A 72,089-nucleotide genomic window follows, 5' to 3' on the forward strand; every position below is an offset into this window, starting at 1 on the left:
ATGGGGGTGCAATGCATATACAAAATAGTATCTTAATATCATCACAGTTTATGAAATTATGCATGCTGATATAAATGACTCACTTAGCTCAAATTAAAATCATCATAATCATAAGAGAGTAAAATATATCGGGTGAAACATGTGAGTCATCATAATAAATCTCAATTCACTTCCATCTCAATTCTAAGTCATCAAAGCAATCAAATCTCATAACAATTCTCTTTGGAATATATGTTCATTAAATCTTTCTAAAACAATGACTTTCTCAAACTCAGTCTTTTAAATAAATATGTTTTCACCTCAGATAGAACAATAAGACTTTTCATATTATATAGGAGAATACACACATACACATTGGGAGTCTCTTACAAACAACATAAACCATGTTAGCTACATGGAGTCCAACGTCCAACCCATATTGGGGAGAGCTGTCCTGTCCTTACCATCAGAGTAGGACCTTAATCTTTTGTTCACTAGTGATCGCTCTATCAATCAGCCTTAGGCTCATATCCTACGGGGGCACATAGTTCTAGGGAAGTACCAATCACAGCTATACCTCCCACTCCGTGCTAAAGACTACTCCTGGATATAGCTTAGATCATTTCAAAAGAAAATTCACAGCAACGTAATTCAACAATTCATATCGGGAGCCATCATGCTACCCTTTTTTTTTATAATAAATGAACATGTGGATTTATTTTTCTCATTCGAGTTTAAAAATAACTCTTTCAAGAACAAATGGTTAAATCATTCAAATATCAAGGTGTGTATAATACATTACTTCACCAAAGATCATAATCTCAAAGAGGGTTTAAATCCCATATATCAATACTTGAGAAAAACATTTCAAGATTCATACCTTGTATAGCAAACAAGTATAACTTATGAAAATCTGGAAATTCAACATGAAACATGATATTAACATCAAAACTCAAGGAATTTATCTTTAAGACATCACAAAAATATCATAGTTTCTTCAACAAGAATATAGGATAATAGTTTCAATCTCAAATTCATAATTAAACAAGTAAAATTATGTATCTTCATAAAATAATATAAATTTTTGGATACAAGAAAGAAAAGATGTTCTTGTTGAAAACCCCACATACCTTTATGGTAACGAATTCATTGAAAGATTGGACCCTCATGTTGATTGTGCAGCCCTAGTTATTTTTCTCTTTTAGTTCTCTTAGATCTTGAACTTAGATTGATAATAGGGTTATGATATGTTAAGACTCTATTAAATTCATAAGTTTAAGTTTAGGGGTGTGTAAGGAGTGACAAAAGACTTAATTTCCTTTAAAATAACTCAAAACAGAGTGTTTTTTACTACCTAAAACTCCAAGTGTGCGCCGCATTGCTTATCGCATACATTTATGTATGCACCGCATTTCTTATCGGACATATTTAAGTATACGTCACATTGCTTATCACACACATTTAAGTATGCACCGCATTTCTTATCGCACACCTATTCTAGTAGCCATGTACGATTGGTTAGGCGACGTACTCTACTTCGCAAAGCCATAACTCCTTGCTGGGGTGTTGGATTTTGATGAAATTGGTATTGTTGGTAAGGTAATTAGATTATATATAATTTGGTAGGTCTTGGGATGAAAAATTTCATGTATATTAAGATATATTCACGTTTGAAGTTAAACCTTGTAGAATCGAATGTCAAACTTTGGATGAATCAATTGGTCTTAGCTCAACCTTGTTCTAGGTCATTGTTATAACCATTTTCTACCTCTAAAATACTCCATAGACTAGTATACTAATCATGAAACTTTTATTCACATGAGAATTACTTGGATTAGAGCTTAGATGCACAGGAATGATGGTTAAAATTCTAGTATGAAAATACGGGTTATTACATGTTTATGCCCTAATGACTCTATATTTATGATCTAGACATCTGATGTATGAAGTACTTTATGCCTATTGCATCACATATGGTATATCATGCCCCATCTTGAGTAGATCAACAAATATAAGTTATAATTGAGTAGTGTGACTTCCATTCTGGATGATTATGCTCGGGTTCCTCAATAACCCTCCATATGTTAGTATGATGCTAGTTGTGGAAGCATAGTAATTTTTTATATAAGAGAGTAGATGCTTTCTTATTGTGTTAAATTTTTGGTAAGACTACTTGAACTAAGGTTCTAGGTGAAACTACCTAGGGTTTGAGTATTCTACTCTCTAAGGGGCCAATCTCTCTATGTTTTCTTTGATTTTTATCTATCAAAAGGTATATGGAACTATCCTAAATCACATGGGATACATTTTATATTTTTAAATAAATTTTAAAGATATATATCTATGTATATGAAATAGATTTTTGGAAATCATTTAAAGAGCATGCATCATAAACACATTTTGATGAAAGTACGTAATTATCATGGGGTTTTACCATAAGCTTTATTTATAATCTTATACATACATGATTTGAGTTCAAAAGTACTTTATGAACATGAATTGGGAAATTCCCTTCCCTATGACAAAATTTATGGTCTTATAAGGTCCTTTTTTATCATGAGATTTACGTATAACAAATATTGGAGTTGTTTTATGAATGAAGATGATTATTGAGTTTTAATGCCTCTTTACTTGTTATGGATGGTTGTTTCACGTGTTTTTTCAAAGAGATAATTTTTATTCTAAATGTTATTGTTTTCTAATGAAGAAACAACATAGGATTAATGATTGAATTGGCCACTACATTTTTAAGTCTTGAAAAAAGAGTGTGTTTGCATAAGTTTGCACATACTTTTTAATTAAGAACTCTCTTGTGATGTTTAAATTCTTTGGGTGGTCATTAATATGCTTTAAGTAAGAAAGGATATGGATATGATGTGATATGAAATGGATCACTTGCATGTCTGGGTATGACGATGCCCTGTTATTATATGCCTTTAACAGAATGAGAAAGAATTGTTTATAAGCATGAAATATGATTTTAAAGAACTAAAAATAGGCTCAAAGAGAGTTAGATGGTTACCCAAATAAGGCGCAAGTTCAGATAACTCATCTCCCAAAATAGTATTTTGCTAACATGGGATTATGATGTTCCACGATAGGGATTATACGCTCGCGACAAACCTATGGTGTATCAAATCTTCAGCATTCCATCCCATTGCAGCAAAAATACGGTTTGGGTTTGGGCCGATGATCAAATGGAGGATCCATATAGCCCGTGGGTACTACTATTTATAGGGTGTATCATCTAGTTCAGAAGTAAAATAAAGAGTTAAGTCATGACTTACAAGAATGCTTTAAAGCTTATTAATTATGCCCATGTGTTTTGATATCTATGATGTTAAATTATTTTCTTCATGCTCCCAACTATTTTATATGGAATACTTGTTATTTTTGGTTAGTTCTACATACTAATACGTTTCAGGTATTGACCGTCCTTCATGGAAGCTATATTTTCCTATATTATAAGATCTGAGACTTAGTCCCGTAGTCTAATTCAGAAGTAGTAGATTGTTCTAGGAGTTCAGAATTGGTGAGCCTCCCTTACACCAAAAGGCATTCTATCTATATGTAATCTCAGTTAGTTTATGATTAAGCTGGGGGCCTTGTCCCAGCCTAGATAGTTTGTATTCTATAGAGGCTTCGTAGAAGGAATTTGAGTATTGTATTGTCATATTTTATTGACACAGTTTGTATTTTAAGTTCCTTGAATTTTATTACATCTTCCGCACTTTTATTATGTATGGATTATGCATATTATAGTGTGCTAAGGGGTTTCTCGAGCCTTCGTGGTTCGGAATGTCCGTCGCGGCCAGGGTCTCGGCTCGGTTCATGACATTTATTTATTTCTTCTTCTAGATGATCATTTAGTTTTAAGACTTTATTTCTTTCAAATGTTCTTTTATGGTGATTTTAGGTCCCTGTGATGTAATAAGTAAAAGTTTTCATGCTTTATTAGTGTATGAATGTTGACGTTGATTGATAGTTTATTTATTCAATAAAACTCTTTTAGAACTTGATTAAAATGAGGTTAACATAAGGTAAATGTGAAAGTAACACTTGAGTTAGTAAGGAGTTAGGGTTAAAATTCTTCTCCCAACAAAGGCTAGGGTGGATGTCAATATTGACCAGTTGGGCTATGACATGGTTTGATGGAGTTTAGTGAAATCATGAATAACTTTCACTATAACGGGCATCTGATGATGCTATATATTTAAGGGCATAGTCTTTTCTTTGAAGGATGATGCAAATATATGGTTATGGAATTTACCTTCAGAATTGATCAATACGTAGGAAGATAAAACCACAAAGTTCCTAGCTATTACTTCTAACTAGTCAAAAAAAGGATACAAAAATATTTCAGTAATTCTCACAGTTATACGCGGACACTGTATTTGAAGCATGGGAAAGGTTCAAGGAGTTATTAAGAAAATGTCCATGTAATAAAATTGAACCTTTGATGTATCTAAAAAGTTTCTGCGATGGATTGTCACCAGCATCACAAAGAATATTGAATAATATAATTGGTTGTCCAATCATTGAAAAAATCATAAGAGTCTAATTCTTAACAAGTTGGCAGAGAATGCTAATCAATAGGTTCCAGACCCTTTCGTAAGGAATAAGACGGTTGGGTTACACCGAATTGATGATAACACTACTTTGAGACCAAGACCATACCTATTGACAAATATGTGAAACGATTGTCCATAGCCCAAGCTCAGATAGCACTGCCAACTATACAGTCAAATTTCTCTATAGTGGCGGCGTTTGTCCTAAAATTTTATGACTACGATATAGAGGTTTTATTATATATATATACTTGTATTTGACGTTCTAATATTATTTAGTTATTATAAACAAAAATATGCAAATGTAGAAATAACATGAATATAAAAAGACAAATATTAGTAGCATTTTCCCCGTGAAGTTATGAAAGAAGTGATTTTTGCTATTTAAATATAATTTTTTTTCCATTAAATTAGATATTCATGCTTGAAATTTACTTTGTGCATGATATTAATGATGATTACCTTAAATATTTTGGAATTTTATCTTTTACATAATGTCACACCCCTTTCTCTTAGGTTGAAGGATTTTTTCAATTAAAGAGACAGTATTAAATAGGGATAATTTTTTTATATAGAGTCATCACTTGGGATTGAGTTATGATGTTCCAAGTGACCTTATTAAATCCTAATCCAAAGAAAATGATTCTTTATTAGTCAATAAAAATATAAGATCGGGTAAGAAATTCTATTGACTGAGGGGAAGGTATGAGGAACCCCTCAAGTCTTGTGGTTATAGCACAGTTACTTTTATCAACTTATACTTAATTTTAACTATTTTTTATTAATTATGCTTATAATCCTTATTCGTAACTTAAACTTAACTATAATTATTTTGGATTAATTATGCTGGCCTAGATTTACTTATGTTTAATCTACTAATAGTATCTGTCAATACCTATTGTATTAGGCTAATGAAAGTTAATTTTTGGATGATCTTTTTCAAGGTGTATAGCTGCATCCTCGAGTTTTATATTTTTTATTAAATATAACGACAAAGATGCATAACTTCATACTTGATCGAAACAAAATTTATCGGGTCTAAAGCTTATCTAGCATTAAGGCATGTGTTCGTCTCTTCTAAACCCAAGACTATTTTACTATCCATTTTACATTTTTTCACTCTTTTCTTTTAAATTTACAATAAGTCTTGGATTAATCCGCAACTCATCTCACTGTCGTACAATTTAGTTTTTTCTCTTTTCTTTTCTCAATATCGATGGATCTTGAAAAAGTTTGCAACCCGTCTCACTTACGGTCACTTTTCTTAATTACATATTAATTTATTTGGGTCATAATCACTGATTCTAAACTCAAGAAGTTCAAACAATTTTTATCTCAAAAAACCTACAACATGTCGTCAAATAAGTGCGTAAAAGTGTTCAATTAATTAGGCATGAAATATCCCAATATCACAATAATTAAAAAACAGGAAAACAAAACAGTAGATAAAATATTAACATACCATACTTATCTATTATATTTTCTAAGAGTGTCACGTTAACCTTCCAAGATAACAAATATTTAAACCTTAAATCACCATACATTATTACCAAATTCTACCATAGCTAGAACTAATTATTGGCTTATTCAACATATAAGATTGCCGAGCATATTAAACTTGGAGCTAATACCAAACAGTGGATTAGTGATACCAAAGCTAAACATGAATCCAACTAGACAATATTCATACATTAACATGGACCCAATTACCTAAAATCATGTAATAATTTTTAAATTCAAATTTTCATAGACGTTATAAACTCAAAACACATTTGATAAAATATGAAACTTAATATTTTATTCCTTGCCATTTCAATGCTTAACTTTTAAGTAATTTTATTTTATTTTACAGTTTATACATAATCCCAACCAAGTGAAATTATGATATGAAATAGTGTCAAATGATGCAATAGAGATAAGAGATACTGATAAGTTATCCTACATTCATTCACAAGGCCAAAAAATATCACATGTGAAAAGAAACTTAATGACACAATAAGAATTTTAAAGAATGAACCTCATAAAAACAATCAACTTTATGTATCTAACAATACATGAAATCGTCTAAATAACTTCTTTCATGCTTCGATGATAAGATTAAAACATAATAAATACAAAGAAACTAAGAAAAAACCTGAGTTATACAATAATTGAGAATAAAAGTATGAATACGGTCATCAAAAACTTGAAACAGGAACCAAGATCCAAATTCCAACCCATAAATTTTCAAAGTACTCTCCCTTTTGTGTGTGCTTGCTCTTTTTTTTTTTCCTTTCTCTATTTTTCTATGTTTTTTTAAAGTCTTTTGGTTGTTCTTCTCGCTATTCTCTCTTTTGTTTTATTTTTTTTTTTATTTCTAAATCATGGCTCTTTGTTTAGGTTTCTATTCTCTTATGTTTCTGTACTATTTCTATCTTTATATTCTAAGTGTTGTTGGCATTTTTTTCTCTATATTTCTTTGTATCTTTTTTCTCTAAGTTTCTGGGGAAAAATTGGCAAAACTATATTTTGGCAAAACTATTTTGTCATATACCAACTTTATTTCTTTTTTACTTAATTTTTAAGATTTAGGTTAAAAAATTAAGGAAAAGTGATAAAAGTGGAGCCCACAAGTGGGCTAAGGGACCAATTTATTATTTTTACAACTTTACAAATTTATTATATGACACCTAACACCCTTCACTTATTCCAATAACAAAAAAACTCTCTATCTCTCCTCTCTAATTCTCTCCCAACACCCGCTATTCAAGAACCTTGCTCCCAAAATGCCATTTTTGTTTAACCTTTCTCTCCAGTTGCTAAGGGCTCGCTGTTTCTTTGTTAGGTTAGTTAAAATCAAGTTTTGATTATTTGTAGATCCATTTAAATAAGTTTCACTGCTAATCGATTCGTAGTGATGTAGAATTTTTTTTTTCCAAATTTGTTTGATTAAGTAGTTAAAATATGCGAATTTTATAGGTAATTAGTTTGATTTTCAAGCGATGGTTGAGGTTTTATTCAACAGTTTTGACAGATTTTTTCGTCGATCATGGTGTTGAATTTTAAAATTTTGTTAAGGAATTTTGGTTTAGTTCGAGTGTTTTTATAAAAATAAAGTGTTAAATGGTGGGATAATTATTATTTTAATAGTTATTTTGGCAATTTGATTCAAACAGTGACCATATCTGTTCGTAGACCCATGGTCTATGAAATTAGAATACCCTAAATTGAAATTAATTTTTAGACTTACGAAATTCTTTTGAAATATGATTACTAAAATAGTGAAAATTGAAAGATTAATAGCTAATTAGTCTGATTTGTAGCACTAGCTTGATTTTTAGCAATAGTTGAGTATTGATCTTGCATGTTGGATTTTGGTTCAGTTATTGTATTTTTTTGTAGTAAACTATTTAATGGTGCGGTACTTCATAGCTTTTTGGGGTTTTTCATTTGAGCATTGAATTATTTTTGTTGGTAGACTTGTGGTATATGAACAGAAAATCGAAGATTTATTCTGTACGTGTAGATTCTGTTGAAAATGGATAAAAAAAAGACCCATTAGGAAACACAAAGCTGGTACCACATCTAATTCTGCTAGTAGTAGTAAAAAGGAAAAGCTGAGGCAGTTGAAAATGTCTCAAAATGGAAAAAAATTAAAGAGGCAGTGTCCGAATCAGATTTGGAGTTAAAAGATATAACCTAATTTGTCGATTCTAATGAAGATGTTGCCAAGCGTAGTTCTAGTGGTGACAGTGAAGAGAGCGAGAAAAGTGGAAGAAATAGTACTGATGGGGATAATGATTCCTTGTCCATGCCATCTTGTTCAAGGTTTATTTTTTGGAGTGGTATGGCCTTCGAACGATAATGGACGAGGTTGGATCTTTCCCCACAAAGATATCAGTCAGATCAAGAATGGTTGCTTATCGATACTTCCAACAAGTTCTTATCGACTAGGAGTTAAAGAAAAAATTAAAAAGGTCCTGGTTTGGACACTTGAGAAACTTGTTCGAACATCTCAAATTCAATGGTCAATTGGTCAATTATTTGATGTTGCCATGTGTCAAGACTGATAAGATGTGTCATGAGATGTGGTTCTTCATTAACAATAAGCCTGCTTGTTTTGTCTTGAAAAAGTTTTATTTGATCATGGGGCTGAACTGTTAATCATACCCCAGTGAATAAAAAATAAAGAAGGCGTTGGCCAAGAGGGAGCATTTTTTCTTTAAGGTAACAAAAAAAAAAAACCATTACAGTGGCCAACATGTTACACTTAATCAGAGGGAATAAGCTGAACGAGGAGCAGAAGTTTAATTATTATTTACTCTGGTTCTTGCACGCCGTGTTGCTTGTAAAAGATTCCACGAAGTTTATCGACATAAAAATATTTTGAATGGTCAATTCTTTGAGTTTCTTCAAGAGTTATTCGTGGGGGAAAGATACATTTCAGCTGACCATGAACTATCTAAAAAACAAAAGTGACCTGAAGAAGCAGAGGAAAGTATTTGATGAGAAACAGAAGGCATCCTATGCTCTATTCAATTTTTCCTAGGTATTCATGGTATCTATCATCAACCCTTTAATGAGATTATCATAGATTCGTGTTTTAAGTATACTCTATCATAGACTCTAAATTATTTTTTACTACTGAACTGCTTATAGGTTTGGATCTATGAGGTCTTTCCTCATCTTGAAAAATTTGTTGGAAAATTAATGAATGGGCCCTTTCCCATTCCCAGCATCCTCAGATGGCACACTACAAAAAGTGATGAGATAATCGAAGGCGACCCATTCAAGTATAAAGAAAAAATTATCGAGGAATGAACTGATTTTTTATTATGCAATAATACTACTATTGTATTGAATGTTATGTAATTGTTAATTAAGTTTTTGTAGAACGTGCACCCGTACATCATCCCTACTGCTTGTGAGATGAATATGGATTACATGCTTATATTTAAGCCATATAGGGATGAGGTGAAGAATAACATCCTCGATGGTTTGAAGAAAGAGTTAGAAGGGGTGACTATCCTTACTTCAAATGAGGACAGTGATGATGATAGGGATTTAAGTAGTAACCTCGTTGGAGTATGCATTCGTGATGATGCTATTTTAGCACCTCAAAAGATGTAGTAGGCACATCTATCAATGGAGATCATCATAAGTATGTTTCTATGCTCGAGGAAGTGGTGTTGGATATTGCTGCCTATATCAAAGAGAAAAAACTGAAGAAAATGAAAAAGGATGAGCGACAACATGATCCAGGTAACTTCATTTAATAATTGATGTAGTTAGTGAATTTTCAACCTTAAATATTAGTAACACTTTGTAATATGATGACACAGTGCATGTGGACCTTCGAAAATCGGAGATGAATAAAGAAGGAGAAAAAAATAGTAAAATAGATGAGTTGTCCACTGTTGTGGTAGAAAAGGAAAAAGAAGAAGAAAAGAAGGATGAAGAAGAAATGCAAAAAGATAAGAGCCAAGAATAAACTGGAAAAGAAGTAGTTGTGGAAGAAAAAGAAGTAGCTAAAAAAGAAGCGGTAGCAGATGAAGAAGAAGGCAAGGAAAAAGAAAAAGCTGATGAAAAAAAAGAAAAAACTGAGAAAGAAGCAGGAGGTGAAGAAAAAGAAGAAGCTGAGAAAGAAAAGGAAGATGAGGAAGAATTAGCTAGTCTAGGTGAAGGAAAAGAAGAAACTAAGAAAGACGTAGCAGCTACTGCAGATGCTGAGAAAAAAGAACAAGGCAAGAAAAAAGCAGGAGATGCAGATGTTGAAAAAACAAGATGAAGTTGAAGAAGGAAAGAAAGAAGCATCATACAAATAAGAAGGAGAAAATAAAGAAGAAAATGAAGAAGCAAACCAAAAAGAAGTGGTCATGGATATCATTGACAAAATCAACAGTAACATTTGTGTTGATGAGGAAAATAGGAAAAAAGAAATTTGAATGCTAATATTGTTAATGTGTTGAATAATGAGTTTTTTTTTATTTGACAAATATGAAGGTTGAAGGATCTGGTGGTAAGATATGACAAACATTCTTTTATTTTATGAAATTTATTATGATCTGCACTGAATCTACTTTTATCAAACTGTATTGTTGAATGAAATTTGAATATCCATTGTGTTGTCATAATTGGTAGTGTTTATACTTCACATCATAGAATGCATATTTAATTTATCATATACTGCCTTTCATAGTCTATCATTACCATGCTACTCGATTTTAAGTTGATGTGTTGTTTGATCAACTATGATTGTATGAAAAACAGTATTAACATTATAGAAAATTAGAAGTATTTTTATTTAGTCAATATTACTATATTCATGTTACACTTTTTCAAAGAACAAATACTATCATTATAGCACATAACATCATTGTTAGGCTATTCTCCCTTTGTTTGGCCAAAATCAATTTTTGTTTTAGTTGATCCCTCTCTATTTGGGTTGCATGTAGCAATGCTTTCAAGTTATCCCTCTACTCTTCAGCTTCTTTGAAAATGTCATGAGAAAATTTCTATTTTCTTCGCATTCTCGGAACCTTTGTATTAGATTAAATTTTGTCAAACCACGAAAATTTAATATCTCGGGTCCCGGACTTAATGTTTATGGACTGCTTGGAGGTGATACCTCATCAAGCCATTTAAAAAATGAGCATGCACCATCATCCTAGAAAAAATAATAATTACATAATGATTTACTTAACTTTATGAAAAAAGAAAAAGACATACACGACTCACCTTTGCAATTTCATAATTATAAAATTTGTGACTTGGATTTGAGTCTGTGTGTGACATCCATAAAATAGCTTCATTTCCACAATAACAAATTAAAGTCTTTTTAGAATTGAGTGTTTGAGATACTTGAGACATTGTAGAATTTTTAGATAAAAACAAAGTTGATGAAATAAAATAATGAGGGGCAGATGATATTATATATGGAGTAAAAAAGTGTTAACATTGAAGGAGTAAAAAATTAGTCGTTTGTTACTGTTGGAACAGTAATGGTGTTTTTTGAACTGTTGGTGACACTTAATAGACTGTTGTAGATCATAACATATGTCAGTCATCTACAAGATACTAAAGTCTATCGTAGACTCTCGTAATCGATAGACCTTCAATAACATGTTTAGAAAAAATAATTTAAGTAAAAAATATACTTGTGCTCTAAGGGTCCATCGATTTGTCTGGTCTACCATAGACTTACACCGTTAGGAGTGCATCGATTGTTCTCTTGATTAAGCGTAGAACAAGGTGATCTATGTACGCTACTATAGACCATCACTTAGATGTTGTTCAAAAATGAATAAATAAATTAAAAATAGCATGTTGAAAGACCCACATAGTGTGTTTGATGAGTAAACATATAAACAATACATAATATTTAATAGACCGTCTAAAGGATTTATCATAGATTGACGTTGTCTACCATAGATAAAACTTTAAGTCGATTACAACTGAACATTAAATTCTACAGAAATGCACCTTTATCCCCCAAAACAGTAGCTTTACAATTGAAGCAAAAAAATCCTATCTATGATTTGTTGTCCATGCTATATATGGTTCTTTTGTGCCCGAATTTCGTGCATATTGAAAACCTATTCCTCCTTTTCGACTTGAATGTCTCACCTACACCCTTAACGCGTTTGACTTTCTTCCTTCCAAGTTTGGGATCATAGGGGGGTGGAGAAATATTAGTGTCTAGAAATTTATGTAGCACTGCCCATTTGGCCTCTGGAGGGACAACGTTAATAGCTTTCGAGTATGCGAGGCAGTAATTTTCAGCTTTATAAATTAGAGAAGAGTACTTATAGATGAAGTTACCATAACCTTCGCCACCGCCATACTTTTCTCGCAAAGCGGTCATCGCATGCTCGCACGAAATTTTCACCAACTCAAATTTTCGACACCAATAACTCTACTCTTGGTTGGTGTTAACAGCACATAGAAGAATGGGGATGAAGTAAAAGACTCAAAACACACATGGACATTTCGGATTCAATATAAAAGAAGATAAAAGTGCATAAAATGTAAAGGATAGTAGTGAGACATATACTCACACCAATGAATAGCACCAAGGTGTGTATCAAACACAAAGACACACAACACCAATGAGAGATAAAACCACACTCTTAGGTGGCCCAAAGGAATTCACACTCCTCAATCACACATTTCTTACCAATTTATCAACACAAGTGTAATCAATGAAATGTATTAATCCCTAGTTTCGATGTCTTTTTGAAGACCTACACTAAAATGGCTTTTCCAAGCCCTACACTAAGGAATGAACATACAATTTGAGTAATACTCAATCAATTCATCAAAGTTAATGAAAAGAGAAGCTATTTGTCTATTTATACTATTACATAACTAATGTCCAAAATACCCTTAATGAATAAGGGAAATGGGGCGCCTGTTGAGTGTCACTTTAGTGTGTAAAATGTCTTATATAACCTTCACTTGAGGCGCCTCTTGAGTGTAAAGGTTCTCCTTCTTGCTTCTCTTGAACAAAGCTTCAAAAAATGATCCAATAGGCCTTCAATCGCTTCTCAATTCCGAAACTCGAACCTTTGACAATATCTTATGCTCTTGGTTCTTCTCATGCTTGTATCATCTTCTCCATCTTAAAAGGAATTTGTCCTTAAATTTGCACCTTGCAAAAATAAAATGATGGAAAACAAGCACACAATCCTCATGGTATGAGGGTTAGCATTAGAACCACAAGTTATATAATCATGCCAAGGGGGTACACTTTTGGAATACACCCAACTATCCTTTGTTACGATCATGAAATACCTACCACAAGCACTACAAAGGACACGCCTACGGAAAACATCAAGGAATGAAGATCACAATACGAAACAAACATATATGGTACATATTTTCAAGTAAAAACAAATATTCAAAATTGGGGACCTATGGCTTAGAAAAACTCCTTTAGCAACACAAAGTCCACTCTAAGGTTTTTCACACTTTACATATACCCACATATCCTTGGTATTTGACATGAAAAGCTTGGAATAAAGGATACCAAAGAACTGAATAGGATCGACATTAAAATATAATGAGCATGAACTGAAACTACACTTCCAATATCTCACAAGTACCACAGGGTCAAATAGAAGAAGTTACCAAGGACTTATGCCTCGGCCAGTCTCATTTTCCCCTAAGGTTCCATCCACAAGGTTAAGTATACCCTCTCTATCACACTTGGAAATTTCATGAGAGATAGAGGGTTGAGAGAGGTGTCACATAATTCGACTTCAACTTTGGTGTTCTTATACATGTACTCACTAGTTTCAAGCTCATCATAAAAAACACACAAAGAAGAAGTAGATGGAATACCTAAACAAATACCACCTTCTTTTTCAAGAGTGTAGGCCATACACATATTCAAACCATAATGGGAATCAAAAAGGAATCACAATCAAAACCATTTGCACAAGTACAATCACAATTTGGGTCTCCTAAACATTCTAGCAAATCAAGGTCAACTCCACTCGATTGATCATTTTGCACATCCTCACTAGTTGTTGGAAACTTACATACCAATGTAGACTCACCTTGGTTTTCACAAGGGTCAAAAAGTGTGTGAATAGTATTGTCACTTGATAATGGAACCTTATTCAAGTTATAAGTGCTAGCACTAGATGGACACAAATCATTCTTACGAAAAGAATTGATTTTGTCATCTAAAAGATCAACTAGTACTTGTGTACTTACAACAAGAATTTGGCGCTTAGTCAACCTATCAACACAAAGAGTATCATAAAAGAAAAATTCATAAACTTCTATACTAAGCAAATTCAAAACTACACCAATTTGTCCACTACTAGCCACATCACAACAATTCAAGTTTATAGGGGTGTAGAAGATAGCTTTGTTACCTTGTAGATGATGGTGAGTGTGTTCTTCACTTGGTTTTGCATCATGGCAGCCCTCATGCTCCACATCACAATGTAATATGTCAATATATCCCCTTGGATTTATTTATTCATCACTTGTTCCAAGATTGGAACTTTCGGCCAAGGGTTCCATTAACTCATCAACTATGTGTGTGTGTGGAACTCCTTTTGGATTCTTTTTTATGAATATATGATCTTCAACCTGCACATAATAAGAATCAATGATAGGTAAATTTCTAGCATTCGGGTTAGTGAATAACAAGGGTCATTTGTGCACAAGATCCACAATCAGGTATTTTTTTCATCTAATTTCACTACCTTCGGTTTCCCTTTTTCCTTGCCCTCTTTTCTTCACATTATTCTTGTATCCCTCCACTAAGTTTCTCTCTATATTGAGGCTTAACCTCATTCTCCTTGTATTCTAACTTTTGGAGAGGAGGTATTGGATTTGGTTGATGATGGGTTGGGATTTGTGGTAAGGGGTTTTGTGGAGTGTAGGGTCTTTGGTCAAGTGGATTTGGGACTTGATGGATTAAATTTTGTGGAGGTTTTGGTGGACATAGTCTATCAACCTCCACTTTAATTCTAATCATTTCACCGCTTATGGATCCTACATCACCCTTCATGGATCTCAAGTCACCTTTTATAAGGTCCAAATCACCCTTCAAGTCTCGGTTTAGAGCATCCAACCGAGCCATCAAGACTCCCAAAACATTATTTCCCAAATGTTGGGATGTGGTACCTTTGGATTCCATGGTTCAAGTACCTAAGAACAAGTAAAAAATATAAAATACAACACCTTAAAAACAAATAAACAAATTAGTTCAAGAGCCTCACCACACTCACACTCGGATCTCACCTCACACTTGGTCTCACAAGTGTTGAAAACTTGGCAATACTCGACAAGTGAATGAATGGGGAATATGCTTTGGCCCGAAATAGATTTTTGTTTCATATGACTTAAATAAAAATGATGTATGTACTTGAACCAATAAACTACTACGAATTAAAATGGAAAAGCACACAAAAAAAGAAGACACGAAATAAATGAACTCTAGAAAAATTACCAACCTAGCTGGTAGTTACTAGTTTGGTAATTAGTGGTAGAATTTAACACACAAGAAACTAGAATCAAAAATTAGAAACTAGAGAATCTACATAGGAACTCAATTTGGCCGATCACTAAGTGGTGATGTGGCAGTAATAGATTGGACGTTGAGCTTTAATTTTTTTGAATCACAAAAATATAACTCTTGTCCTAACTCCTTAGGGAAGAACAGTAAATTCTTTGGGAGGGAAAAACAACAAGTTTAGAGCCCTTTTCAAGATCCAATTTGAATTCAAAAACAATGGTCCCACCTTTGTACTTGGATTATACTTGATTTTGTACTTTGATTATTCCTTTGTCTCTTCTTTCTTTTGGATTACAATGAATATACCAATGAATATTCTTATACAAACACCAAGTACACTCTCTTTTTACCATTTTTTGGATCAAACACACTCTTTAAATATTCTTCTTTAACAAGAATTGATGAAGATAGAAGAACAAGATGAATTTTAAGAATTGACCAAAGTTTGACCTTCACTCAAATGAACCCTAACCTTTAATTTTTCTTATAGATCTAGGTTCCTTAGGACAAGATAAACTCAAATATCAACAAACCAACAACAACCAACGTCCATAATGCAAAATCCACATGGATCTAAAGTGTAAAAGCTTCAACACGCCATATCCATGGAGTTCTTAGCTCAAAATCGTCCAAATCTTGATCCAAGAGTAGATCTAGACTCCCTAGGTGCTAGGGAACAAGATTCTAGCACAAGAAACTTCCAAAAAAAAAACAAAGATGTGTAGATCTAGTGTTCAAGTTTCGGATCTACAACATAACACAACTAGACACCATTTTTTGTGATTTTATTTTGGATTTGACTTTTTTTTGTTGCAATTTTCTTAATAAGAAAATTAAAACCAAGACTTAGGGTTGTTCAGCTTTGATACCAAATGATACAAGAATAAACCTAGAAACACAAAAACTAGCCACTTAAAGGAACAAACAAACACTAAATATCCAAAGTTAACAAAACATAAAAGAAAGGGGATGAAGTAGAAGACTCAAAACACACATGGACATTTCACATTCAACATAAAAGAAGATAAAAGTGCATAAAATGTAAAGGATAGTAGTGAGAAATACACTCACATCAATGAATAACATCAAGGTGTGTATCAAACACTAAGACACACAACACCAATGAGAGATAACACCACACTCTTAGGTGGACCAAAGGAATTCAGACTCCTCAATCATACATTTCTTGCCAATTGATCAACACAAGTGTAATCGATGAAATGTGTTAATCGCTAGTTTTGATGTCTTTTCCAAGACCTACAATAAGACGACTTTTCCAAGTCCTAAACTAAGGAAAGAAAATACAATTTGAGTAATACTCAATCAATTCATCAAAGTCTAATGAAAAGAGAAACTAATTTGTCTATTTATACTATTACATAACTAATATCAAAAATACCCTTAATGATTAAGGGAAATGGGGCGCCTCTTGAGTATTAATTTAGTGTGTAAAATGTCTTCTATACCCTTAAATTAAGGCAATTCTTGAGTGTAAAGGTTCTCCTCCTAGCTTCTTATGAACAAAGCTTCAAAAAATGATCTAATAGGCCTTTAATCGCTTGTCAATTCCGAAGCTTGACCCTTTGACAATATCTTGTGCTCTTGGTGCTTCTCATGCTTGTATCACTCTCCATGAGATTGAACTTGGTAGTAACACCATTGCCAAAAACCATGAATTGGTCAACATCCCCATTTGCATTAGTCACATACAAGGAATTGCTCATACTCTTATTATCCCTTAGGATCTTTTCCGCACAAGGGACAAATTTATTGTTTGTACTGTTGACAAAGGCATGTTGTTCCCTAAATTTTTCACCGAATTTTATAGCAATTGAATTGAATATGTATGACATAGGGTACTCTCATTCATCCATAAACACCGAGTTGAGAGACTTGGTGATGTTTGCGTCCATCACATCATACCTATTTCCCAAAAAATGTTATGTACTCCATTTTTTAAAACCAATCATATTTTTAAGGACATTTTCTACCTTGGGGAAATTATTCTTTAATTATGCAAAATTCTTGCTAAAATCATCAAAGAAATAAGACTTTTCCACAGCGTGGAATAGAAAAAGATGTTCTCCACAGTGTTGATTTACACAAAAATCAAAGTCCATGATGTGCACGACTGTATACACGGGAGAAGGTATTGGCAATGCTAATATGCCTATCGAAGATGACACATAGATCTGGTTCACCTTCTAATATTGACTTCAATTTCTCAAAGAAGAAGGTCCACGAAGCATCATTCTTTTTGTGCACAAAACAAAAAGCAATTGGAAAAATATAATTTTTGGTATCCTGTGAAACGACACTTAGCAAAACACCCTCGTACTTGCCAAAAAAATGTGTGTAATCGACGACAATTATCTTTCTCATGTGGGTATATCACCGTATGAAAGCGTGGAATGCTAAAAAGTAGTACAAAAAAAATCCATCCATCCGGTTTACCATGATAGAGTAAGAAGACCCGGGATTCAGTAACTCCACCATATGAGAAAAGTTATCAAGCAAGCATATCCGTGCTTTGATGTCCCTCGAATGATGTTCTTTGCAATTACACTTCCTTTCCAACACATCCAATAGCTTGCATGGCAATGCATGTCCTTAAACATAATCCTCTGAATTTCTCTTATGCTTAGACCCTTACCATCCCAAAAATGATTTATGCATAGAGAAATAATCAATTCAGATGAGATTCTCTTATGCTTGCAGATGGAATTTTCAACACCGCACGTATGAAATCCGGCATACTTATATATGTGAAATTTATCCGAGGTTTTGTACTTTCTTGCTTACAACAACAAGCCACAACTAGTAGATACGCACTTCTCCTTCAATAATTTGGTGCAGCTCTTCTCCGTACGATATTCAAAAGATCGCCTCACCGCTACTTTGTCTAGTAGCGTTTTAAGCTCTTTCTTGTTGACGACTGTTTGATCACAATAGAAATTAGTTTTGTGGGAAAAGAAATATCCTGGTTAGGATCCCGTTCCACAGTCTTCTTCCATATATTGTGAGTCTGATGAAACGTCTTACATATGTATAGAATTATTTTCTATATTAATTAGATAATCTTTATCATTCTCGTAATCATTCAAATTATTGTCGACTGTCGAGCGCTGAAGTGGGGAAGGTGATGAATTCATCGGTCCTTCAAAGGAACGCTCAACTACATTTATCCTTAAAATAGGCTTAAATCCATCTGCATCAATATCCATCATGTACATTAAAACACGTGCATCATTATTTATGATCATAGGATTCACTTTTTTCCTCGAATGAATTAGATAACTAATCTCTACATCACTCAACGTGCAATCTAGATTCCCGCTCTGCATTATGCTTGCAACTAATTCGTTGTATAAACTATTGCGGCTAACAGCAATGGGCAGTGTCACCTTGGTAAAAGATTTCCATTTTCAATATTTGAGAGTATCCACTCATTCTCCCATGAAATCACCAGAAACTAGAATAAATTCTGCAATAGACATCCTAGAATTATGCTTTGGTGAACAGTCGATTATGCTGATAGTCTATGTCGGGATATATGCACGATCGATGACTGACGATGAGTGGTCGATGACTTGGCAGATATTCGTATGAAAACCTTGAAATTGTAAATATTATTTCTAATCAATGATCGTTGGATTTATGGAATAGAGAAATATTCTTAGAGTCACCTGAGCTGCTGTAATTTACTTTCTAAACTGGTTTGAGTAATCAGTAATGTGAGTGATTTAAATCTTTTTAATAATGGTGGAAAGTGTATTTGAGAAGATAGCAAACAAATGGGGTAACAATGCATGCAATGGATAAGTTTATGATGTTTGTGGATTGATTTAGAGCTGATTGCAGGAAAATAAAGCCAAAAAAGATGCCAGAATTAAAGCTTTTTGGAGGGAAAGAACCACCTTCTATTTTTATATTTTGAATTTTTTTAAATATTTCTAAAAACCTAGATAGTTTTCTATTATATAATGGTGGATGATGAAGTAGGTTGAAGTGTATTATTAGAAACTTGTGGATGAATTTGTTAAGTTGAAAATATTGGGTTAAAGTGTAGTATTACAAAACTTGTGGGTGAATTTATTGAGTTAAAAAAGTTTGTGATGATGTGGATTAAAGTGGATATATGACAAATTTTAAGAACTTTTGTCTAAATGGCTAAATAGTTTTCAAACGAGCCTTTTTGGTATACTTCCCCAAGTTTCTGTTGGTTGTGCTCTCCCTTGAGCATATGTGTGTTCTGTGCATGTGATATATAGATATATAGATATATTGCAAGAAAGTCTTGCTTAGATTATTGCTAAGTTGCAGCCTAGAAAAACAACACGCGTTAATATTTAGGACATTAGTTAAAATTAGTTAGTTGCTTTTAACTTTTACAAATTTTTATAAAATACTTTAGTGACTTTACTTTTTTTATTTACTGTTTTTAATATTTAACTTCTACATAATAATTAAACAAACTCCAAAAAATAGGAAGTTTAGAAACTTCTAATACATAAACAAAAAAGAAATCATAAATCCAAATCATTTAAATTCTACAGAGTTTGCCTTGCTTTTCCAAATAGAGAACTTCTATTTGGAAGCCCTAAGCAAAAATAAAAGTCCTTCGGGTATCACCACATGGACCGATCAGGAGCCAATACAATAATAGAACGTACATCATAGAGTACTTCCCTTTCTCATCTAACGTCTAATAAGACTGGGTTCCAAAACCCCTTTATTAAGAGATGGAGCAATCCTTACTCGACAGTTCAAAGCTGAACACTACAAAACTATGTGATCCGTCTACCTCACCGGCTTTTATGTGTCTTTTTGTACTGGGTTATTTGTACCTAGCTACATCATAGACTCCCCTCAGCCAATCCTCACTTGACAGCTCCGTCCTTGGTTAGGAAAATTCGTAACCACTATCTCTTTCTCTTGATTCATCTCTTTTTTCTACCTTTACATCTTACTCTGTCAGCCCATTAAGACCTTAGTGTTCACTAATAGCGGTATACAGTAAGTTAGTACAGGAAGGGCACACGAAATAGACAACTACTTACGGTAGTAATTGAATCATCTTCCCTAAAAATGATTCCATTTTCTTTTTATAAGCTTATGACTCGCATCTTGTTAAGCTTGCTTTACTCGATAAAAGCCCACAGAAGGGCGAAAGCACAACAAGCCTACCTATCATCAAAGAAAGCCCAAGTCTATGCAAGAAGTCCCACAGGATCTATTCAAATTCAAAGTTGGCCCCTCAGATGAAAGAATGTAAAGGATTTGAGTCAATCCAAATATCCCAGACCATCAAAGAGGCCTAAGCCCATATAGCCTCGGCATATCCAAATGATGTTCAACGGTCTCTATCCAAGTTGCTGTGACCCATGATCCAAATGACCCATAACTAGTGCATCGTGTTATCTTTACCTTCTAACTAACTTCTTTAATTTTTCTTATCCTAACAGTGATTGATTGGGCGTAACTGTTGAAGCTGGTTATGCAAAGGCTGTTTACACAGGGAGATTGCATGGGTATTTTCTTGCAAGGTAGTTAGGTTTTTCATCAAAGAGTCATGATAGTACTCAACTGTAGAAAAATCAATAAATTCATGCCGTATGGCAGGATTACTCTACTTCTACTCTATAAATAGAAAATCAGTAAGCCTTCGATCTCTAAAATAAAATCCAAAATTATTATTATATTATTAGCGCGGTATGAAAGCTTTTGTAATTTCAGAAAGGCTTTTTCAACTTTCACAAAAAATCCAGGAGATCAAGAATGAGCTGGATCAATGCCAATTTTTCTTAACAGCCTTTTTGAGGCACTTGCATCCGGTGAACCCTGCCATCGTAGGAGACCACATGGACATGGTAAATGAAAACATAACGAGCCATGAGATGAGACTACAAATATTGTGAGATAAACAATGAACGCTCATTGTGCAGGCTGTCACCCTCAGCAACCGGAGAGACTAAGAAAGAATATAATAGTTACAGTCTCTTCAGTTGTGGAAGTTTATTTACATAAAGAAAGGAGTTCCATAATGTACTCCTATTTGCTTTTCTGGTTCTCTTTCCTTAAAATAAAGATCGTTGATAGCCATAACATTTTCTTAATAAAGATAGTGAGTAGCAGTGTACTGCTGAATTAAACTTTCTTGTATATTGAATTGACTAGTTACTAATGCCTTAAGCTCCAAATAGATATATAAAAAAGATTATAAGACTCATCCAGTAACCCCTTATCGTAATTACTCCATTTCTTTTATCAAGAATAATGGCCTTAGTTAGCTTTTATCTTCTCTTTCAAAAGACCTTAAGCTCTCTATATTAACCTATAAATGTTAAATATTATCTTTTGCATGCCTTAGGAAAAGAATTTTGAATTTCTATCTTTTTGGTTTAAAAATCAAGAGGAAATGGCGCATTATTAGATAAATAGTGCAGGCATGTGTTGCATTTTTTTCAAAATTGAAAAAGGGTGCAACAGAATTCATTTAGAAAGCATGATAGAATAGGATCTTACTTCTAACAAAAGAACTTCCCTTAAATCAAGATATTAGCTGTGGGACTTCGGTGCCTTAAGCGAAAGAGGGGATTTATTTCTGGCTGCTATGCTCCTTTCTTATTCTCTTATTTTTTTTTCTATCTCTGAAGTGAGTGAAGTCAAGCTAGCATCACCAAATTATACATAAGCAATACATGTAAATCCCTGTCCTTTATAAAGACAATAGTGATTCTTTTCCAGTGCTTTAATTAAGAGAAAAAAGAGTAACCTAGAAGAATATATTATTGGAATACCCATAGCGTATCTCTATCAGAACTTACCTCAGCGACTTTCTATCGGCTTCGAGCTATTATACCCCACTAATGAGGAATAGGTAAATCAATATAAGTCTTTATTTCCAGCTTTTGTAACTCCCAGGTAACTTCATCCTAAGCCTACTATACCATCTCCCACTTTAAGGGTTGCTCTATTTGAAGATAGGGCTTTTAGCATAATATAAAGACTGACGTCCTACTTCTGAATATGATTGATTTGCTGATGTTGAGTTCTTAATGCTATAGTTTAATTCTCAACTCTTAAGATGGCCTTTAAAAAGACTTGGTTGATGAATCTCTGCAAATATAGGCATTTAGCTCAGATTACGTATCTCCAAATAAAAATTAAGGAGCGCAGCAAGAGAGTGAAAACCGATAAGAAATTACTTGACTTATTTTATTGCTTAGGGCTATACTTCAATTTTGACTTAAAGGAATTCAATCCTTAACTTCATTCTAAAGGAAATAATGAAATTCAATAAGGGCTTTAATTCCATCCCGGTAAAGACTAAATATAAGTCAATCCTAAACAAAAAATACAGATTATAGTCTCTACTGAAATACTAAAACGAATGAAATCAAAGTAAATCTTACTCAATCCTGGGAATAGGAGTCGAAATCCAATAATTTGAGATTGATGCTTAGGCTGCACACCTTAGCAAAGAGAAAGTAAGAATTGTAGATTTCTCTCTCTAACTTAAGAGAAAGAGCTACAACTATTTCCTTAGTCTGACTTCTGTGGAAGTCTAATTGATTTCATTCCTAGGTATAATTGGGAGTTGAAAGCCAATAGGATTGAAGTCAGATTCTTTTTGTTTGAAGTTACAATTGTTCGAAGTTCAATTTGATTTGGGTAAGAAGACCTAAAGGCAGCCAAAAGGTTCTTGGCCTTCTCATGCTTTTATCTCTGTCTCTGGTGTAACTGCTAACAACAATAACAATCTCTCTTCCTTTATGGCTTAGCATGTTGTGTAACTAATTTCGAGCTATCAATTTTTTCATCTCTATAGACGTCATTTCAAAAGTGTTGAAATCTTCTAACTTGAACAAGACTAAGGGAAACCAACTCAGTAACTTCCTAGGGTTCATAGAGGCGCCCAGTATTAAAGTTTGAATCAATGCCTAATTTACCCTTCTTTAGCTAGGCTAGGAATGAAAAATAAGATGTTTGCTTAAAATTTCCTAGCAGTGAAATCTCAGGATGCTTGCAGCTCAACTATATTAATCTCCTTAAGACATAAGGCGTACGCCCTTATATTCTAATAGAAAGATCAATCTTTTATCTAAAGCTACAACTTTGTCCTCAACTTTCTCCTGGGTAAGATGAAGAACAACCAGAAACTTGAATATAAGTAGAATCAATGGGGACTCAAAGGTCCTCCGCAGGACCTAGGAATAGAATACGTGGGATAAGCTCAACAATAGCTAGATTGAGTTCTATGGGGCTGTCCTAAATAGGAGGGATGGCGCTTTGTTTTATCTTTATAGGTCCACTTCTTTCACTACTATGCCTTATAGCATAGCGATAAAAAATAAGCTTCTTCCAGGATCGGAACATGGAGACCAAAAAGTTTTGACTTACCGCCATACCTTGCTTTTCCTTTATTACTATTACGTTCTACCCTTACATCATACAAGTAAGGGTTAAGCTATAGAACTAAATACATAAGAGAAAGAGAGGAGGGCAGAACTTTACTTCTCTGCTGAGGCATGAGCAATAAGAAACAATCTCTAACATTGTATTTTAAGTGGTCCGATGTCTAACATCTTTCGTATCTTGTTTGTGTTCGTTGCCAAGGTAGATCTTTTTCTTTCCGTTGAAAGATATTGTGTATAAAGAGAAAGATATCCAGTCCTCTTGGGTGGCCGAGAGTGTTATGTAAAAAGGACCAAGGAGGATCCTATCTGTCAGGAGAAGGAGGAGGAGTAGGATCTAACCTTAGGGACAAAATCGAAGCAAAAAAATTCGTTCATGGCATGACACTCTATATTAAAGGGCAGTTTTGTTGATGTATTCCTCTTGAGAATGAAGAAGAAGAGATATTTTTTTTAACAGGAAAATTTGGTCACGCAGATCTTCTATTTTGCTGGAATTCATTGATTCCTCCGTATGAATTTACAATGGAAAAACTCCAGTTCATTGTAAGATTACTGAAGGAAATATTGGTTATAAATTTGGAGAGTTTGCTTCTACAAGGAAATGAAGATCTTCGAGAACAAATATTGGTCCAGGAAAAATAGAGGGAAAAAGTAAAGTCTAAGTCATATGGCATGAAAAGGAAATTCAATTTCAGTAAAACTTGATTTGAATTGTAGTTCAGATTCAAGTTGGTTTAGCGAGGTTGACCGCAAAGGTCACCGAATGGGTCAGTACTTAAGTTCTCCCAGATTAGAATATCAAAGGAGGACGTTGTAGATGCCCGGGGCAGACACGACTTCTTCTAAGTCTAGAAGACACTAGAAGACATCAAGGACTATAGCATATCATGAAAGAAGAACAATAGACGGGCATGCTTCGATAGTTTCTCTGAGGAATAGTTGAATATAGATATCATGAATGCGATGTGTAGGATACCAGGCCAGGAAAATCGGGCAACCACCTCGCTATGTGCCAATCGCTAGCGCATCCAAGGCCCCAGCGCCCAACTCAGCTAGAGAGGCCTAGCCTGATCTTAGAAATGCTAATTTAGTTAGGATAGACTTTATTTAAGAATACCACTACCCCTGGAATTAATAAGAAAACAAGTACTGATGTTTTAGATCAGCGAGTAAAATGAAAGGAAAGGAAAGGAAAGAAGATACCTTTCTCGATCAACGCCTAAAGTGCACTATGCTTCACTTCAATAAATGAGAGTTTTTAATGGATCTGGTGAACCACACGAGCTGGTTAGATACGTGGGACAGAGGGCTCGTACTAATTTCTAGCGTGGCTACGTAGTGCAAGGAAAGGATCCTAAATTGACCCCCTTCTTTTTTCTTTGAAAAAAGCAGTAAGGACTAAGGATATTAAACTCTCGGATGAGACTAAGAAGCTACCGACCATTCCGATGTGCCCTTGACCTATTTTGATGTTGACCAAAAACCTATCTCTAAAGTGAAGCCTAGTTTAAGCTATCAAACACGTGATAATTGAATAAAATAAAAACCACTTGTAGGGATATGCACGGAGTCTCGCTCAGTAAAGAGAGTTGTAGAATTCATAAAACAAGAGAAGAGAATCTCAAAGTATTGGGCAAATGATGTTGCGTTTTGACTTTATCTCCCGGGATCCACCACAAGTTGGGTTTGGGAGCCGTGTGATGGGTGACTATCCAGCACGGTTTGGAGAGAACTTTTAGTCTGTGGTGGTGATGGAAGCCCCCCTATCAAGATACAAGGAAGCGTCTCTTCCCATGATGGATTTACCATTGACTCTATTTATTATTATGGTAAATTAGTGTATCAAGATGTCAATCTGAGATGTTATTTTGGTTTGATACGTCTACCTACGAGACTTACCTTTGGCTTTGATCTCGGTAGGTGTATTATTTTACATTTTCCCAAAATAACATTCATTCATTTCTTTCTTTCTTCCTCATCGACCACAACGACTGAAATAATGCAAAAAATCTAGACCCGTAAAGAAAAAGGGCCGATAGGGGGCATTTGGGAAAGTCGAGCCAACCAGGTATCTTCATTCAAGCGAAGGTACAGAAGAAGAATGAAAAAAAGTGAGAGGCGGGGGGTAGGGAAAAAAGTCGAGTCGATCAGGCTCGATGATCTAGAGAAACAAAATAAAATCAGGAATTGGCTAAAAAAGAAGCAGGGCTATGGATACCATGACCGATCACCATCGATAAAGAAGAATCTTTCTAAATCACTTCGTGTCAGTGGGGCCTTTAATCATCCAAAATATGCTGAGATTGTAAATAATATAGAGTTCCTAATAGATAATGATGACTCCTTCAGAAAAACAAACTTATTCAAGTTTTTTTTCCCAAAGAAGTCCCGTTCTGACCGCCCGATGAGTCATCTACTTAAAAGGACCCTCCCCGTAGTTTGCCCTCCCTTGAATTATTCAGTCATGCAATACTTATTGAATACAAAGAAGAAAATGCATTTCGACCCCATCGTAGTTCTCAATCATTTCATGGCACCGGGCATGGCTGAACCATCTATGATGGGGGGAGCTAATATACAAGGAAGAAGATTAGATAAAAGAATACATTCTTACATTCCTTTTTTTGTAGAAAGCTCCACCAGTGAGAAAAAGTGTTTGGACAAAACCAAAAAGAGGGTGACCTACTTTATTCGCCAAGCGAATGATCTTCGCTTCGAGGGAACAACAAAAACCACCATGTCGCTCTTTTATTTCTTCAGTGCTACCTTTTTCTTCAAGGGATGGGATGTATAATGAACTTTTTTTAGAATGCTCGGGAACAACTCCTAGCTCAATTAAGGAGAAAATGTTGGAATCTCATGGGTAAGGATAAGGTAATGGAATTAATAGAGAAATTCATAGACGTAAATAGGATAGAAGAATTGATAAGGGGAATAGAGATGATGATAGAGATAATACTGAGAAACAGAAGAATTTCATAAGGGTAAAACTATTATTTGAATAAAGTGAAAAACTGTAATCTTTGTTGTATTATAGAACAAACACTAATACCTTTATTGAATCGGTTAAGATCAAATCTATTTATCAAAGCACTTATCCGATTGCTCAAGCCATCTGTTTTCAACCAAGGAACAAAACAAGATCATTTTATTCCATTTTTAGTAAATAAGTAAAGGATATTCCATTAGTAATGAAAAAAGGGGTGGGGGATGCATATATGTTGTTCAGGTCAATTAGAAGGTGCATAAATAACTAGAACGTAATGCAGAAAGTATGGAAAAACATCTCGTAATGTATTTAACCAGAAAATATATTATGATCCTGCCTAAGTATCTACTTGTTACAGAATCACAGGTGTCAAAGTGTGGATTTCATATAGTAAAAAATAGGGGGATGTGCTATATCCGAAATTTACGAAAATAGTAAATATCGTAAAGAAAGATGTAGTAGGGGTTGCAAACAAGACGGTACATAACTTGGTTTTGGAAGATATGGCACTCAAAGTTGTAGAGTTGGTCGTATTTCATATTATGCCATTGAAGCAGCGCGTCGTGCTATAATCGGACACTTCCATCATGCTTTGAGCGGATAATTCCAAAGAAATGGTAAGATATGGCTAAGAGTTCTCACTCTAAGACAGTACTAGTAATTTGAAAAAAATGATAGACATATAGCGTATTCACTCATTTTTTCTTTTTGATAGGCCAACTCAAAGATGGAAATGCAAGGGGCATTAACCGTTTTTTTTGCCTTACCTACTACTGGGAAGAGAGAGCCGCTACCATTCTTTGCTTTATTCATGAATCAACTACACACGAATAGGCTCTTCCTTAGGCCTTTAAGGAGGAAGCGACTTTTTTCCCAAATTACCGGGAAAATAAAATGAAATTCTTTTTGTAAGGAAAGAAAGTCGCCTAAGGAAAGTAGAATTCTATGCACACTAACCAAATCTTTGGGGAAGGAAGGTGGTGCAAATTGGCCTTTTCCCGCCAAGCAGGTTTTCTCCAAATTGGTATACCTGGTCTTATAGTCAGTCATTTTATTATGTTGGTACTACATGGACCTTTACTTCTGTCTGTCTTCATCGTATTAAGCCAATGATCTTAATTTGTATTTACTTGAATGATGCTATAAATCTTCATCAAAGTGCTTATTTTTTATGATTGAACTAAAGCGACTCTGAATGGGTATACTTAGTTGTGGAGCATTCCAAGTGTTCGCTCATCATCCATGTTAGAAAAGGAACTAGAAACTCTCTTTATGGGAGGGGAAGGTCATATTTAGGAAAAATTGACCAGAATTCCTCTACTACGGATGGACTGATCTAAAGAGCGGAGACTTGATTCGATATTTACGGTTGCTATAGGTTAGGGCTAGCTTAGTGAATTTATTTAAACTAATAAATAAAGTATGTTTTTGTTGGAAGTAAGTAAATCATTGATTTAGAGGGTGGAAGATGTTATGAATATGAAGTGAGCACCTTGCGTAGCTCTAGAAAGGAGAGAATGAGTAGATGCATCATATTACTATATTGATGATCTTGTATACTAATCGAGTCCGCACTCGCCAGAGAACACGTACATCTACCTTCTGGCTATATTTTTTGTTACTCCACCCATTTCATAAAGTATTCGCCCCAGTTTAACAACAGCTACCTAATATTCAGGGGATCTTTTTCCTGAACCCATACATATTTCTGTGGGTCTTAGTATAACTGGTTTGTCTGGAAATTTACATACCCATATTTTCCACTACGATATAAGTTTGAAATTAGATGCTGGGGAATTCACAAAAAGGGAACAAGGAATTATCAATGAAAAAAGTTCTCTCTAAACCTAACATGAAAGTCATTTTCCATCAGACGACTTTTCTTGTAACTCTACTCTTGACTTGGATCCTAGCTCAGAAGGAATGCTAGCTACATTCTTAATACATACAAGTCGAACATTGTTTTTGGGGAGCTAGGCCGAAGGAAAAGAGGCTCCTAGCTAAAGGTAGCTTATCTCTCCCAAGAGGTGAGAAGAGTTGAGAACAAAATGGTGAACGGATGCATAATGCATGGGAATCTGCCAAACAGTTTGGGCCAAATACTAAAGAAAGATAGAAAGCGTTATTTGATGAGCCTACATAGTATTAGGTAGTTGGTCAAGTAAAGGCTGACCAAGCCAATGATGCTTATCTGGTCTTTTTGGATGATTAGACACACTGGGACTAAGACATTGCCCAGACTTCCATAAAGGTGGAGAGGGGGTAAGGGATGGGGGCAGCAGTGGGGAATCATGGACAATGGGCAAAATCCCGATCCAGCAGTATCTCATGAGTGAAGAAGGGCAATGCCGCTTGTAAAGCTCTTTCGTTGAGTGCGTGATCATGAAAAGACTCTAGGAAGAAGCCCGAGCTAACTCCATGTAAATTAGATCATAGAGAAAACTTAAAATTAGCACTTAAACTATAGGGATAGGGGGCATAGCGAGTGTTAAATAAAAAGCAAAGCACTCGACAAAGTCATGGCTATCTAATTGGTTTAGGAGCGGAATCTCTTTTTGATTTGGAAGGTTGATATAGAGAAAATTCCAGTTTTCCCTTAACTAGAAAAAATGAGACAATGAAGTTGCGATGCCTACCTTACCATCTTAGTCCAAATAAGGGTTCTAAGGAGAAAATGGATCATCACCTGGCCCAATAGATTCTATCTTCCCCCATAAACCTAGTTCGTCCAATAGGGCATACCCTACTTTATCATCAAAGAGAACTTTCTCATTCGTTCTTATGAAAATATAAACCTCGTTGATGAATATATGAAATGATATACCTGGAAACCTTTTAGTAAACGGACTATACAACTGATTCTTTAAGGGTATATTGAGTAAAACCCGGGTGGTATCACCCACAGGTGGTATGCCTGAGCTTTCACTACTTGTATTGATGCGAATACCTCCCAAATCTTCAAAAATAGTGAGGATGATAAAAGATGAAATTAGTCTATAAACTGATCCATCTCCAACTAAAAGCTTTACCCACGATTTGATCAAAGAGGAAGGAATTTCTCACATTGAGAAGAGATATCCATTGGGACGAAGCTGATAGAATTGCACCTGCTTTCTTAAGGATCCTCGCTAATTCAACTAGTTTTATTTTTAGAGAATGAACTAGACAAGAGGAAATGAGCGTCAAGCCTATAAGTCAAGTACACAAGAGGAGTTTCTAGGTAAAGACACTCTCAGTCGAAGGTTGGGCAGTCTTCCTAGCTTTAGGGTTAATCGGATTGATAAAAGATCTTGTGCCTCGGTCAGAGATAATAGGGCACGAGTTCGTGACCCAATAGAATAATATTTTGTGATCTCGGGGAAAGCTATCATAGTGATTCCACTAGACTTGAAAGCAAATGAACAAAACTGGGATAAAGCTTCAACCATGCATAGTTGGCAGAGTATGACCTCTGGATTTGAAGTTTTCTGGATTCCTAGTCTACTATAACTGACCTAATAGAATATGCTATTTCATAATAATAATAATAATTAGTCAATATAACAGGACAGTAATTGACTACCAAGTTTATTTCTGTGCCCCCTTTTTTTTGTTGAAATAAGTTTATGCACTAGAGTGCCCCTTTCCTATGGCTGGTTACATATAAAAATATAGATGTTTTGCTTTCTTTGATTCCCAATGGTTTTAGTTATAGTTTTTGTTTGTTCTGGATAGTTTCAGTTGCTTTTGCTGTCGGTCTAGATTAGGGACAAAGGGATCGGAGTTAACCTTACTCCCTTTATTTAAGTTGGAGGTCTTACGCCTTTATCACTATGCATAGGGTTTCCCCTCCCCTAGAAATGAATGTAAACTTTCTCCCCATGTTATTGAATCGTTAGGACCGATAACAAAGGAAACACTGGCTTAAGGGAATTATTCCTTACTAGTACACTTTCTTTACAAGGGAAATAGGCGGGAGAGCTTACTTCACTTGCTTACCCAGAGAGAAAAACCTATCAGGGTAGTCCCATTACCTAAAGTAAGATAATGAAAATCATTTTAGTAAAATCTATGCCCCTTAGCTTATATATATAGGAGAAAAGATAGCCATACCTTCAAACCCCGATAGTCTATTAAAGACAAGAAAATGGCCTCAAACTGAAACCATCGAGAAATACTTAGCACGATAAGTGAAAAGGAATACAACTGGCTCTCAATAAACTCCTACTAGACGTCTAGCAAGAGCAACTTAATCTTGATCTAAATCCTTAGGAAAGGTAACCGACAATTGCTTAAAGAGATCTCATATAGACCCTTACAAGATAACAATATTTAGGAGAGCACTTTTTATCCGACCCGACTATAAATATCGTTAGATAAGAAAGCCACTTTTATGCCCAAAAACTCCCATGTTACCGATATTTCTATTGTAGGAAATCCAACTCTGAAGAATTCGAATAATAATATTAATAATATAGAATAATAATTTGTCAAATTCTTCATTCCATTCCTAGGAAGAAGCTTGCTTATTTTATTAGTAATGACCACCCTTAGATGCCGTTGTGAGTTTCTTCACGGTATTATTTACATTAGTAGTGTAGCCCTTCCTTGTTCCTCCTTCACATCAAATCTTTTTCTACAGGTCCCTTTTTCAAAAGATTTGATGAATTATCAAGTCAATCTTAGGTGCTTTGATTGTTTCATTTTAGATAGATTTAAGTCCCAACAAAATTGCAGCTATGCCCTTTTCCGAAATGCCTGACTTTGTTGAGTAGCTAGTTTACTTCCCTTTTTAGATAGGCTTTTCGCTTTCAGCAATTTGTCTTTCTCTGCGGCTTGCGTAGGACTGTTCTGTACTGATAACCCAAACTCTTCATAGACTAAACTCTCTTCACTTTGGGCTCGCATAGTTTAGGGAACTCGCCTCCTTCACTGCTTCCAATCCAAATCAAACTAAAACCTCTTCCTCATCTTGACTCATGGAGTTTTCATCAGTGAGTAAATCCTCATTATCATCCTTCGTAGGATAAAAGAACAAACACCTGGGCTTATGCAGACATTTGGTGAGGCTATTCCAAGTATGTAGGCCCTATATCTTGCTCATATCCCCCTGTTAGGGGTCATATAGTAGCAATGGACGTAGAAAGAATTCTTTGCAAGGATTTTAACATTTGGATTCAATAATATTCACCTTAGTGGAATCCCCTAGCACCATCTTTTCTTAGTAAATAATAGATGGATTCCCTATTTCTATGCTAGCGTCCTTGGGAATAATACCTTGCACTAGTTTAGGCAATATCAGGGCCCCTTTAGAGGCAACAGTTGATTTCTTCTTCTTTATTGTGGTCCTAAGAGGCGCAGTAACCTAAAATTTGTCCAGTCCTAAACAAGATAGGAAAACCTTTGGGCTTCTTTAGAAAAGGAACATCAAACATTTACTTGGAAAACACGTTATACACGTATGATCCAAGTAAACATCCAAACATCCTTTCTAGCATACTCGTCTAAAGAGTTAAAGGCCATCTATTAGTGGATGACTTTAAATCAATCATACGAGTAGGCTATCTCACTACCCATCAATCTGAGTTCTCAAAAGCGACTGAACCAGCCATCCATATGAGACTCCCGCTGAAAAACATTCTTTTTCTGAAAAAACCTACCACCAAGCTTTAACAAGTCGCTAACTTACTCATTTTGTGATAGGTCCCAGCCACCTCCCTTCTTCCAAACCTCTGGCAGTCAAAGCTATTGGGAGATGTGCTTCGGTCTTTCCATCGATAGAAGTAGTAGGTATATAATGAAAACAACTAGTAGGCGATAAGAGGATGTAATCCCCAGTGGCAGTGGTACTTTGCCGACTCAGGCATCACTTCTATTTTGTTTTTATTATTATTTTTGATCCTACAATGGAAAAACCTAGATATCTGCTCTTTTTTACTTGTCCCATGGTTTGATACAATCTAGCCTCTAGCTAGGAAGTCTTGGATTAGTATACCATGTAGGTGAAAAAATTATCCGTGACTAGCTATCCTTATTCTCTTCCCAGGGATATTTAGGAATATGGGTGCGGGAGGCTGAGGGACAACCACAATGTGTATGTATTTTTTATATAGGATCAAATGGATTTTTTTTTATCGAGGAGCAGAGATAGATATGAGATGACAACTTTTGTTTTATGGTATTTTGTTTTGGGTGAGATATGCACCAAAAGGAATTGACGCTACAAACACTTTTCACTGGTAGTCCTCAATAAAAATTTAGCTCGACTCAAGTCGACAAGCGAGAGACAAGGTTGGGTGAGGGTACAAGGCATCATGTGGGATCTACGATCGACTGTGCCCATTGTTGGCTTTGAACATGCTTTCAAATACTCTAGCAGTATATTCCATTCATTGTATATATCCCTTTGTCGTGTCATTGACATCAGAGATTGCATCCAATCGAATGGTTTGACATAAGCAATGTTCTAGTCTATTTGTAGTAGTTCTGTTTGTTTATAGTAGCGTAGTACATGAGGGTCGTGATTCACAAGGGAAGTGTTGACCAGAGCAAGAAGGAGCCAAGCCAGCTACTATGGTTGTGCCATTTGGTGGGCCAAAGTAGTTTAGCAGTGGTGAAAAGACGATAGTAGACCGGATTGGGGCACGACCAGAACACCCAAACAAGGATCTATTTTATTTTGAAGCAATAGTACATATGCACTTTATACGTTTGTTTTACTAATAATATTCCTTAGCGTACATTTGTACTATAACCCTCCCCCTTGGGAGATGTTTCAAGGGAAAAGAGACTTCGCAGTTACGGACCGGGCACTATCACTATACTATGCAATGCTTTTAACCAAAAAATTAGAAATAAAACGTCTTAGTGTTGTTCGTAGGTTGGGGGTTGGGGGAAAGCCTTAAAGACATGACTTCAAGTTGTTAGTACAACTAGCAGGATTCCTAGCTCGACTGAATGCCGCAATGCAATAAGGTGAGAGTTTGGTTATGCAATAAGGGATGGGCCTTGCAATGAAGGAATAATTTGATATGGAAGGTAGAATTGAGCCAATGTATGGAACAACATTCCCAGTATAACTTGCCTAGCTAGTGCTTCCTAGCTGACTCTACTAAATGAATTTTCGTTGTCCATCCCCAATCTTGCATATGCCATTCACACTTTTCTACATCCAAGCGCGGGGTTGGAATTGGAAAAATAATTGAATCGAAGAATTGGATTCACTCTGACATCTGTCGAAGCTAGCCTGTGGTAAGAGTTGGGCAGAGATAGCCCTCAATCACTTACTAACTTACTCGGTAAATTAGCTAGCAAGAGGCCAGTCCTTAGGAATTTGATTTCCAAGATTAACCATTCGAATACTACTAAATGACAAGAATAGTCTATTTGAACAGGGCACATGCATCACACATAAGGAAGACACAGAAAGACAAAGACAACCAATGAATTTGTCTTTTTCAGCCTACTTTGGCCTTTATACTATAAAGTACATCAAGAAGCGACTAATTTCAATAGAAGGGTCCAGGTTAGAATTTGCAAGTAGTTAGCCGCTTTCTCTGTAGGAAAATACCTTAGGCTATATAACAACTTCGCTATTCTCCATTTCAACTAGGGGTTCAACGGAAATTTATTTAAAGAACATTAACCAGCACTTCCACTAATGTGGATGCGGTTCTCTCGTAGTGAAATAAGTAATGAAAGGAAAGCCCGAGGTCAAAGCGCATTCATTATTTCCTGGATATCTTTCTATAGCAGAGATCTAGCAACGTATTCTAGGCACAAATCATTGGTATTGGATGTATCATTAAGTTGTGCCGAGTCAAATTTTCTCCCTTTTTTTCCATTAGAAAAGAGATCCCTTCCCCTAATTTTCCAAAATGATGAATATGAAGTCCGGGTAGCTGCAGGTAATATGGATACTCTGACACCTAATCGGGTTGCTTTCCCAGGTCTCTCCGGTGTTGCCTGTAGGTCATGATATGCCTTGAGATGGCTATCTCCTGTCCCCCTTCCAGTAGGGAACCCACTCCCCGATCATCGCTCTGCTGTGTCTGGCCCATCCTCTAGGCATCTTTCGAAGGCAGGGAGTGTGACAATATACATGCTTCCCTTTACTCCATAGGGCTTTCTCATCAGTTGCAGGGTTTGGTGGCCCAAAATTTACTTGGCTTCGCCAAAAAGCCTCATCTCTAAAAGCCTGGCTCGCGAGGCATCCCTCTCAAAGTAGGGTTCCAACCCTCGCCTCTCTCTTATGAGATGCTATGTTTCCCCTCTCTATACCCTATTAAAGGATGAGTCCCATGCATCAGTTTGTGGATGTCGTTCTCACACACTAATCCCTATAGGTGCCCCTAGTAGGACATCTGCCCTACCTAAACCAATCATCATATTGGTCCCTAGGGTCCCTCGGCTTTAAAATCATACATGGAGCTTCCGCCTCATATGGCTTCTCTAAGGATGGAGGTAGGCCCAGCCCAGGCTTATGTAGTTAAGGTTGTTGTACACGACCTCATAAGAAAAGAATGAAAAAAATGATGTTTTCTTTCCTTAGAGTCAAGTGGCTGAATGCTTCTGCATTAAGATTGAAAATGAAAACTTGTCGTCAAAACAAAAAAAAAAGGCAATCAATCAGAAAAATGAAAAAATATGGAAATAGTGAATCAAGATCTAGATTGATCCCTATCTTTATCTCTATCCACAGAGATACCTATCTATATGGAGAGATATCTATCTATGAATCGGCCAAGGGTATCCTCTATCCGGATAGATATGTCCCTATGAGCGACTACACCGATCTTTAAATGTTTTGGCCACGTCCATTTTCTCTCTAAAGAAGAAGGTTTGGATCTTTCAATCTTATTTCGTGAGGTATGTGACCTATGCTAGGTCCATAATATACCACAGGTTTTGGTGTTCTGTGATTCACCTCCGAATAATGAGTAGGTAGTTCGTTCCTTTTTATTTTGATCTTTTTAGTAAACTGATGTAGGGATGCGGAGTAATAGGTCGAATTACTATATAAAGAAGAGTTGTAAACTATAGGACTTCTTGTTCTAGTAGGAATATTTTGGTTTTTCTCATTCCTTATCTACTAGGCCTAAATTATGGAGCCTATCCTTACAAGTAGTCAAGAACTTAAATGCATCCTCGTTCGGTGCCCTAGAAAACCATGTAAATTTAATATCAAGAATCGGTTCTACTCCTTAACAGACATAGATGGTCGGGTGACTACTGGCTAATCAACAATCGATGTTGGAGGGATCTCAACTCTAGTGACCACAACTACAGGTTGTACCCCTGCCTCTGTACCACTCTAATCTATAGTCTAAGCACCATTAGTGGATGCACTACCATCCAAACCTAGAAACTAAACTAAGGCATCTCTGAGCTACAATGATGGAATAAAACCCAGTAGAGCCTGGGCTTTCACCTAGCCCGCCACTGGCTAAGGTGAAGGAATCTCTGGTGTTAAAGAAGGAATAGGGTCTGGTAAAGGCTTTTTATCTTAACACCTATCTAGGGATGCCCCTCTTTCATGTCCTCGACCTCTAGGCCAGCTATGACCTCTAACAAGATCCCTAGTTACGAACTCAAGGTCCTCATCTCTAATAGAATTAGCTCGAGTACTAGCTATTTGTGATAGTGTGAGACAAGATAAAATTTTGAAACCAACTTAAAAGCATATCACAAAATAAATAAAGAAAGTGAAGATCTCCTAAGAATATCCTATAGACCCTGAAAGATAAGAAACAACCGTTATCATTTCGATCCACCACACTATACTAGATATTTGATCTTGCACCAACACTGCCAATGAACCTAAGCTCTGATACGAAATTGTCTCGACTCAATTTTATGAGTCATGATGGAAGATTCTTTAAATCGCCAATAGGTGAGTCAAACCATAGACCAGAATGATAAGCAGTAGTCTAGTTGGTGAATAGTAAGGTAAATACCAAATTTATGCAAGTTATTAGATTACAAGTCAAAAAATATAAGGATGATAATGCAACTGAAGATAAATAAGTAAAATAGTAGAATATCTCATGACCTATTAATGTTGGTACAAGAGCCTCTATCTAAAGAATATGAGTACTACAAGTATAAAATGCAAAATACTCTCGAATAGAAAGACCATCCAAAAATATAAGGATAAAAAGTCAGCTCTAGCTCCAAAAGGTCAACTTATCTCCGAACTTCGACCAACACTAGTATAGATGTCAACGGTGACAAGTAATACTTGGATCTGTATCAGAAAAGATGAAATATGTAGTATGAGTACCAAAACAATGGATAATTAGTATGCATCATCAGCTGACTGAGCAAATTCACAATAATAGTACAATAAGATGCGAGATAATAAACTAAAGTCAAGAAATACGAAAACCTAGAACAGTGCTGTAAATACTGAAAGTAAACAATCGACTAAATAATATCAAAGATAATGTACTAACTATAGCTTAACTGGGGCCCCAAAAGCCCATAAGATACAAGATAGAATAAATAACCCAATTGAGCCCGCTTAAGCATGGTAGATGCAATCAAGAAACAAAATACTAACAGTAGCACATAAGATATCCAAACCTTGAAACTATAAAGATGGATCCTCCCATACCATAAACACCGGACTTGAACCAGTTCCATAATTATCAGAAGTAAACCCTCAATGCTGGACATGAATCAAAAATAGTATCATGAATACCAAACCCAAATAAAAAATAATATCTTCATTGATTCAGACTCGAACCGGTATTAATATCATAATTGCCATAATTGATATCATAATTTTTCAAACTCGAACTGGTCTTAATATTATTATTTGTCGAACTCAAATTGGTCTTAATATCATAATTATCAAGACTCAAACCTATCTTATTAAATCCAAAGTACAATCCTAAACTAAGTTAAAGTATGTCTAAATCCTCCTCCACCTTAAGAATGTAGATAGGATGACGGAAGAAGGCCTCTTAAGTCTACATGAAGCTAATTATGATTTTGACGTAAAGTAGGTCGAAAGGGCCCCCTTCTAACCCCAAAAGTCCATTTTAAGGCGATTACTACCCCAAGCTTGACTAAGGTTCCAAAATCCCACTACAATGTGCTAAATATGTCTTATTGGGATGAGCACTATAAGGTCTCAGGTTCAATTCCAAGCAGAGACATACACTAGGTGTTTTTTTCCCATCTGTTCCAGCCTTGGCGGATAGAGTTATATGGTACCTGTTGCTGGTGAGAGGTGGCTGGTATCCCGTAGATTTAGCCAAGGTGCACTCAAGCTAGCTCGAACACCAAAGTTATAAAAAAATATGTCTTATTGAGTTTAAATGTAACAATTTAACCCAAGGAATCGCAAGTTAAGTCAAATCCACCTAAATACGCTCATTATCCATTTAAATAATCCAATTTTTAGTAACTATGTCATCAAGTTGTAATTCCAAATCCAAAACTAGCATAATATCATACCAATACCATTATAAAGCTCAATCTAACAGGAGAGTAAGCCTAGCCTAACTGGACATCAAAGAATGTTTGATAAAGTCCACTAAATAGGAGTTTTACCCTTTCGAGAAGCCTCAACATGATGAAAAGCTATCAAAATAATGATATACACATTAATACGAGAATAATAATATCCATATTGCATTTTAATGCTTTGGGTGCAGTATCGAGTCAAAATTATGTGGGGCCCACTTGCAAAATCATACTTTCAAAATCATCAATATGTCCCTCTATACTCAAGGATTACTTACACTTAATAATGACTTAATTCCGAGCTCAAACGACACTCAATTCAACCCATCAAGGAACTAGGAATTTAAGAGTAACTTAAAGAATTAAATTGAGAATTAAACAAAAACTTAAAAGGTATACAATGAGGAAACACCATTCCCGATCTCACTAACACCACGCAATAACCCAAGGTGAAATCTCCTATTTTGCTAAGCCCTCAAGGGTATTATAGCTTTTGGGACTTGGAGAAAATGGGAGAAAATTAGGTGAAGAGGAAAATTTAATGCCCTTGTAGTTGTCGCTTAAGCGGTCACTTAATCACATAAGCAATCGCCGCTAAAGTAGCACATGGTAACTTAAATGACACTTGCGCATGATTGTCCTCCACTTTAGAGGACAACGCGTCTCTTAAGAAACGTCCTTTAAAGGGGTCAGATCTTTGTTAAAGCGTCACGGGCAGGGATCAGCTTCGCCGGTAAAACTACTCACTTAGTCGTTTAAGCAACCAAATGTTTGCTTTTGTCACGACTCAATTTCTCAGGTACTTATGGCACGTACCATAACGAACTAGACTTGACATTCCAAATTCGACATTCCAGAATCAATGTAACCATTAAAACTTTTATCTGAGATTGTTTACACTAAATATGGGGTCCACACCAATAGTTTTATTTTTCATAGAATCCACCCAATATCCCAAAACAACTCTGGAAGCCTTGGGACATGAACCACGAGTCCCCCATCCTAAAATCAATGTTCTGGAGCTGATGGCTCCGTCAGAATTCTCATTCAAGGTCATTTACTAGGAGTTCTTGTCTGAGACCAATTGCTTAACAATGGCCACTCTAAAATAGGGAGCCTACAACCCAAAACAAACTACCCTATAACTGAACTGATAGTTACAACAAGTCATAAATGACCTACAACCACTATGAGGAGGCTCAAAATACTGGAAATACACAAAAATCAAGGAAATGACATGGAGGATCATTACAATATCCACTTTTAAAAAATTGTTAATCTGCAAAATTTAATAGATAGGAAGGGCATGAAAGCTCAAACGGATGAGGTATTGTGCTTGCATGCTCCGAGAAAAACTCCCTAAGTAACCTTTAAGAAGAAACAATGTTTCTAAGGGATTTTGCTATGGGTATCCCTTTTCAACCATCTGCCTTACTTCATCCTGTGAATGACTAAAACTATGTATCAATAACCTACTAGCCTCAAATAAATAAAGAATGGCTGATGCATACAAATCCATACTACCGAACACTAAGTGACACCACCCAAACCAAGGCCTGGTCGGCTGCGTATCTCAGGTCCAATAAGGATTGGAAACCACCCCCAATACCCAAACCACCAACCCCCTTACCCCTTGTCAGATAAATTCCAAATATATAACAAGATAAGAAAATTAGAAATCAAAGATATCATGATAAGAGTGTAAGCAACCAACAAAGTGGTGGGACATACCCTCTACCAAACAGAATATCATTAAAGTGGTGGGACATTGCCCCGACTATAACCAAAAATAGTAACCAATAATCTACGACTCAAAAGAAAATATAATCCTGAAATAGAGCCTTCCAAAGCATGGAAGATCACTACTTCATGTCGACTCTCGATCAATCCGGGATCACTGAGCAGGATAAGTAGAATTATGGCCAAGTATTGTATCGCCCGAGGATACAAATTATGTAGATGGTTAGTGGTTGGAGCGCTAACATATAACACATGGATAGGGGATAACATAATGCCAAAGAAAGCAGTTCAAATCAGAGAAAATTCCATGAACATTATCAAATACCTATGCATATATATATGTATATCACATGCCGGGGTAGGGAACATGGCTTAACATACATTTTAAAACCTTATTCTGGATTGTTTGGTCAACCATCATATTAATAGTACTTATGGGCTATAGACCCAGTTATTACCCACTGGTTGGGCCCCAATGCTTGTAGTCGCACGAATCAGAGAATAATATCATATATATGCACGGGAGACTCGAACCCTCCAATCATATACTAAGGTGACTTAATCACCCAATCATAAGTGTGAGATTAAGCACGCAAACCCTCTAGTAATAATAAAAATAATAACAATAACGCGGACTTAAACCACCTGGTCTTAGTAAGGGACTAGAACCTTAAAGCCATAATGACCCCCGCACCGGCTAACACGGTTCCCAGTATCGGTCACTTAGTCCTCCACTTTCACGACTAATATACAGAACGCTCTTTTAAATCCCAATTAAAACATTTTCCACATATTCATATTCACTGAATAATGTTTCACATTAAGGCATATATTGTTGGCATCTTCATACCAATTACACTTGCATGGTAATAACAACATGCCAAAATAATTTCCATTAACTTAGGGAGAATAACTCCCTTTGTTCATTAAATCAGACCATTGTGTTTCGAATACCTCCTTATATCATGAAATAGTTTAAGACTAGTTCAATTTCACAAATTCCCATATTTCTCATAATTAAAAACCAATTCCACGTCATGGGGTTGGGGTCATAACCATTTGAAAAGTCACAAGTTTGAGAAATTCACAATTCCCTAGTTCCATCCACCATACCCAAGCACCCATAAGTTCAAAACTCTAATTAAAACATAAGTAATGCATCATAAAACCATGGGAAAAAATTTTATTGACCATTAATGTCAAAACCCTTAACCATGTCCAAAAGCAATACTTTAAATCCCATAAATAACCATGTACTTTCATGGAGTAGAGATATTAAGTTTAAGGGTGATTCTTGACAAAATCCTTAACCATGTTAAAAACTAATACTTTAAATAACATAAATAACCATATACTTTCATGAAGTAGACATATTAAGTTTAAGGGTAGACTCACATGCCTGAATTACAAGGTTTCATGGAGAGAAATTGACCCTTGAGCCATTAGATGACCAAATTGGAGAAGCCCTAGCTTGACTTGCTTTAGAGGATTTAGAGAGAGTTAAGAGAGTGTTTAATCTGTTAAAGTGTGTAATGAATGCCGTAAAAGTATTTTATGGATGTGGGGTCAAAATGATTTTGAGTGGGAAACGTCTAAAGTTCCCCAACTTAGAAGATGAAAAAGGTCGCCTTTGGTTATGAGTCAACCCTTGTCTTGTAGCCACTCCGTATGACTCGTGACCAAGAGTTGTAACCAAGGCACCCTACACTATTATCCTTACGACTAAACTAAACAACCGATTATGAGACCCTACGACTCATAGGGTCCAGTCATAGTCAACACAAAACCGAAAATAAGACTTACACTGGACACCCTACGGGTACACCTTACGACTCGTAACATATCCTTACGGTTCTTAGTGAGTAGAGAAGAATCAAGCCACAAACTTACTGATTTGGTTATGACTCATCCCAATGACTCATCAGGACACCATACGACTCGTAGGGTCTAGTCGTAACAACGCAGTAAGGCTAAAGCTCAAGGACTTTTCCAAGGGCAAGAAATCTGGGGTGTTTTAATTCTCCCCTACTTGGTTCATTTGACCCTAAATAATGGGACAAGGCAATCACTAGCATGGCTTGATGCCAAGGTTCTCAGAACAACTTTTACGGCTCCCTAGAAATCAATCCTCTACATTCCCACTAAATCACTTAAGGGGGAATTTCCATAATAAGGTATAGAATATTAAAAACATGTATAGACACACTAATGCTAAGGACTGGTGCACATAGCTCTTTATACTGTGGAATTCTAGTCCGTTGTACCTAATCTCTATTTACATTGCAAATAGAGGATAAGGCATATCTACTCTTTCAGTACCCCACATAAAAAGATCTAGCAATAAGAGAAAAATCATAGAGCTAGAGCATACGTTGAGCGAGCTTTGTTAGATCAGACAACATTCATCTTAGAGTACTAGTCAATCTCATCACTAGGTGTAATTCTTTTTGCTCTTATACTTCTACTCTTACCTTTAATATATAAAACAAAGATAGCGAAGAGTTTATAATGTTCCTTTAAAAAGGACATACAACCAAGATGTGTAGAACAACACATATCTTAAGCTCGATCTTAAGGAATAGGGAATAGGAATGGATACTTGGACTTCATGTCCTTTTCGTCTTCCCAAGTAGCTTCCTCAAACTTCTGGTTCCACCAAAGAACCTTTACCAAAGACACATCCTTAGTTCACAACCAATGGACTTGTCGATCCAAGATTTCGATAGGGACTTCCTAATAAGACAAGGAATTTGAAATACTAATATCCTTGATAGGCACAATAAGCTATGGATCACCCACAAACTTCCTCGATATTAACACATTGAACACCGGGTGAATAGAACTCAAACAAGGAGGCAACTCCAACTCATATGCAACACTATCAACCCTCTTTAAGACTAAGTATGGGCCAAAACCTAGGATTGAGTTTCCCCTTCTTCCCAAACCACATTACTCTCTTTATGGGTGGCACTTCAGAAATACCCAATCGCCAACCTTAAACTCTAGATCCCTACGTCTCACATCTGCATAGTACTTTTGGCAACTTTGGGCAGTCTTAAGCCTATCCCAAATCACCTTTATCTTCTCCATTTCTTGGTAAACTATGTTAGGGCCAAATAACTCATTTTAACCAACTTTAAACCACCCAATAAGAGATCTACACCTCTTTGTGTACAAAGCCTCAAAAGGGGATACCATTACCAACAATCTTGATAGCCCATCACTTTGTACCTTCTGACATTATTCTTGATTTACATCAAGATAGAATCCAACACTTACTTCTCTTTACCATCACCAACAATCTTGATAGCCCATCACTTTGTACCTTCTGACATTATTCTTGATTTACATCAAGATAGAATCCAACGCTTACTTCTCTTTCACTTTATCACCAACAGATAACTGCACCACTTATACACAAATACACCACCATCATTGGATTCCATGAAATGAACTCCAAAGCTAGCAAAATGATTAATATCCTTCACTAATTCTCACTTCTCTTCATCCATATAAGCTAGACTCCCTATGGATAACCTGTTAAGAGCATCAATAACAACATTAGATTTACTTGGGTGGTAGTGGAGACTCATGTCATAGTCTTTAACAAATCAAGATATCTTTTTTGCCTGAGATACAACTCCTTCTAGGTGAACACATATTGCAAGCTCTTATGATTAGAAAAGATAACCACATGAACCCCATACAAATATTAACGCCAGACCTTCAATGCGAACACCGCCGCCAATAACTCCAAGTCATGAGTTAGATAATTCTTCTCATGCACTTTTAACTGCATTGAAGCATAGGCCACCACTCTGCCATGTTATTTTAACACACATCCAAGTCCAACATGGGACACATTAAAATAAATAACAAATCCAACATTACCCTTAGGCAAGGTCAAAATTAGAGCTGAAGTCAACTTATCTTTCATCTTCGTAAAACTACACTCACAAACATCAAACCACAAGAACTTCACCTTCTTCTGGGTCAACTTAGTCAGCGGGGAAGCTATAGTGGAGAAAATCTTCACAAATATCCTATATTAATTAGCCAAACCAAAGAAGCTTCGAATATTGATTAGATTCGTGGGCCTAGGCCATATCTTAACCATTGCAAATTTTCGTGGATCTACGACAATCCTTTCACTATAAATGACATAAATTAGAAAAGTATCAATTTTTAACCAAAACTAACACTTCAAACTTAGCATACAAATACTGATCTTTCAAGGTCTGCAACACAATACGGAGGTGATTAGCAAAATCCACCTCATTCTTGGAATACACTAGAATGTCATCTATAAACACGGTGATGAACAAATCTAAAAACTGATGAAAAACCCTATTCATCAACTCCATGAATGCCGCCAAGGCATTAGTCAACCCAAATTACATGACTAAGAACTAAAAGTGACCATACCGGGTTAGGAAGGCAGTCTTAGGGACACCCACCTCCCTAATATTTAGCTGATGATACACAGACTTAAAATCTATTTTAGAAAAGAACATAACACCCTTAAGTTGAACAAAAAGATCATCAATCCCCTAAAGGGAAAACTTATTCTTTACATCACCTTGTCCAATTACCGGTAATCAATACACATTGGAAGGAAACTATTCTTCTTACGCACAAACAAAATAGGAGCACCCCAAAGGGACAGACAAGGATAGATAAAACCTTTGTCAGGGAGTTCTTTCAACTGCTCCTTCAACTCATTCAATTCGGCTGGAGCCATTCTATATGAAGGGATAGAGATAGGATGAGTTTCTAGAAAAAGGTCATTCCCAAAATCAATCTCTCTATTAGGGACACCAGGAAGATCATCATGAAAAACTTTGGGGAACTCATTAAACATGGGAACGGATTACAAAGAAGGACCCTTTGAGTTAGAATCTTTACCCCAAACCAACTGATAAATACATCCCTTGGAAATTAACTTCTGGGCTCTAATATATGATACGAACCTTTCTTTAGACACTAGAGAACCTTTTTCCCACTCAGTAACTGGCTCATCATGGAATTTAATCATTACATTATGGGTTCAACAATATATGAAGGCATAGCACGAGTGCAACTAGTCCATCCCTAATATGACATCAAAATCAACTATGTCTAACTCTATCAAATCTACTAGAGTTTCTCTACTACCAACAGCTACGACATAACCCTTATAGACTCTTTCAACAACTATAAAGTCACCTAATAGGGCAGAAATAGAAAAGGTATCAGGGATACACTTGGGTCCGAAACCAAAATGTACAACTATAAATGGGGTCACATAATAAAGAGTAGACCCCATATCAAGCAAGAAATACATATCACGAGAAAAAAGTTGTAACATACTAGTAACGACATCAGGAAATGCCTTAGAGTCCTGGTGGGTAGAAAGGGTGTACAAGCAATTTTGGCTAGTACCAGTAATAGATGCTGAAGTTGTGTTATGGTGTTCATTGTAACATCTCACTCAATAATATCTCTTTTAAAATTGAATTTTCCTTGTATTCTTTGTTGTACCCTCTCTTCTAGCTAATCAAATCTCTTCTCCACTAGTTCATCAACACTATTTGAAGAGGACCCAAAATCACTTACTTTTTGTTTCAAAAGAGACTTGCATTCATAGCAATATAACACAACCACATTTCTAAGACATTATGTTCTTCACGAAGTGGACGACCTTCTTTTTGTAATACTGCCATAGTATCGACAATTGCTTGAAAGGCAACAAACACAATGCAGTCACTTTCCAAGGCAACTAAATAAACTCATGTCTAAATGTAAAAACCAACATCTCTCAAATTAAAACATTGATTGATAAAATCATAGAGTGGTCTTTTGTTCGTAAAATTTTTAGTGCCAAGTAAAATTACTGCACCACCCATATTTTCATTACATAAGGTGAGCAACTATCTTAATACACGACATTAGATAACAAAACTGAAATCATAAGCTCCTTGTCTTCGGCAGTGAACTGAAATCCAAAAGCTAGCTAATAAGACGAGGATTCCCAAAATCATATAAAGACGCAATTTTGTCCTCACGCCATATTTGTCAGACTCAAAATAACAACACTAACAGGCTATAAGTTCTTATAGTATAGACTGACTGTATATATAACTTAAATACTTCTATATAAAAGAAAAGAGGTACATAAACTACCTGAATTTAGCTGGAAGTGAAGTACCATATACTTCAATTTATAATTCTGACACTAGAAGGTTGCATAAAAAACATAAAATAAAGCATTTTCAAACCAATACATATATACCTAAGAAAGCTGCAATACTCAATTTTTTATTTAATTAAGAAATGGGTTTTCAATCTATCTACTCCCAGAGGCTATTTTGCTACTAAAACTAAAGATATTTACGTAGCTAAGAACTAAAATAAATTGACTATGAACTAGTAGAAGCTATCGCCAATCTATGTGAGAAATGGGTTTTGGTTTACCTCTATTCTTACACCAAGATTGGGTTTTTTTTACTAATACACCACACCACCAAAGGATAAGTTACGACACACTAGTACTGGAAGCCAAGAATTATATTAGTAATGCAGGGTTTTACACCCAAAAAGGGAAGCACGATGCACTAAGCTCCCATTATAGGTATGCAGCTTTAACCTGCATTTCTGCAGGAGGCTGTTCTACGATCCAAACTTGTAACCTCTTCCTGGTCAAATGGTACCAAATTTACTAGTTACGTCAAGGCTCCCCCTACCAGAGTTTTACACCAAGATTAATTTTTTTCCCTTATATGGAACACCATCAAATAAGCCAAAACCTATAAAACAGTACCAAACTCGCCACAAGCAAATCGAAAATTCAATTTTATACAGCTAAATCCTACTACAACAACAAAAAGACATCAAATTAATGCAAAATTAGAATTAAAAATTACAAAAACTGTGGTATCAGGAAGCGAAAGACATTGATCAAATAGCTTATCAGCAAAATATGAATTACTTTTTTATAGCCAACGAAGACACCTCATGTAATTGTAATAACTCAACATCCAAACTCGTTACATTACTATTGAAATCCACATCCATTTCTCTCTACAACACCTAAACAAACCACCATAATTTCCTTGAAATCAAAATTGAATAAAATTGAAATTAAATCTTTGAGATCTTCAAACACATAAATAAGCTACAATTATTCTTCAATCACACACAATTTCCCCAATTTTGATAACATTACAGTTTCAACAACAATGCGAAACATATCTTTGTTTGAAAGGGAAACCCTAATTTTGATTGAAAAATAAATTTGGGGGAATTTACAAAGGAGAAAAAGGAAACCCTGAAAGCTAAGTATTTCTTTATTGAGAAAGCCGCGCTATTGATAAAGAGAAAGAGAAATGGATTTTGGTTTATGATATTTTTTATTGAGAAAAGATAAAAATATTTTGTTTTGGTGGACTTATATGAATTATTGTGAAGGGGATTAATAAGTGATGCAATAGATGATTTTTTCAATTAAGTGTTGCCATAGATGCTTCTATGGTGACAGTTTGAAAAGTGTTGCTATATACATATACCTATTGCAACCGTTTATATTCAATAGCGACGGTCATAGTACTAATAGAACTATTAATTTTGGAAACAATTAAAAGCGTTGCAATAGAATATCTATAGTTACAAACTTGCAACCATCGTCCAAAAGTCCATTTCCATAGGCCCAATTTTTGGTAGTGTCCAGAATCAAATTTTTGGACAACCTAGAAGCAAAACTCCTTATTATAGCCCTCATTCTAGACACCAACTCTAGAGCATGTTGAGACAACTAATAAAACTTCAAGGAATACTCCTTGACTATCATCTTGCCTTGCCTCAAATTCACAAATTCTTCAGACTTTGCTTCCCTTAGCTCTCGAAGAGAGCAGAGATCAAGAAAACCTCTAAAAAATTCCTACCACAAGGCATACTCACCATCAACACGCCTAATATGCTCCCACTTTTCATACAACTGATGTGCTATATCCTTCAACTGATAAGCTGGAAACTCTACACCTTTCACCTTAGTAATATTTATCAAGCAATTTTTTTTTCAATATCATATATGAATCCTTGAGGATACCCCTCAACCTTTATACTAGAGAAAATAAAAGGACTCAACCTTATAATGTGTCAAAATCTAGAGGCCTCAGATGATAGAACAGTAGAATCCACAGGCTCAGTATGAGAGGCAACCAACTAAGTAAGAAAATGGATCAACTGGTAAAATTCAGCATTAAACACTTTAGCCCAAGGTGTCTGAGAAGGGATAGGAGCAATCGAAGGAGTTCTATTAGGGAAATCAGAAGTAGTGACCCTAGACCAGGTCTGAACTCTTGGAGTAGGATGAGCTCTATTTTTATCATCCTCAGATGGGATAGAAAGGTTTCCATGGACATCAAATCTCCTCAGAGGCATGATTTAAAAGGTGAAAAAATAAAAATTAGAGGGATTAAAGATCTTAGACTCTATATCTCAAACCAGAACAACAAGAAATAGAAACATTTCTAACTGCCTCATAGCCTCTTCCTTATAAGTGTGGCGCCCTACACACCCATATAAGATACTCTCCTTGACACAGATTTGAGGAAACCCAATTGACTATGAACCTAGGCTCTGAAACCAATCTAACACGACCCGAACTAGGTCCTTGTTGGGCTGGATATTTGTAATACCCCGCAAAGTTCTCTTCTAGTCTGAGCCTTAGAGTGTGTCCAACAAAGTGGAAAATCTAAGTCTAAAAGTTTTAGAAGTATCTTCCCAAGTATGAAACACTTTGAATCGTGTGTAGTTTCTCTAATTTTCATCGATACCAATATCATCAAAATCTGACATTGGACAAAGAAGTTATGGCCGTTTTGTTGAGCATTGTCAGAATCATAGGTTTGACGGTCGATCTGACAGACCGCCAAGTTCTTGGTGGACCTTCAAGTGTCCCATCATACCAAGGAAGTGGCTTCTTTTTTCGATCATCATGTGATGGCCAAAGTGGTGGACCATCAGAAAGTTGACGGACCATTAAGAGGCCCATTAGACCGAGGCAGAATGTCCTATCCCTGGACCTTGAGTGATGGATGATCTGGTAGACTACCAAATTTTTAACAAACCGTCACTTCGACCGTTACTCTGAGGTAGAACATCTTAGTTTTGGCACTTGTGTGATGGACGACTTGGTGGATGGTCAGTTCCTCTAACGGACCGTCAGGTCGACCATCACAGCCACCAATCAGAATTTTCTAGACAAATATTAAAGGAGCATTTTGGTCTTTTCCACATCCTCCCCCATATCTATAAATACCGGCCCAACGATCTTCAACTTTATTTTTCTCTCTTTCACCCTAAAATTAGGGTTTCCTAAATCAAAATACTCTCTTCTCCTTTTATAAAATTCAAGAGAGATCAAGAAGGATCTAGAGAAATCAAGAACTCCTTTCAAGATCTTTCAAGAAAAGAAATTACCAGGTATGTAGATGTTGATTCTTGGGTCCCTTTCATCCAAGAAGCTCAAGTACTTTTTTTTAAAACATAAGAATTTTATGTTTTGTGATATTCCATGATTTGTATGTGTTAGAGTTGATGTTACTTGTGTTGTTGAGTTTGCATTCATGATTGTTTACAAGATTTATGGTCTTTGACCATAGTATATGGAATTTATGTGATGTTGTGATGAGCAGCGCTTTTGAAGTTGTTGTCTATGTAAGGTGTTCATGACATTAGGGTGTAGAGATGGTCGAATAAGCGGAGTATGCACCCTAGAGGTTGGATGAAAGACTGAGGTGAAGCAAAGAGGGGCATTGTAGTATATTTAAAGGGAAACCCAAAGTTGTGGCCTAGTCCATGTACACCTAGTGTTTGATAAAATTCCTTAGTGAGTGGAATGAGCCATAATAATAATATGGAATCCCTGAGTAGGTGTAGAACCGAATATGTCTAGTGGTTGTCGAAAGATCGTAACGAGTAAATTGAGATGAAATAGCAGTAAACCTCCTAAGTGAATGCTCTTTGATCTGTTTTAAGTTTTGATACATGCTAAGTAGTTAGCCAGAGAGTAATGACATAATAGTGTGAAGTTTTCCTGAAATCTCATGATATCTAGATATATGTCGAGATCGATATAGGTGTGAAGTATTTGATGCAAGACTTTATTGAATGAGGTATAATTTAATAGTATGTCTTCTTTAAGGTAGTTTGTGATGATAAATCGATATTGATGACCCCTCTAAATGTTGGGAGCGATCCTTTGATAATCATAATCGTGAATAGAAGTTTATATTTCCTAAATGATAGATATGATGCCATAAGGTTTGCAAGGGGGAAAGTATGTTATTATTCTGAAATACTTAGAGTGACCCCTTAGTAGTTGTGAGGATGAGTAGATGTTTGTGAATCCTTAGAGGCTTAAGGTGATGTTCTAATTATTGTGAAATTTAATATATGGCATGATTTCTGAGTTTTTTGTGAATATGCCAGAATGATGGTAGTGATGCATGAATACTTGTGATGCTTGAATGAATGATGATGCTTTAGTTCTATGTTATCCAGTCCTAGGAGTATTTATACCAGAAAATAATGCTGTTGTCTAGAGCCCGTGTTAGTTTCTCGATAATTCCAATCGAGCCATGATTTTCAGAACTCAGTGAACTATAGAAATCTGTATCCTCAGATAAGTACAAAGCTTAATAAAGCTAAGTAATCTCAGTTATCTCTATAATCTCTATGTCGCTAGTAATTTAGCCTTAGACCTGTACTTAACCCAGTCCTAATGAAGCTTAAGTGATTCAATTCTAATCTCAGAAATGGTTCGAACAATCTAATCAAGCTAAGTATCATCATTCAGAAACCGTTATTCGATATTATTTCTGTCAGATATGGAACCAAGTGTTCTTACCATATTTAAGACAGATCATTTGAGAAACATGATCATGTAAATAGATTCATCTTTATTGTGTTCATTCTAAGGATTCAGTGAGATTCTTATAGTTGGGAGTAGAAACTAACACCTAGTGAGAGAAGGGATGGCGATTCCTTCTGTCAAAGAAAGAGGCCAGAGTCGTTAATAGCAATCCCTGAAATCCAGAACTGCATAGCCAGCATAGGATACAAGAGTCCCTGTCAGTAGAGGTTATCGCCGTCAGAGAGGTTGACTATTATGTTGCCTCAGGTCGACTTCCTGCGAGGGTCATCTTATCAAAAAAGCTTGAACTGAGAGTGGGTCATTACCTGTGGCTCGATATTGATGCCCTTTTAGATAGGGTTATAGGTTAGACCCCACTTGTGGTAGGTCGAGGCATGTCGGTTAAGTGACTACTTCCCACAGTTGCAGTTTTAGTATCAATCTTCAAAAGTTAAGACCGTATGGTACAATCATCTATCTCAGTAAGGAACTCAAATATTTCCATTGATTCATGCACCATCCCATAAGGTAGGCTTCGCCTCATATCCAGATGCTTACTATCATATTTAAAGATCTCCCATCAAAGATGCTTGATCTCAGTCTCAGATCATGTTGAATATTCTTAGTATTATATTTAAAGATCTCCCGTCAGATATGCTTGGTCTTCTTCTCAGAATTTGTTGAGTATTCTTATTGTCGGATTCAGATATAATCCTTTTTTCTTAACATTGATATAGCTTCCGAAGTTATCTATTAGAAAAGTTAAATCTCTAATTTTGTCAGTTAAAAGCTGTTAGCTCAAAACTTAGTTTCTGATATAAGTATACTTAGATCCTTAGTTATTAGTAGTAGATGAGTCAGTGGTTCAGTATCTCAGTGATGGTAGTAAGTTTAGCTCGCATTAAAGCGGTAATCAAGGTTAAGTCTCTAGAGTTGTGATGATTATGAGTATGATTTATGTATTCTTGTATGTGTGCTTATTTTTATGTGGTATTCTCATAATCATTTAGGTTATACATATTGTGCATGTATGAGCCCTTGCATTTGGCCTTACCCCATCTACATACTCGGTATATTTTATGCTGACGCATTTGCCCTATGGTGTCTTATTTGACACTATAGGTTTAGAGTCGTAGGACCTAGAGTATCATCAGCAAATCAGTCCCAGTCTGCAGCAGTAGCAGTGAGTCCTTTTCTTTTGGGGATAACTTTAGTTTTCTATTATTGTAATCAAAATCTTATTTACTTTCAGTTGACGGAGTTAGTTGGGAACCCATCTCATATACTCCATAGTTCAGTCAGATTAGAGGCTTTTCAGATGGATGTATTGTATAGTATTCAGTATTATATTTTGAGTATTTATAGATGTGTTAAACCTTATGGCCAGTTTCTGTATTTATTCAAGATATTATGCATTATACAGGTACAAATATCATTAAAGGGCTAACTTGTGGTCCTTCGGGGTCACAAATATCATGTGATATCTCGGGATAGGATCTCGGGATGTTACAAGCTTGGTATAAGAGCCTAAGGTTCAATAGTGTCCTAGGGAGTCTAAAAAACCGCATCTAGTAGAGTTTTGTGCATGGGTGTATAGTGCACCACTTTTATGTACAAGAGGCTACAGGATATTCTTAGGAGAATTTTCCCTTATTTTGGTAATCATTTCGTGCAAGTGAGCATGAGATCAGGTTCATCCTCAGTCTAATCGACTTCTTTCTTTCAATTACAGAGTATGCCTCCTCATAGAACTTTTGTCCGTGGGGTCGATGATCAGCCCCCTCACCCAGTAGGACCTGATAATGAGAGTGTGTCACATGCAGAGTTTTAGGCAACTTTTTAGGTACTAGCCCAAGCTATCACTAATATTCAGGGCAACCTTCAGGCTGCAGTCCCACCTCAGCAAGATGGGAATTCTGCCGCTGCTAGGATTAGAAATTGCATGAAAATAAACCCCTCAGAATTCTTTGGGTCAGTAGTAGGTAAGGACCAATAACTTTATCAAGAGGAGGTGAAGAAGATCACCCAGATTATGCTAGTCTCTGAGGAGGAGAGTATGGATTTAGCATCTTATAGGTTTAAGGATGTTGCTCATAATTGGGTAGTGATATGAGAGAAGAGTAGAGGGAAGAATGTAGCTCCTGTGACTTGGTCTGAGTATCAGAGTTCCTTTCTAGATAGATTCTTTCCACTTAAGATGAGAGAAGCTAAGGTAGAAGAGTTCATGAACCTTAGGCAAGTTTCTATGACTGTGAAAGAGTATTGTCTTAAGTTCAACCAATTATATAAGTATGCTCCCGACTTGGTAGCTGACCCTAGAGAGAGCATGAGTAAGTTTCTGTCTAGGGTTTTGAGTTATGTGTTGATAGAGTGTAGAGCTGCTAAGATAAATAGAGATATGGATCTTTCTAGGCTAATGACGCATGCATAATAAATTAAAGTGGACACGATGAAAGAAAGAGAGAGTATGAGTAAGAGAGCCAAGACAGGTAGTCATGGTTTCTCGCAGTCAGGGTCCCAAGGTGGTAGTGGTTCTCAGCATGGTCTTAGATTTTTAATTCCAGCTCTATCTTTAGCTAGTGTACCCGTACCTTTATTTAGGGATGTCAGATCCGAGAGAGCGCCAAGCTTCAAGGCCCAGAGTAGTGCTAGTGGTGTTCGTACCCATCCGCTTGGTAGAGATTGTGGAAGGTGCCACCAAGGCGTGTGTAGAGCTGTTAGTGATGTGTGCTTTGGGTGTGGTGATCTAGGCCATATAATGTGAGACTACAGAGTGTTAACACAGAAGGGTAGACTTCGTGCATTTCAGGCTTGTCTTGATCATGAAGGTCTTCCCGACATAGACCCGGGTATGTTATGAGCCCTTCATCTATATGACATGCATTGTTAGATCTATCAATTTTATCTTGAGCATTATATGTTAGCATGAGTCATGCATGAGTGTTAGATCTCAATCGGTAAATCCTGACTCAGGCGGTAGGTACTCCGTGCACCGCTGTAGTGTTTCGGCGAAGTATGTTTAAAGGGACATAGGGTCCTAAGGGGGAGATCCCCCGTAGTGTTATGATGTTTTCATATCCTTAAGTTTATTTAGATGCATGTTAATATTCTTCTAGTAAAGATAGCATCAGTGACCATTGTATTGTTAGTCAAGCTTTCGAAGGTCAGTTTAGTTAGACATTCATGCATTAGATATGCACATTCAGTACAAAGAGTTCAACTTGTCAGTGCGTGTTCAGCCATACATTCGTGAGATCAGACCAAATATGAGTCCATGCATTATATGTTCATGCATGCTATGAGGATTCACTCCCAAGTAGGTTCAGTTGAGTGTTTCATATTAGTCGATCTAGTTGCGTAGTCATGCCTTGAGATGTTTCTGTTTCTTGAGTAAGTTCTATTGATTAGTATTCCAAGCCTACCAAGATACATTTGAGGATGAATTTTACCAAGGGGGAGATAATGTAATACTCTGCAAAGTTCTCTTATAGTCTAAGCCTTAGAGCGTATCCAGCAAAGTGGAAAATCTGAGTCTAAAAATTTCAGAAGTATCTCCCCAAGTATGAAATACTTTTAATCGTGGGTAATTTCCCTAATTTCTACTTTTACTCATATATATCATTGAACAATCTTTTCATCGATACTAATTTCATCAAAATTTGACATCGGACGAAGAAGTTATGGCCGTTTTACTGAGTGTTGTCGGAATCGTAGGTTTGACGGTCGATCTGACGGATCGCCAAGTTCTTGGTGGACCATCAAGTATCCCGTTAGACCAAGGTAGTGGCTTTATTTTTCGGTCATCATTTGACGGCCAAAGTGGTGGACCATTAGAAAGTTGATGGACCGTCAAGGGGCCCGTCAGACCGAGGCAGAATGTCCCATTCCTGGACCCCGAGTAACGGACGATCTGGTAGACTATCAGATTTCTGACGGACAATCACTTCGACCGTCACTCTAAGGAAGAACATCCCAGTTTTAGCACTTGAGTGACGGATGACTTGGTGGATCGTCAGTCCCTCTGATGGACGGTCAGGTCGATCCTTATAGACGCCGATTGGAATTTTCTAGAAAAATTTTAAAGGGGCATTTTGGTCTTTGCCACATCCTCCCCCAGCTCTATAAATACCAGGACAAGGGCATTCAACTTTATTTTTCTCTCTTCCACCAAAAAATTAGGGTTTCTAAAATCAAAATACTCTCTTCTCCTTTCATAAAATTCAAAAGAGATCAAGAAGGATCTAGAGAAATCAACAACTCCTTTCAAGAGCCTTTAAGAAAAGAAATTCCCAGGTACCCTTTTATCTAAGAAGCTCAAGTACCCCTTTTTTTTAAAACTTAAGGATTTAATGTTTTTTAAATTTGTATGAGTTGGAGTTAATGTTACTTGTGTTGTTGAGTTTGGATTCATGATTGTTTGCATGATTTATGGTCTTTGACCCAAGTATGTGGAATTTATGTGATGTTGTAATGAGCCCTTTTGAAGTTGGTGTCTATGTGAGGTGTTCATGACATTAGGGTGTAGAGATGGTTGAATAAGCGGAGTATGTACCCCATAGGTTGGATGAAAGGCTGAGGTGAAGCATAGAGGGGCATTGTAGTATGTTAAAAGGGAAACCCAAAGTTTTGGGCTAGTCCATGCACACCTAGTATTTGATAAAATTCCTTAGTTAGCGGAATGAGCCATAATAATAATATGGAATCCCCGAGTAGGTGTAGAACCATTCATGTTTAGTGGTTGTCGAAAGACCGTAGTGTGTAAGTTGAGACAAAATAGTGGTAAATCTCCCAAGTGAATGCTCTTTGATTTATTTTAAGTTTTGATACATGCTAAGTGGTTAGAAAGAGAGCAATGACATGATAGTGTGAATATTTCCTTAAATCTCATGATATCTAGATATATGTCGAGACCGATATAGATGTGAAGTATTTGATGCAAGACTTTATTGAATTGGGTATAATTTAATAGCATGTCTTTCTTAATGTAGTTTATGACGATGAATCGATATTGATGACCCCCCCCTAAATGTTGGGAGCGATCCTTTGGTAATCATGATGGTGAATAGAGGCTTATATTTCCTAAATGATAGATGCGATGCAGTAAGGTTTGCGAGGGGGAAAGTATGTTATGATTCTGAAATGCTTGGAGTGACCCCTTGGTAGTTGTGATGATGAGTAGACGTTTGTGAATCGTTGGAGGCTTAAGGTGATGTTCTAATGATTATGAAATTGAATATATGGCATGATTTTTGAGTTTCTGTTGAATATGCCTGAATGATGGTAATGATACATGAATGTTTGTGATGCTTGAATGAATGATGATGCTTTACTTCTATGTTATCGAGTCTTGGGGGTATTTATACCATAAAATAGAGCTGTTGTCTAGAGCCCATGTCTGTTTCTTGATAATTCCAACCGAGCCATGATTTTTAGAACTCAGTGAACTATAGAACTCTGTATTCTCAGACAAGTGTGAAGCTTAATAAAGCTCAGAAATCTAAGTTATCTCTATAATCTCAGTATCGCTGGTAATCTAGCCTCGGACCTGTACTCAGCCCAGTCCTAATGAAACTTAAGTGATTCAATTCTAATCTCAGAAATGATTTGAATAATCTAATCAAGATATGTATCGTCAGTCAGATAACGTTATTTGATATTGTTTTTGTTAGATACGAAACCAAGTGATCTCAGCATATTTAAGATAGATCATTTGAGAAATATGATCATGTAAACAGATTCAGCTTTATTTTGTTCATTTTAAGGATGAAGGGAGAGTCTTTCACTTGGGGGTGGAAATTAGCACTGAGCGAGGAAAAGGATGGCAATTCCTCCTGTTAGAGAGAGAGGCAAGAGTCATTAGTAGCAATCCCTGAACTCCAGAACTGTATAGCCAGCGCAGGATAGAGGAGTCCCTGTCAGTAGAGGCTATCACCATCAGAGAGATTGACTATTATATTGCTTCAGGTCGACTTCCTGTGAGGGTCATCCCATTAGAGAGGCTTGACTCGAGAGTGAGTCTTTAACCATGGAATGGTATTGACACCCTTCCAACTGGGGTAACAGGTTGAACCCCACCTGTGGTAGGTCGGGGCATGTCGGTTAAGTGACTACTTCCCACAGTTGCAGTTCAGCATCAATCTTCAGAAGTCAAGACCGTGTCGAATAGTCGTCTATCTCAGTAAGGAACTCAGATGGTTCCATTGAATCATGGACCATACTGTCAGATAGGCTTGGGCTCATATACAGATGCTTACTATCATATTTAAAGATCTCCCATCAGAGAGGATTGATCTTAGTCTCAGATCATGTTGAATATTCTTATTATAATATTTTAAGATCTCCCATTAGATAGGCTTGGTCTTCTTCTCAGAAGTAGTTGAGTATTCTTGTTGTCGGATTCGGATATAATCTTATTTTCTTATCATTGATAAAGCTTCCGAAGTTATCTATTAGAAAAGTGGAATCTCTAATTCTGTCAGTTGAAAGCGGTAAGCTCAGAACTTAGTCTTTTATATAAGTATAGTCAGATCCTCAGTTATCAGTAGTAGATGAGTCAGTAGTTCAGTATCTCAGTGATGGTAGTGAGTTAAGCTCCCAGTAAAGCGGTACCCAAGGTCAAGTCTCTAGAGTTGTGATGATTATGAGTATGATTTATACATTCTTGTATGTGTGCTTGTTTTCGTGCGGTATTCTCATGATCATTTAAGTTATACATATTTTACATGTATAAGCCCTTGCATTTGGCCTTACCCCATCTACATACTCGGTATATTTTATGCTGAAGCATTTGTGCTATGGTGTCTCACTAGACACCATAGGTTTAGAGGCACAGGACCTAGAGTATCATCAGTAGATCAGTCCCAGTCAGTAGCAGTAGTAGTGAGTCCTCTTCTTTTGAGGATAAGTTTCAGTTTTCTATTATTGTAATCAAAATCTTATTTACTTTCAGTTGACGAAGTTAGTTGGGGACTTTTCCCATCAACTCCATACTTCAGTCAAATTAGAGGCTTTTCAGACGGATGTATTGTATAGTATTCAGTTTTATATTTTGAGTATTTATAGATGTGTTGAATCTTATGGCCAGTTTCTGCATTTATTCCAAATATTATGCACTGTACAGCTACAAATATCAGTAAAAGGTTAGCCTGTGGTCCTTTGGGGTCACAAGAAATGTGTGACATCTCGGGATGGGACTCAGGGCGTTACAGTATATCAGGTCAAACAAGGATCGGAGACCACCCATAATACCCAAACCGGAAACCACATTACCTATGTCAGATGAATTTCAAACATATACAGGATAAGAAAACTAGAAATCAACGATATCATGATAAGAGTATAACTAACCAACAACCAAACCATCCCAATTCCACAGTAGTCCAAGAAAGCCTCTACCAAACAGAACATCAATAAAGTGTTAGGACATGCCCCCGACTATAACATAAAATAGTATCCAATAATCTATGAAGCAAAAAATAATTTAATCCTTAAATGGAGCCTTTCAACGCATGGAACCTCACCACTTCAATTTGACTCTTGATCAATTCGTGATAACTGAGCAGGAGAGGTAGAAGTATGGCCAAGTCTTGCATCGCCTGGGGATACAACTTATGTAGATGGTTAGTAGTTGGAGTTCTAGCATGTAAATCATGGATAGAGGGTAACATAATGTCAAAGATAACAGATCAAATCATACAAAATTCCATGGACATTATCAAGTGCCTATGCGTATTTAAATGTATATCATATTCTGGGGTAGGGAACGAGGCTTAACATGCATTTTAAAACCTTAGTCTAGATTGTGTAGCCCAACAATTATATTAATAGTACTTACGAGCTATATGGGCCCCTAGTTATCTCCTCACTGGTCGGGCCCCAGTATGTGTAGCCGCTTGAATTAGAGAATAATCTCTATATAGGTATGGGGAACTCGAACCCTGCAATCATATATTAAGGTTACTTAAGCATCCGATCATAAGTGTTAGATAGGGGACTCAAACCATATAATCATAATAATAATAAGAATAAGGTGAACTTGAACCACCTGGTCGAAGCAAGGGGACTCGAACCCTTAATTCATAACAACACCTACACTGGATAACGCGTTTTTCAGTATAGGTCACTTAGACCTCCACTTTCATTACTTAACTACACAACCCTCTTTTAAGCTCAATTAAAACATATACCGCACATTCCCATTCACTGAACCATGTTTCACATTAAGGCATACATTGTTGGTATCATCATACCAAATACACTTGCAAGGTAATAACATCATGCCAAAAATAATTTCCATTAACTTGGGGAGAACAATTCCTTATGTTCAATAAATCAAACCATTGTGTTTCAAATACCTCTTTATTTCATGCAATATTTCAAGACAAGCTCAATTTCACAAACTCCCACATTTCTCATAATTAAAAACCAATATCATATAATGGGATTAGGTTCATTACCACTTTAAAAGACACAAGTTTGGGAATTTCACAATTCCCTAGTTTCATCCACCATACCCAAGCACCCACAAGTTCAAAACTATAATTGAAACATAAGTAATGAATCATAAAACCATGGGGAAATTTTAATTGACCATTCATGTAAAAACCCTTAACCATGTGACAAACAAATATCTTAAATCACATAAATAAGTATGTACTTTCATGAAGTATAGATATTAAGTTTAAGGGTAGAATCACATGCCTGAATTACAAGGTTTCATGAAGAGAAATCGAAACTTGGGCCGTAGACAACCAAATTAGTGAAACCCTAGCTTGACTTGACTAAGAGGATTTAGTGAGAGTAAAGAGAGTGCTTAGTCCGTTAAAGTGTGGAATGAATGCCCTAAAAGTATTTTATGGATGTGGGGTCAAAAGGGTTCTAAGTGGGAAATGTCTAAAGTTCCCCCAACTTAAACACTAAAAAAGGCCGCCCTGGGTTACGAGTCAACCCTTAACATTCCTTATGACTCATTAGCACGAGTCATAACCAAGGTAGTACCATAAAGATACCCTACAGTGATACCCTTACGACTCAACCAACTAACCCATAATGAGACTCAAAGACTCGTAGGGTCTAGTCGTAGTCAACACAGTACCCAAATTGAGACTTACACTGGACTCGATTAGGTTTCACCTTACGACTCGTAGCGTATCCTAATGAATTTTAGTAAGCCACTCGTACTTAGAGCAAAATCAAGACACAAACATACTAATTTGGTTACGACTCATTCCAATGACTCATCAAGACATACTACGACTCATAGGGTCTAGTTGTAACTAGGGTAGTGAGCCCAAATCTCAAAGATTTATCCTAGGGCCGAAAATCCGGGGTGTTTTACTACGATCACACCAATACCCAAGCAACCAAGGAAAAAATAATCCAATCCAAAGGTAATCTAAGGTATGAGTCATGCGACAAACTCTAATATCCAAATCTAACCTTCTTTTGCCTTCCCAAACCTACCATCTACCCTGAACATCCCAAAATATCATCCAAGTCCTAATCGTGAAATGCTATCACCCTGACCTTGAAGAACTGAAATTGATACACCAAAAATCCATAATGGAAAGTATCTGAATAAGCCTATATTACACTACTTGGGCATACAAATAGAGATGGTTGAAGATTTATCTCCTACCAAGCCTACAGTTGGTCTAGATAACCCTTAAAACCAATAATTAGAAGTCCAAAGCATAAACTGTTGGATTCAAATGATTTGCTTTGAGATGTTCCTCTAATTGGGGATCAAAACATGCTAAGTTCAACTTGAGTTCACTTTATCTACTAAGTAAATAATCCAAAGATTTGGTGAAAACTTAAAACCAAGGCTAAAAAAATAAGAAACCAACACCATATGCCAATGGACTATCATTCAAACACCTATAAACCACAATCCATCTTAACTGCAGAAGATGGAATAGGTAGATAAGGAGTAGGATTAGCCAACATATAAACGAATGCTCAAATAACACAAATTTGAAAATTGAGGTTGGAACTAAGCTCTACAACTCACTGATGAAACCTAAACATTGAAGCTAAAATGCTCGATCTCAACTATCACAACCAATCCTATAGATGCGTATTCTTCGAAGTGCAAAAATTTATTATATCCCTTAAGCCAGAATTCAAAAGAGTCAAGTTTTCAAGACTGATCTAATAAGTATGAACCAAATCCCAATATCCAAATTGACCTTACTACTTAGATCATGCGTATTCCCAAATGGTCCCTATAAGAACTAAAACTAAATCACAGTCCAACATAACAACATTTGGAGAGAACCACCAGCAGAAGACCCAATTAATCAGCTCCATATCTGCTGAAGGCATAATTCACCAAGGCATAACCACAAACTCACAAAGGCTGCAAATAGTACTGGTGATAAATAAAACTCTAGAAAATAAGAGAAATGCAACTTTAACAAAAAACTGATCAATATAATGCTCCATATAAAGCAACAAATACCCCTAGGCAAATATAATCAATGAAAAGCACTCCGCAAAGTCTCATTATATCCCGACCCAAACTAGTGCCTGGCCGTGATGGGTATATCAAGTCTACCTAGGATCGAAGATCACGACCTTTTCCTAATCATAATAAGCATAGCACACCTAGCAATGACTGAAATCCAATCTTAAAAATTATATCAATATGACAAACTCAAAGACAACTAGGAGTGTCAACATCAATACCCAATCCACAATAATATCCACAAAGCCTCTAATAATCTGAAAACAACCAATGTTAGGATATGCCCCTAACTCTGATAATGAAAATGACAATGATAATGTTAATATGTAGTCTCCAATTCTAAGTAATGGAAAAAATGATGAAATAATAAAGGTTTTTGGAGGATGGAAGCTCACTATTCACTGCAAATACATGGAAAACTAAGACGGTCCACCTAACACTGGACAAAAAAAGTACAATTGCCTTCAGACCCTACATTGTATGGGGATACAACGTATGGAGATGGTTAGTGGGTCGACCATTCGTATTTAACTCATGGATAAAAAAGAGTAGACTAGTGCACTAAAGCTACCACTATGCTCGGTGTCCGAGGAAGGGCCCCACTATAAGAGTGTATTGTACACAACCTTACCTTGCATTTTTGCAAGGGTGTAAAGGATAAAATAGTTCCTATTTAAATCCAATTCCTAATCCTGAGCACATCATTGTATACATATATAAGTATTATGTCGGTATTGGGATCAAGGCTTAGCATGAAGTAAAACTTTGTTCATGACTATGTGGCTCAACCGTTATAAACAGGCACCCACGGGCTATGTGGGTGAAGCTCCCCCTACTAAAAAGGCCTAGTGTGTGTTAGACACATAAACCAAAGGTATCAAGAAAGATCGGGGAATACCCTAACCCCACATCAATCTAAGATACAATTATATTAATAATGTGAACTATGCACAGAGTCATCAAGACCTAACCTTTCGTCGGCAAACAGTAGTTTCCAGCAAAAGTAATCCAATACCCGCATTTTCATGGCTTTACAAAATAACCCCCATTAAGCCCAAATTAAAAGTTTCACATAACCCATTTATTTAACTAAATATTTAATCGTTAAGGCACACCATTGGTATTGTCATACCCTTACACTTGCAAGCTTACCTCTATGCTATAACAATCACATAAACTTGGGAGAATGCCTCGACCCCTATTATTCATTAAATTAAATTGGAGGAATTCCTTGACCTCCTTTGATCATGTTCCAATTCAAAACATGGACAACAAGGCCCTTACAAATCCATATTCATTGTTTAACAATTTATGCAATAGAATAGTATAAGGGAGTAAAACAAACCCAGTGACAATTTTACCATTTAAAGCCATTTACACAAGTGGGCTGAGGGAACATAATCATTCAAAACCAAATTCCAAGTTTAAAACATATATTTGGGGGAGTACCTCGACCCCCATTCCAGTTCCCACACCCATACACCCCATTAGTTCAAACATCAATTTCAAAGCATGAATAACTCCTAAAAACAATGGGAAAATAATTCAAAGATCGAACATTCCAAAACCTTCAACTATATCAAAACCCACATTCAAAATCCATACAATTAAAATTATTTAAAACACATGCTTTTCATAAAATAAGAATTGAGGAAGTAACATGCCTAAAATACCAAGATTTATGGAGAGAAATCAACCCTTGAGCCCTTACATGACCAACTTCTTAGAAACCCTAAGTATCTTGACCTTAGAGAGTTTAGAGAGTTTGAGAGAGTGCTTTAAGTGCTAAAGGGTTGAAAATAATATCCCAACGGAGTTTTAAGGTTGTAGGTATTAATTGAGGAAAGAGGAAAATGCATAACATGCCCTCAATTAAAAAGATGGAAAATTATCGCCAATGACTATGGATCACTATACGACTCATAATGACTAATTATAGCTCGTTACCACGAGTCATAGTTTGGATAGTAGCTGCGGGACCCCCCCTCTGGTAACCCTACGACTCCCACTGCATGACTTGTTAAGAGACTCTGTGACTCATAGGGTCTAAGTCATAGTCAAGACAAAATACTTTGGGCATCACATTGGTTTGTCTACGAATAGGACTATACAACTCATTTTGAGTCTTTACGACTCAGAGCCCTTGGTCGTAGTCACAACAGAAACCCAAGGCCAACCTACTGGCAAGGCTATGATTGGGTCCCTAAGACACACAATTACATGTTATGACTCATAAGGAGAGTCATAGCTTACGCAGTGAGTTGAAAACTCTAAAAATTTTCAAGGACCACAATCTGGGATATTTCACATTCAGCTGAACAAATACTGAAATAAGGATTTAATAGATCCATCCATGTCAAAGAACCTTAACCCAATTAAGCCATGAATCATACTGTAGAAGAGTAGAGAACATATCTTAACAATAATACCAAGTTCAAGTTTACTACTAGAAAATGAACCAGGTAAATCAAGTTAACAAAGTCAAAATTGGCCAACTTAACAAGAGATCATAGGAAGAGATCACCCATCTCCACTACCATCAACTCCACTTGAACAAGGACAATATCGTAGAAGGAATGTAGTATCCAATGTCACACCAATACTAAGATCAAAACAATAACCAGGAGATGAACGCAACAAACCTAAAAGGGAAACCCAAGACCTTTCAACATCAATATCAAGACCCCTATCGAGCGATGTAGAAAAATGGATCCTAAACTAGTAAAGCTCAAAATAGGCTATGGATAAACATAGCCAATGCTGAAATTAAACTAAAAGGCAAGTGCTAGAATCTTAAACTCAGAAATGGGAAATATAAATAAATTTCCAACTCCAAAACCATAACAGATCCATGGAAGGCCAACCTACCTTTTATTTCATAGCCCTCTCAATGATAGATCTAACATCACCAATAAAGAAGAAAAACTACAAACCTTACCTCGCTACAAGAGAGAAAACCATCCAACCGAGTTAGCTACCTAGGAAATAAATTAGAATTGCGAGGAAGGAAATTCTAACTAGATAATGCTTGTATAGTCTCCTATCCGGTAAGAATCCATCAACCTCAAACAAAGATAATAATTACAATAGTAGCATAAATATCAATTAAAGTTTAGGTGGTACCAAAAATTAAAATAAATGACAAGTACCACTATAGGGCTGTAAGGAGACCAATATACCAAGGAACATTGGACTGAACCCAAGTGCTACATCTCTACGGAAATATCAACACTTGTTTACTCAATCTACTACTAAAGGAAATTATCTACGGAGGCTGTCAGAGAATCATGAACTCATAACCAAGGGTATACAACATCCAATATAAACCTATAATGGCACATAATCACTGATGGGTAGGAAAAATTAAATTACAATCAAATAATAGTTTAAGGTAGGAAATAAAAGGTGCACCTATCATTTTGGAAACCCAAAATCATATGCCTAATGTTCCTAGAAGTGTATGAATCTGAGTGGGTCCAAAGATGGACAAAACGTATGAATCACCAACCAAGGCGCTAAATGTATTTTTTCTAACTAAAGGTGCCACATCTATACGAGACTTATTAGGATGTTCTGAATAACTTACAATTCCATGCTAAGGAACTCTCTAGGACAATAATTGATCTCTCTACAGTTATAACAAGCCCCTGAGTCTCTAACTTAGAAAGAAACATTAGCCAACCCCAACTAATTGACTAGCAAATATTAGGGGCATTCCCTACTAAAATAGCCCTTCTGTCCATAATCACAAAATACCTCAGGAGCTCTACGCTGGTGATGAAACACATGCTAACTTTTCCTGAAAAACCAACTCAAGCCTCGGGTACTCACAAAACCAAAGGCCAGTCTCACCACAACCCAAACTAGATCACGAAATACTCTGACGTACTGTACCCATTAATCAACAATGGCATCCATGACCTAAATATCTATGCCTATTCTTCACAAGGTTTGATATGAACTCTGCCTATTGACCTTCATGACTAATCTGATAGCCACCTATATCCTGAGATGCAACCTACTAGAATTGACAAGTTGTAAGTAAAGTTAATACGCATCGAGATAGTCCTTAATCTCAAATGAAATGTGAATAACATTGAACTGATGACATAGCTTCTTACCACCATTCCATATGTCCTAATATATTTTTTATCTGTGGCCCTCACATACTCAATAACTTGAGAGAGTAAGGACCTAAATACTATAAAATATTCTGAGCCAAATAGTGTGGCAAAGCTAATCCACCAATAAATCTATTCACCATTTCATGTTTTGAAAGATATAGCATAGGAGTATGTATTGACCACTCAAGAAACCTAATCTCAAACTCTAAAATTAATAAGAAACCCAACTGAACACTAAATAACCAAACCTTATCCTGAGAACTGTTCTATGTACCAAACATTATGTCTTATTGTGAGGTACCAATAACAAGGGAACATAATCCCTAATATTGAATTTTGGAAGGATGAAGTGGTCATAGACACTAACAGAGCTTGGGCTGGCCATAAATCCTATGGCGGATGCTGAATATTTTCAATGTAAATCTTTGACTTCCTAGTCTGACGTTGTGTTGAAACATTATAAATATGTGAAAAAGTCTCATACATATCTATCAATAACCTTGTATAATACATATGAAACATAATAGAGCCAAAGCATGTGCTAGAGGTTCATAGTGATACATACATATAAAAAGGGCTCAAAAATAGAATTTTCGAAGAATGCCCTATATCCTTCTGAAGATAGGATACAAACGTCCCCGCATCGATGATCAATACTGTAGTAGACACTTAGCTTTTGTACTAGCACATCGATAAACCTAGGCTCTGATACTAATTTGTCATGACCTAATTTCTTAGGTCATCATGGTACCTATTATAACCCACCAGTAGTTAAACCAACCCGTAGTCCGAAAATGCTAGTAGCAAACTATCAAGATAAATGAATGAAAACAATGGAATAAAAATAATAAAGCGGCTAATATATATGAAGTAATCCCAAGGCTTGGTAAAGTTACTACATGAGATTCTAATATAATAAGGGCATAAGTGAAATACTAAATAAATAAACATGTATAAACTATCTATAAATACAACATAGATATCAATCTAATTCATAAAGGGGAGAGTAGTAATGCTCAGAAAGCCAAGAGCTCACTCCAAATATCGTATCTATTGCTTCTCCACATGATCATGACAACAACAGTTAGAACTCATACTATGATCTGCTTATTACATAAGTGTAGTATGAGTACCAAATACATGGTACTTAGTACGCAACTATCAATTGAGCTCAAAAGATAATGTTATTACAGATATCATGAAGAGTACGAATATAAAATACATAAAACTATCCAGGAAGCAAGCATAATAAAGCTAGAGAGGCAATAAGTTTAAACTATCCTATTCATGCTATATTTAGGAACTAAAATACTATACTATATATCACTAACAAATATATAAATAAAGAGTGAAAGAAGGATATATAGTAATATCGTAGGTTAAGAAATACATATACAATATGAATAAATAAAGAAAAAGAGGGATTTATGGTAATACCATAGTTATATATATATATATATATGTATATACATACATATCGGTATAAAATACTAACTCAAAGGTAATAGCCTAAGATATCCAACCTAACACCTTTAGGAAATCATAACAAAGTAGGAAAGGTAAAACTAGCATAATTCGGGCCTATAGTCAAAATGTCAAACCACGAATACATAGTCTATAATGAAGTATAACATAAAAAGGAAAGGGATCAAAATCATATCTCCAACCTCAATACTAGTCCATAATCCTGCGACGAACTAACAATAATTAAAAAAATGAAGTAACTAGCTAGTTTGAACAAATAATACCTAATTGAGGCCCCATAAGCCCGAAAGATTCAATCAATACTTAGCAAAAGAAAATCATAGCCTATAACTTTGCAACCCCATAAGTTTGATAGATATAAGCACCAAGCAATATATTGATCATAGGCAATGCATGAACGCAAGTAAAAATCTATAGTACCATAACTAAACCAGTTTCCATATCATACTAAGTTTATAGCTCAACAACCCATAAAGGTAGGACCTATGGCAGTCTCTTTTCTCCAACACGATGACTCATGGATAAAGGGGACCCTAGGAGTTTTGGGAATATTTGTATATACTTACCTATTACCCATTCAAGATTTTCAATTATCATCATCAATTAACTCTGCCTAGTACCGAAGAGATGTATATATATATAAGGGCAGAGACTTAAACTATGGATAAAAGACTATAGCTCTATCAATCTATTGTCCATGATTAACTTTAAGACCAAATCATCATAATAGAGTAGAAAGGGTCGAAATATCTAACAATTGCAGTAAAAGATAGTAGTAATAAAGTGGATAAACCATAGACCAAAATCTATTTTGATCTAATTTCTAAAACATTATCTTTGGTTCCAAAAGTTCATAAACCGATAAGTAAGGTGGTATGACCCCCATTATAAAAGATTTCATTTAAAGGTAAATATAAGAATAAAACCTTTTTTAGAAAACAATAGTAAGATCATGGTTTGGTTTGAATAGTACTGCTAAGTGAGCATGATTGCACATAATAGTATGCATGCCATCACCAGTACCCAAATAATACAACAATAGTGCCCAAGTGTCCATAAATAAGGATCACGCCCTTTCTAAGGGTAGGATGATCACTTGGATTCAAACAGGTATCATAATTACAACCTTGATCCCTATAATATATAACTAGTATAAAGGTTATCCTAAAATGCAAGGAACTATGATCTAATTCACTAAGCTAAGTAGTAAACCTTATACTAAAGGTCCCTTAGCATTAACTATGACCAACATATTTGTAACCTTTGCTGATAGGATTCTATATCTATAAAACGTATTTTGTCTTATGGGTTGGGTCACATTTCAACCCTAAGCTCCCTAAATAGACTAAGCCATGATATCCTAGTCATAAATATATCCCATTATCCTTTACTAGTGTGCAATCTATACTATAGACTATCTTATGAAGAAGAGTAGAGTGAAGCCTACCTTGATGTCGAACCATAATCCTTCAACTATCCACTAATTGCCCGCCCTTCCTCCATATTCCCAAAATACCACCATACTATCAAAATAGTAATCTACACATCATTAGGAGTAAAAGAATACCATATTTCAATATAAAAGGCCGACTAAGAATTTGAGTCAAGTAAGAGTCCACAGGGCTCATAAATAAAATTGAATCCATTATGAGGACCCTCGAAGGACAAGAGATGTGTGCACAAAAGTTAAGCACAAAGGGTACATAAATCAGGCTCCAAATCTGCTCCTAATGTCTAAGAATTTAAAGACATAATTTCTAAGAATTGACAATGATATTAGATGGAATTTGATGGGGAAAATAATGGGAAATAACCAAGGAGTGTTAGACTAACTTACCTTGGCTTCTATGAATAATTCCCCTACCTTCCCTCTCTTTTAGCTCTAAAAATGGTGGAGAAAATGATGGGAAAATCAAATAAAGAAAGGGAATTTAACAATACCCATGAGCTGCTAAACCGGTCACTTGTCTACTTATATGGCTACCGCTTAAGCGACACAAAACTACTAAAGCGGTCAGCTAATGGATACGGGCATCACTAATACAGTCTCCTGGCTACTAAAATGATGTATACTGAAGTGGACATTTACTGCTTAAGCAGACCTTGGCCAAATAGCCAAGGCCATTAAAGTCACCCAATGTCACTTAAAAGATTACCGCTTAAGTGGTTAGATGGTTGCTTAAGTGGTTTAACCAACAACTTGAGGCATTAAATTCTCTAATTCCAAAATAGACTCCAACCGGGTGCTCAAGATTCAGTTGGAACCTCATGCTTGCAAACGAACTATGCTAACATATCAAATTCAACATCCCAAACTCATTTAACCTTTAAAACTTTTATCCGAAATAGTTTCAACTAAATTTGGGACCTACATCTACCATTCTATTTTTCAAAGAATCCACCCAATAGCCTAAAATGAGTTTGGAAGCCTTGGAAACTGAACATATGGTCCGCCTAGCCCAAAATCACTATTTTATAGCTGATGGCACTGGTAGAATTCTCATCCAAGATCAGTTAGTAGAAGTTTTTGTTCGTGACCATTTCCTAAATAGTGGTAGCTGTAACCCAATTAAACATCCTTATAATTGAACCGATAGTTTTGGCAAGTCATTAATGACCTGTAGTAGCTTTTGAAAATCCCAAAATGCCAGAAATGCAAAAAAGTCAACAAAATGAATTGGATGGTCATTACAATATCTACTACTAAAAGGACTTTCATCCGTGGAAGTCTATGGACATGAAAAATATAAAAGCTCAAAGGGACAAGGTAATGGGCCCACATTCTCAAAGAAAACTCCATAGGTAACCTCTTAGAAGAAAAAACACTTTTAAGGGATTTTTCTATAAGTATCATTTTTTTAACTAACACCCCTTCTTTATCTTCCAAAAAAGCATAACTCAATCTCAACACAACATAAAGAGATCACACTGATTTCCTCACAACCAAGTAAAATCTCATCAAAGCCAATGGCAATCTAAGACATAAGCCATGCGACCAACTCTAATATCCATATCTAACCTTTATTTGCCTTCTCAAATCTTTGATCGACCAAAACTACCAAAAATTGACCCTACCTACCCAAAACATCATCCATTTCCTATCTGCACAATCCTATCACATTGAACTCAATGAAATAAAGTTGATCCATAAGAAAATCCATAATGGCAAGCATGAAAATAAGCCCATAAGGTGCTACCTGGGCACCTAAATGAAGATGGTCAACGTCGAAGTTCTTGATAATTCCCAAGCTACACCTTTAATCTAAAAATTATATGGTTTCTATCAAATATATTAACCCAACAAAGGTTGGGGTCAAATCCAAGGAAATACATGGAATTTTGGCTTTCAACTATTGTAATCAATGAGAAAAATTGGAAAATTAAATGGGGAGATTGAAATATCAATATTGAACAAGTAGATAGTATCAACTTCAGTTGTAATCAGTTCAACTTCAGTTGTAATAAGTCTTCGGTGAACACTAATATTGTGTTCCCCTAGCTTCCCAGCTTCGTCGGCCTATGGTGCTTTACTTAACAAACCTAATACCTTGTATGCAGAATTTAATAAGTTATGTACCACCAGCCATCTTTTAGATTAGCAGATAGATTTCATCCTTTACCTTTTGAGTCTCAGGATGTCTCCTTACTAACCCTTATCCTAGATCCCAGTTAACTATTACCTTTTAAGTCTCTAGTTATTATATGACAACTAACAATCTTACTTGGATAATACCTAGTAGAGTGGATCGATAGTTAAACTTCAAACTACTATTGTATTTATCTTTTACTAGTCTCTACTCCTCTTTTAGAGTAAGTAACAATACTCTAGGAGGGATCCTAATGTTTGAAACTACTAAGATATCTATTAATGTGAAAATAATGCAATGCATGCATGGGTATCAGCTTAAAAAAACATATCACTTCCCCTACTTTGTTAATTCACCAGGGTTTCCACAACCCTAACTAACGGTTTTTAGCTGCTCTTGCTTGTGAAAGAATCAACAATATTCGTAACTGAAAGAATAAGATTTAATATCAATAATCACAACTGAAAATCCAAACTTCAACTAAATTAATCAACCAAAATCTATCAAGGGAATTTCAAGACCAAAATCGATTCTCAGAATCAAAATATGTTTGTATGTATTAAGAGTGTGTAACTACTACTAAAAAACACATAACGGGTATTTATAGTACATGAGGAAACCCTAAATATTAAAGCCAGGAAGAAAAACCAGAAAGAGGATCTATGGCCACTTACATGCGTCTACATATGGCCTAGACTTGGGCATATGTGCTATATATGGCCTGACCCTGGGTGTACGTATACATGGGTAAGTGCCCAAAAAATTTCCTGCACTATATTCTCCCTAGACTTTGGACTTCTGGCCTTTTTCTTACCTACATATGGTTCACATGTGCTACATGCGGTCCACATGTTGACATAGGCAAGTGTAGGAAGTTCTTTTTCAGCTCATTCACTCTTGGAATATTAAATTTTGGTACTTAACTTAGTCGCATATGGACCATATGTTCTATATGTGGTCCATATGTTCTACATGATGTCCATATGTAGACATAGGTAAGTACCAGGCCTTCCAATTCCTACAACTAAGCTTTCAATATTTAAGTTTCAACACATGCTTTGGTCGCGTACATCCGAAAAGTGTCACAAATACCCAAAAATAATCAAGTAAGTACAAATAAAACTCCAATTGTCATTTTTTTCTTGAACTTCGCCACCAAAACCTAGTTACTTGCAAAACTATCTAAAACCGATCATATCTAACAAAACAACCTAACAAACTTACATATTTTCATCATTTTAAGCGTCAAAAGTGCTATATTTCTATAACACATCAACACTCTCAACTCAGAACGTTTGTATGTCCTTAGGCAACACAATTGAATCAAAACAAAATACGATGCTTAACTAGAAGAATTTAAGCTTATTTTA

Source organism: Capsicum annuum, chromosome 6, assembly GCF_002878395.1.
Source record: "Capsicum annuum cultivar UCD-10X-F1 chromosome 6, UCD10Xv1.1, whole genome shotgun sequence".
NCBI classification, from domain to species: Eukaryota; Viridiplantae; Streptophyta; class Magnoliopsida; order Solanales; family Solanaceae; genus Capsicum; species Capsicum annuum.